The sequence below is a fragment of the Antechinus flavipes genome, chromosome 3 (genome assembly GCF_016432865.1).
Source record: "Antechinus flavipes isolate AdamAnt ecotype Samford, QLD, Australia chromosome 3, AdamAnt_v2, whole genome shotgun sequence".
Lineage (NCBI taxonomy): Eukaryota > Metazoa > Chordata > Mammalia > Dasyuromorphia > Dasyuridae > Antechinus > Antechinus flavipes.
The window spans coordinates 133,848,794-133,920,882 of NC_067400.1; positions in this window are offsets into that span (position 1 = coordinate 133,848,794).

Genomic DNA, 72,089 nt, shown 5'->3' on the forward strand with positions numbered 1-72,089 from the left:
CCTTACATTATTGATTGTTATGGAGATCATTCAGGTATTTGTTTTTCTATTTTATGTCTGCGGAAACTAAGTGTACAATCATATAGCAAATAAACATAATTATTTATGTAATAAATATAATAATGCTTAATAAGAATTTTGCTTCAAAAATGGTATTTGAAGCCCTGTATTCCTGACCCCAACACCAGTACTCTATTAACAATTAGACCATGACTTTGATACATGTAAAAAATGATCTCTGAAAACTTCTGTTTTTTTATTATGTTTTCATCATCAATAAAATTATACATGCAAGACTTTTAATCATTTCATCATCTATAATTACTACATTTATACGAAACATTTTTCAATGTTCATTCACATCTCATCTCTTTTGCTCCTTATTAGTGTTTTGAGGAAACTTTGGCATTGCCCATTATGCTTTTTTCCCAAAAAATGATCAAGGGAATGAACAAATGGATAATATGTAAACCTATAACTTCAATGATAAATGAAGACTATTCTTTAAAGAATTTATTTCTACATTTTATTCATATATGTCATAAAAAAGAGGCCTCTTTCTCTTTTTCTATTTTGGCTTGTCAAATAGGGTTAAAGAAAAGGCAGCCCATTTCCTTCAGTATTTTTGGCTGGCAAAGTTTATTATAACAGGAACAGTTAGAAAATACTAATTCCAAGAATCTCTGTTACACATTTGAATGGGGTTTATTATGAATATCCAGAGAGTCTCACATTTTGGTATAAAAATGTTTAAATGTATTGATCTATGTTCAAAAATTTCAGCTTCCAAAAAAATTAATTTGAATACCTCCTCAAAAATATTTGTCTTATGATACAGTACATTTTTATACAAAATTATATAGAATCTTTTCTATAGACTATATCTTACAAAACTGATAGAAAGACATAATTCATAGTTTATGAATCTTGCTTGTGTCTTAAAAAAGGGTAGCTACTACAATGCCATTGAATCATCAATCTGGGAAATATCTGGAATATCCAAAGAAAGAAATCAAAACCAGTTGGTCTAGCACAATTCATTCACAAATTATTTTAAATTGTTTGTAAAATTGTATAAATACTCCACCTTTTCTGCATAATAATTATTAGAGGCTATGTGGTGATCAAGAAAACAAATAATGAAGCCGTAGGGGAGGAATTAGTAAAAATCTAGATTTTAACACACATAAGAAAGAACTGGACTTAAATTCAAATAAATTTATGTGGATTCAGTTTTAGGTATTTTTTTATTTGATTACTCCCATTTGAATAATCCACTTGTACTGGTTCTTTTTAAAGTTGTTCTTTTTAACAGCTTGTTCTTTTTAAAGTTATCCCTGATTAAGCATTACTCAAGAAATGAATGTATCCAATAAAAACCAAATATTTGTGAGCAGGTGTTCTAGTGAAATTTTTTTTTGAATCTGGAATTAATAAACAGAGATTAGAAAAATTGGATTCAAGTCCCAGTTCTAGCTTAATATTGCTGTGTTTTTGGTTAAATACCTGAACTTAGTTTCTTTATAAAATAAGAATAATAACTTGTATGGCTTATTTTGCATAATTATAATTAGACTCAAATCAGACGCATATTGCATTCTTTTTCAACCATAAAATATTAAGTAAATATATGTCAGTAATGCTGCAAAACAGATATTGAAAGAGCAAAATATTTGAAGAAAAATAGGCTGGAGGAATCAAATACAAACTACTCTTTCTTCAGAATTTGTCTACAGTATACATTGTTAAGATAGAGGTGTTGTTTTATTAAAGTTATTTATCCTCAGAATTATTTGATTCTCTCATTTCTCATGGATGTCATACTTATAATCCACATTTTACTGTAAAAACTATTTTGTTGACAAATAATTGCAAATATTTATTTTCTTTAATAAAATGAATTTATCTATATTATTTTTCTACACAATAAATACCCTTAATTGATAAGAATTTTATGAAATATAAGTCTCTTATGATTTGTCTATGCTTATCTTGCTAGCTTCTTAAAGCTGAGTGTTGAGAAAAATACTTTATAAGATTTGTTTTGTATTTTCAGTTCATATTTTACTGTTTTATCTTATTCTTAATAAGATCAAAAAAATAATATTTTCTAATGTTTACTAAGTACCCTGATAACATTCATTGAAAATAACTGTAAAGTTTGATAATTATTATTTACCTTTGAAATTTAAGTAAGCATGCAAATAATGTATCATTGAATACATTGGTTTCTGTTTCATATTAGAATACAGGTTTCCTATAAGCCTTCTTTGTCTAACAAAAGGAAGAACAATGTTTCTGCTGTTTCTTTTCCTGGTTTCTGAAAATATTCTGATTAATACCTGTAGAGGGCCGCAGATAGTGGGGGAACTCTGGGTAAGATATAAATAAGACCCTTCAGCCCAGAGGGAACCTGCTGACAATGTCTGGTTTGGCTCCCCACCCCACTTTGGTGCTCTCAGCCTTCCTGAGAAGTCAGGGAGGGCATGACCACTTGTGTTCTACTTGAAGTAAGGGAATATTTACAGTAAGTGGAATTTACATCTCCATAGTAGGGTGCTATATATAGTTAACACATGCTTAGTGTGCTGTAATGATGTAATTGCACCAAGGTACTTAAGGATTGAGAAGACTTGAAATATCTTTGACCATCCTCATGGTCTCCTGTCTTCTTCACTCCTCCACTAAGACCAAGGACTCACACTGGTCCTAAGGTCCTCCAGACAGCTAGTCCAGTCGGTATATTTTGGCATTCCAGCATGGGGGCTCTAGAAAGCATACTACAAATAACAATTTATGCTGACTGAAGGTAGAACTTTATAGAGAAACATAAATATCTTCCAATATCTGTGGAACACAAGAACCAAGAATATAAATATCAACACATATTTCAAGAAAAGATGTGTATTTCTGGAATTTGCTTGATTTCTACATACACATAAAGAGAGTTGTTTTCTCTTCAGTTGATTTGCCATTGGTTAATAAAGTGAAAGAATATAACAGATATGCAATTAATATTGTTTTTTGTATTACATTAGCTTCAAGATAAACATACAAATGACAATACCCACATTCATACAAGTTGTGTACCTCCCCCCCAAAAAAAAAACCTTAAACCTCACTAAAACTTTTAAGACTCTGTTTATGTCTATGTATCTGTGTATTTTTCCCATAATGTTCTTCTATTTTTTAAACTTTCATAACTTTTAAACTTTTCAAAACTTTCACAAAAGCAGTTGTATATACCCAGTCATCTACACATATATATTCATTTTTTATATGAGAATATATGCTAGCACTTAAATTCATTTATTTTCATTATGACAATTTCATTGTTATAAGGTCCTTTCTGCTGAGAAAATTCTATCAATACAGATTAGCTATTCTTTCTACTGTTCTATAACTTATAGTCTTAGAGAAATGAAAAGAACACTGAATTTTAATGATTTGTTGAAGGTGAGAGCCAATTTGAAAACCTATTTTGTTTCAATTCTCTCTGTTTCTCTGAATCTCTCTGTATTGGTATCTATTTCTGTGTATATATGTGTCTCTTTCTGATTCTTTCTTTCTCTCCCTTTTATTCTCATTGTCATTTCCTCATTTCTTTCATATGTCAACACATATTTCAAGAAAAGATGTGTATTTCTGGAATTTGCTTGATTTCTACATACACATAAAGAGAGTTGTTTTCTCTTCAGTTGATTTGCTCTAACCCCTTGCCATTGCTTAATAAAGTGAAAGAATATAACAGATATGCAATTAATATTGTTTTTTTTTATTACAGGAGCTACACTATCCAGCAGTAGAATCACTTTCCGAGTAGAAGACAGGCTAGCCAGCAGAATATGAACAGATCAATCCAAATCATGAATTCATTAAACATGATACATATTGAAGAAGCAGCATATACTTTTCAGTCAGAAATCAACATGGAGAGGCAGCAAAACCAAGGGGGAAGGAATTTCAAGGTGCATGAATTCTAATAAAAGATAGTATAATAAATCTGGTTAGCTCAGTAATAATAATATTCTCAGAGTCAAAATGAGCAGCCATGAAAGGACAAAGTACTTCAATTTCTTAAAATATTGAGGTTTTAATCTTCTTTGTAACATATGCTTTCTACCTGTCTCCTTTACTACCTTTGTGTTCTTAAGTTTATGCCCACTTTTATCCTGGGTATTATTGTATCTATGGAAGAATATCCCAACTTTGGGTTTGGGGGCAAGGGGTAACTACCTTGTTTAATATTGTCTCTTTGTAAATGCCTTCATTTTGAGATAAATGTGTAAAGAAATTTACCAGTCAGGACTGGTGAGCTATGCTTCCAGGTTTGCAAACTCAGTGTATTCTTGAACATGTGAATAGCAATTGCTTTAAAGGAGAACATCAATATGAGATGTACATGTATGCAAAATATAAATCTATACATATACATATGCATATGAATGTAAATATATACCACAGAATAGTGCTTATTCTTGCATACAGGTATCCAAACATTATGGATATATTTTACATTCTGGAAATATAGATATTGCTTTTATGTATAAACATATAATAAACACAGGAGTATTTTTTTTAATGAAGTTGTGATTAGGGAATATAAAAGTATAGGAAATCCAGTATGTGGGGAGCAGGGTTATCCATAGTCAATACTTATTTTGCTTCATTTTTTTTTCAAATTTGTTTCATGTACCTAAATGGAATTTCACACATCAAAAAGTTTATAGGTTGGATAGTTAGTTCTATGCATATCAAAAGAGTATAAAAGTGAGGTAATTATCTGGATTAATGAGATGAAAATTATTTTGGCTTGTCAATTGTTTCATTTATTAAAATACTTAAGGTAGAAAACCATTTGATTTTATTTTTAACTAAAGAATAAATATAACTGCTCCACTCTAATATCCTCTTTATTTTGAATATTTTTTCATCGTGTGTGTGTGTGTGTGTGTGTGTGTGTGTGTATGTGTGTGTGTGTGTGTGTGTGTGTGTGTGTATTTAAAAGACGTCATGTTAGTAGAGAAGAAAGCATAGAGTAGAACCTCCAGGGATATCTATGTTTAAAAGGAATAATTTGCTAGAGGATCCAACAAAGGATATATAGAAGAAGTGGGAAAATAAGTGTGAGGTGAATCAGGAGAGAGTGGTATCCAAAGTCAAAACAGGATGTGCAGGGAGAGAGAGATAGAGAGATTTCACAGCTGATGAGAAAATAAATTACAGAGTAATAGGAAGTTAAAAATTATAGAAGTGTGCATATATAATACATGACACATGTTTGTCTATATATACATACATATATGCAGACATATATACATAATATCTACTATGCACACAAACAAAATGTTTAAAAAATATTTTCCTCTTAGGCTACTTTCTACATAATAGATATTAAGAAAGATTCACATATAAAAATAAGTTCCTTTTTCTTCTTTCTAATACTGTGTGTATATATGCATGCACATATATAATTTGATTGGTAGAGTAATAACAATGACAAAATTGAGGCAAACAGTTTTACATCCCTTTTATATGGAATAGGTGCATGTATGTGAGAATTCAGATGAACATTTTATACCTGGGTTCATGCTGATAAATTGTATGCTCCTTTAGAGAAAAAGATATTTCATTTTTGTTTTGTTTTTCTCAGCCCCTGTAAAGGGCTGAAACTCTGAATAGGTGCACTGGAATCAGACAATGGAGCACTTAAGGCTAATTGCCTATTGGACAATACTCTATTAGCATATGCTTGGAAAATGGCCCTTCTCTTTTGTGCTGCCTCAATCTTTTGATGTATACAGATAATTGTAGGAGGGATTAGGGGGTGGACTAAGATAAGCCAGAGTCACTCTGGAGGAGAACAACAAGTTGGTGGCCAGCTCCTTGGAGTTTCATCCATCTCCTTTACTTCTCCCCCTAAAGACCAAGGACTTTTACTGATTCTGACTCTGGCTGACCCTGAAGTCAACAGGGAACTGAACCAGACTTCAAAAGCACCTAATTAATGCTCAGCATACAGAAGTTTAATAAGTGTTTTTGATCAATTGAAATTGTGCATATAAACAAACTCAATTATACATACACACATATACAGAGGGAAACAGAGACAAAGAGAGACAGACAGAAACAGAGAGAGACACAACGAGAGAGAGAGAGAAAGCAGAGACAGCAAGAGAGAAACACATACAAATATACATGGAAAGACAGACAGCCAGAGACAAAGAGAGAGAGAGATAGAGACACATTCTAGCTGAATACTTCTTAGTACAAAGCCCATTTTGGTGACTTGTCTGACTGGCTACCCAGTTACTCAACAAGGTTTACAACTTAGTCATCTTAGATTCCTCATTCTCTTAAGCTCCTCTCCATTTTATTGTCAAAGCCCATCAACTCTACTTCCATAATACCTTTCATATTTATCTCTTCTCCTCTGACACTGCCATTACTCTGTCACCAAAATGAGACCAACAACAATAAATTGGAAGAAACAATACAAGACAAAGAAATATAGAGGTCAAGAAGATCTCCAACAAGATGATAATGGAAATCATATAAGTTCTATTTTTCCCTGTATACTGTGTATATCCTAATTATATCTATCTCGTTATCATTTTTTCTCATGTATATGAAGTTTTTTTTTTCTTTTCAAATATGAGTAAGACAATTAATTTGTGAGCAACACCAAATTAATTACGATTGAAATCTATGTGGGAACTTTTCCTAAAGTATTGCCTCTTTCATATGTTATTTCTGTTTTTTTTTTTTTTGTTGTTGTTGTTGTTGTTGTTTTGGATGCTAAATAAATCAGTTATTATAATTAAGAACTGGGTAAGTTAATAATGATTCCACACAAAAATAAATTTCATTTGTGGTCTGTTTTCTTTCATGTTTGAAAAATGTTGAGTTTATTAGTCCTGCTGTAGATTCGTACTGGGGAAATGTCTACAAGGGATAAAGTCAAACCTCTACTGATATAATAGGTTTTTTTGTTTTGTTTTGTTTCTTTTGTTTTTATTGCATGGAATTATTATGTCCTTCCATGGACAGTATTTAGTCTAAAAACATGTGTCCATTGTCCCTTTATTTTCAGAGAGCGAGTGAAAGGTAGAATAACAGATTAGACTGTTATGTAGCCATTTAATAGAAAACTTTAAATTATCAATCTTCCATTTTTAAATCATTTCCCAAGACATCTCTCCAGTCTTTTGTAAAGTACCATCATTAACAATAAAGAAAAAGAAAAGTTTTACAAACTAGTCAATATACCAAAGAAGCTGCATGTTATGTATTTTCTTCCACACCACCAACAGATCCCCTAAAACCTCTTTGTAATATATATATATATATATACCTCTTATATTCTTATACAAAGAAAGTAAGAAGATAGATTCACATAACTTTTCTTTGGGGTGGCTAGTATGTCATATTGTCACAGAATTCAGTTGATTATTTTGTTCATACATTATTTCTGATTCTGCTTATGTCTCTTTGATTCAGATGAACTGAATGTCTTTCCATGGTTTTCCACATTCTTATTATATAAATTATTTTTATAATATAGTAAGACTAGAATTGATGTAGAAAGTTTCCATTTCTTTCAGTCTATAAAAAGATTCTAATATGCATATTTTGTCAGATATAGAGGACACCCATACACATACACATATATGTGGATTGACTAATTCAAAGTTCTATCAAAAGTACTGATATAGCAATCTTAAAGTTGACTACTGACTATTTTTATTTTTGTCATCTTTGCCGAATTGCTGGCATGACTTGAAACCTCAGAAATGTTTTGAGTTAATTTTATTATTGTTGATTTAGAGAATATTTTCATTTGGAGAGCTTCATATCATTCCTTTAAAAAAAACTTGTTGATAACCTTTGGTTATATTGTTTTATACTTACATGTTTGTGTTAGTCCCCCATTCAAATTTTTAACCAATTGAAATAATTTTGTTCATTACTGCTAGAAGTATTATTGCTCTTTATTCTTTTGCCCTCAAGTATTTCCCTAAAATTCTAGAATATTTGTTTATACATATGAATTATGTTAGTATTTTATCGAGGACAATAAAGTCCAATCAGTAGTTTGGTTTTTGTTTTTGTTTTTTTAAACAATAAGACTCTAAATTACTTAAGGCCTTGTGATCATTTCTACTATATTGACATAAATTGTGTGCGTTGAAAATATTCCTTTCAATTTCAATATTCAAATTCAATATTCATTTCAATTGTATTTATGTAGGTTTGAAATGTCTTGGGAGAATGAGTCCTAGATTTATTTTTCTTTTTTGCATTTTGAAGTGGATAGAGCACTGGGCTTGAAATCAGAAAGACTCCTCTTTCTGAGTTCAAATCTGGCTTCAAAAAATGACTAGCTATGTGACCCCCAAGCAAGTCATTTAACCCTGCTTATTATCAGTTTCCTCATCTATAAAATGAGCAGAAGAAGGAAAGGACAAACTACCTTAATATCTTTTCTAAGAAAACTCCAGTGGGGTTATGAATCTTTGGACAAGACTGGAACAACTCAAAAACAAGTTCTTTTGAAAAGGATTTACTTTTTTTAAATGTCCTCCTACATTTTGCTAACTCTATAGAGAAATGTAATTGACTTTTGTGTTTTTTTTTTAATTGTGCTACTTTACTGATGCTATTAGTTGCCTCAGTTTATTTGCTAAATTTTGAGAATTTTCCAAAAAAATTATTCAATGCATCTTCAAATAAGGATAATTTAAGATTTTCTTTTCTATATTTATGCCTTTATTTAATAATATTGTTATTATTTTGTGTTAGGTGTAATTTATATTGCTAGGATTTCAATTACTGTAGAAAATAGGAGTCAAGAAAAGGAAGATTCTTGTTTTGTTTCTGCATTTATTGAGATACCTGATGTTTTTATATTAATATTTAGACCTATGTATAGATTTTATTATAGTAGAAAAAGGATCTTTGTGCCATGTTTTGTAGGCTTTTTAGCATAAATAAATTTCGCAGTCTGTTAAGAGTTTTTCTATAATTATTGCTATAATTAGATGATTTGAGGATTTTTTTTCTAATATGACTACATTGGCTGTCAATCTTGAACTATTCTTGTGCCACAGTTTGTTGAATTGTCCTGTATAAGTCATCTGAATAAGCCCCCATATTTCCAAAAAAAAAATCAATAAAAAGATAAGGGAAATAAGGAGAGAGAGAAAAGGAGGAAGGAGAAAGATGAAGAGAAAAAAAGGAGAAGGAACAAGAGAAAGAGAATTTTCCAATATTGAACCTTACTTATCAAGGGAACATAATATATTAAGTCTAGGCTAAAAAATGATAGATTTAGATTTTGCTTTTTACTTTTTTTATTTTACATTCATTTTTCTTTTTAAGTTGTTTTTCTTTTTTTGAATTGGAGACATTTGTAATACATACACACACATATTCACTATATTGTTAGTCTTAAAAGGTGTGTGGTTTAAGAACAAAATGATAGCATTGGTTCAGGAATACAAATTGGCTACTATTATTACTACTGCTGCTTTTACTGCTGCTGCTGTTATAATTAGGTATTTCAGAAGAAGAGCCTCAATGTTGGGAGAGAGTATGGATGCTATGTAGGAAGGCAAATGAAGATAAGACAGTAGCATGGAGAGAATAGACTAAGAATCAAAAAAGATACTGAATAATAAAGGACATGGATGGAGATGGTAAAGAAAAAAGTTTATACATGCGCACATGCATACATATATGCAAACATATTGTGCCATATATGTGTATATACACATAAACATATGTTTTGTTGTTGCTGTTGTTCAGCTGTGTCCAAATGATGACCCCATGGATATCTGTCCATGGACTTTTGGAAAATATATTGGAGTAGTTTGCTATTTCCTTCTCCTGTGGATTAAGGCATAACTAGGTATAATGGGCTGAGGCTTGAATTGATGCACTGAGATCCCAAGCACATGAGGCTAAATAGTAATTGGACCATACTCTATTAATATATAAGCTTGGAGAAAGAATGGCCTCCGCCCACTCTTTGTACAAGTTCTGATGTGTTGTATGGGAAATGACGATTTTGGTGGGTGGAGGCAGGGGAGTGGAAAAGGAAGGGGAAAGAGAGACTTTTGGCATTGCGATTGCGATGGTTTGCTCAGCTCGGATCGCTCTCTGTTAACTGGCTTCCTGTTGCAGCTGCCCATATTGCTATAGCAATCTTTCTTGCCCATATTGCTATCGCAATCTTTATTCATCTCTTTACTTCAATAAATATTGAAGATTTTTCCCTTAACCTGAATTCCTGACTCCGGCTGATTTTAAATACGCGGTCATTACAACTAGGTTAACTGACTTGACCAAAGTCACACAGCTAACAAACATCCGAGGTCTTCTTGACTCAAGTTTTCCTGACTACAGGTCTAAAACTCTATCCATTGAACCACCTAACTGCTTCTGTCTGTCTGTCTATCTGTCAGTCTGCCTCTTCCCTCTGGGTGGGTGTATGTGTATGTCTACATGTGTGTGTGTGTTCCTATCATATGTATATAAATGTAAATGTTTATGTCCATGAAAGTATGAGAAACCATCACTAAAGTCTAAGTAAGATCTCCCTTAATCATATTGATGTGTCTAGAAGTTATACCTCAGAAAATACATTTTGGAGAGATGCAAAAAATATTTTTACTTTACTTAGTAATTTTCAGAAAACATGTTTAAAGTCATACCTCATGGAACCACAATTCAATTCTAAGAATTACTTTTAAAATATCCCAACATTACATATAAATATAAGTAAAATAGAATTCAATGATTTAAATGCATTCCAAATATCTTTTGTTGTTCTTGCAAACAATCAACCCCTCAAAAAAACTCTAAATTGTCAAATTCATTATAACATTTGGATCTATTATTTTATTTTATTTTATTTACTTTCTTAAAATTATAGGTTGTTCCCTTTTTGAAAATATTGGGTATCAAGTGGGGAAAAGTTTGGCCACATTTATCTGCAAAGTAGGGATGAAGTCTGTTCAGAATGTGAGGGACAAACAGTAACAAGACACAGAATTGGTAGTTGCCAGATTTGGAGAGCAGATAGTTGACTAGTTTGTCTGGAAAGGAGTTTGCAGGAATATGTACTGTAAAACAAAATGTAAAAAAAGAATATATTTGAGTTAGAATGTAGAGGATTTGGAATTCCACACTGTCACATTGCTATTTTATTTTAGAAACAACAATATTCTATTGAAGATTTTAAACAGTAACCTGGCATGATCAAACTACTGCTTTAGAATTATGAATAAGGAGATATGTAAGAGATAGATTAAAAAGGTGGAGAGACTAGAAACAAGAAACACAACCAGGATGCTATCACAATATTCCAATCCAGTTGCAAGGAGAATATGAATTAAGGTCGAGGCTCTGAAAGTGAAGATAAAGGGACAGAATAAATTCAGTACATCTTTTATGTACTTTTTTTATATAGACCAGAGTAATAAATATTACAAATAAAATAAGTATTTGATAAAGTGCTACATAATAAGTTGATGGTCTTATAGGTTCAAAGCATATTTTGAAAGCAAAGCAGTTGAACCATGAAATCTTAAAAATAAAAAAGAAAAAATATACTTCAATGCAAAAGACTATCTGCATTTAAAAGCACGGTTAGAATGTAATTCAAGTAGAACAATTAATGCAGCTCATGATTCCTTTCTCCCCTTCTTCCCCTCTACTAAGCAAGAATGGTTAAATGGGTAGTAATAGAACCAAGAAAAGATCACAAGAAAGGATTTCAGAAGAGAAAATATCAAGGAGGAATGCTGCATAGATATCAAAAATCAGAGTAAGTAGCAAAAGACCATTAAATAAGTCACATAGATCATTAATAACTTTTAAGTACACAGATTAATTTGAGTGATGAAGTTGGAAGCCAACTTTCAAAGATTTGAGAAATAAATTTTTAAAAAAAGCAGAAATAATAATTATTAAACCACTGCCCCTCTTTCCCCTCTCCCACCATAAGCATAGTTGTGTAATGGAGAAGAAATACAGGACAATACCTTGAAAAGATGACTAAGTCAAGGGAGGGTTTTATGTTTTAGGAATGATAGAAATCTCAGTATATTTAAAGGTTACAATGTAGTGAGAGATGGAAGGAGATTCTATGAATTGAATATTTTAAAAATATGTACATATATACATATGCATGCATTTATTTTGAAATGATTAGGAAGAAAAAGCAAATGTAAACTATATCAAAATGATATATGTATATATTAAGACGCAATATTTATGTATGATATAGTTCATATTTGTATACAAATAAACATGCATATAAACAAACATTTGTATTAAAATTCATTTTAACTTCCATATTCAGGAGGCTATTAATGTAGAATATACTTGTTATTTTCTTAATTCTGTTAAAAGTAGCATTTGCCATCAAAAGATGTTTTGGTTTAGATCATGATAAAATCCAAAAGCCTGGACAAAACCTCTTTACTGTTTATAACATGAAATAAAGGAGAAATAAAGAATACTAAGTACCAGCATGATTCCCTGGGAGGAAAAAAATCCCTGTGAACTAAGATCTCAACAAAATACTATCAGGGCTTAGCTATATCCAATTAAAATAAAATCTTTCAGTAAAAGTTAACCCAACTATAAAAGAACAGCATGGCCTACATTCAAGATAGCATGGGGAAAAGAAAGGGGAAAAAAAAAAGAAAACTTCTAGAAAGTTGAAGGAAATGTGCATGTGTATAAATGAAAGCAGATTTTCAAAAATGTTTCAGGTAGATTTACTTTATTCAGAATGAATTTATATTTTGATTCTTATTTTTTAGAAATTTCCTAACCTATTCTTGTAATATTTGAAACTTCTGGTTCTGATTGTTTAAAAAAAAAAAAATCACATGCAGTGAGGAACCTTCTGGGAGGTGGCAGCTTGTTAAAATTTCATTGTGCTGTGGAAAAACCAAGTAAGTATGTTTTAATGAATACAGAAAATCTGAAACAAAATTGCACATGCAGCAGAAATAAAGCTATAAGTCTACTTTCCTAGAGCAGTTATTGATTAATTGGGGGGAAAAATAACTCTGAAGCAAAAAGCTTATCTGTAGTTAACTTTGCTACTACTACTTGGAGACAGAATATACTTTTCTCAGTACCTCAGTTTTAGTACTCTGGGTAATATTGCTAAAGGAATGTATTGTATATTGGATACTGGATGAGCTAACAAAATTGAAGGTAAAATATTTTTCCAAGCTAGAAACTCATTTGGAACACCCCACAAAACCACTATTTTTATTACAATGCTTGAGGCCAATCAGACTTTCAGTAATATTGTTTCACATACTATGATTTGGGAAAATAAGACAAGAGTTGCAGTGCTGCCTTTGATAAGGCATTAGCCACTGGGGACAAAAAAAATTCCTTTCTTCTCTAAAGCTTTAGAAATAACCCTAATGAATCTTTGTTCTCTTTTTCTGTCACTAGTTTATGGTACATTTTACTTTTCATAAACACAACTACAGACACATTTGCAGGAAGCATTCTCCTGAAATGGGAGGTTGAAATGAGAAGTATCATGCAATTTAAAACATGCAAATAATGTAGAATGCATCTACACCTATAAAAACATAGCTGGTATTTAAGGAGGCTAGACTGCATTAACATATATGTTACAGGGTGCTAGGCTGAAGAAAATTCAGATCAATTCCCCTTAGGACACTTGCCTGTATTTGCAATGAGGATAGAATTATAATATTTCTTCTTGATGAAATTATTATTTTCCCTTTTTCCAACATATTTATCCTTGTCTCCTACCTATTTTTCCCAAAGTTCAATCTTGGAAGAATTATTCAGCAACTATTGAGAATAAGACTTACTCAGCTAATTACAGGAAAAAAGGTATGGATCAGGAGAGTCAAAATATGGAGATAGCTAGAAATAAATTTAGGAGTAGGCTCTTGCTGTCATGAAACTTAAAATAGGAATATAATCAAGAGATCAATCCATGGGGGAAAAGCAGACATTGTAGAATTTAGTTACTATGGACAAAGCAGAGATAGCTTCAAGATTAAACACAAAAGAAAGTGTAATTACATAGCTACATGGAGAAAAATAGAGTTAATATAATTTCAGACCTAGGTGATGGGGACAGAACCTGTGATTTGATTGCTACAGAATTCCTAGATTAGGAAATTCTCTATACCAAGGTAGACTGATGCTATCTATAATTTGCTGTCTTCAAGAGTTGATTATATTCTGTAACTTGCTGATGGAAATACAACAAATATGTGTAAGAGGAAGAACTGGAACCTAGATTGCTATAGTTTGGAGAATGGGTCTCTATCCATTACCCCTCCCTTCCATCACAGATTACTATTATATAAAGATTGGCAAATAGATATAAGTAGATTGATAGGTAGATAGGTGACAGTCACATATATTTCCACAAGAAATATAATTATGTTTTTAAGGAATAATAAAGAGGATTTTCATGTAGTTATAATTCAAATATGGCTGGGAACTTGCTTGATTGCTCACTCCTTCCTTCTCCCCTCTTATACTACATAGCAAAAAATGGTTTGGGGTTTAAGGGTCTTAGAGATGATAGATGACTACAACTTTCAAAGACATTTGCAGTTCTATTAATAGAGAAATCAGCAGTCACAAAATATGCAGTTCAAGTTCATGGCCAAAGTAAAGATGAAGAAAAGTATAATTTTCATAGATTTAGATCAGATTTCCTGATGATATTGGAACAAAGAGGCAGGTGATATTGCATTCCCTGTGTAGACTCTGTACATGGCTGCTGCCTTCCCTTTCCTGTGACAATAAGAACTGAGGGATTTGTAATAAAAACTTGGATTCTTTTAAGAGTATTCCAACTTCTTAAAGTAAGCCAAGGATGTTGAGATCCCATCATTAAGTGGAGCAGAACAGAATAAAGTAGTTTTGGTTGGGAAATTTAAAATTGTGTTTATATAAAGAGATGAATGAGTTCTGATGCTGAGCCCCATTGATCTTTTGGTACCCTTTTATTTACTACTTCAATTAAACATTTATTCTATCTGAGCTTGGAGGCTTGAGTAATTAGAAAACACTGCAGGGATTGGTATGAGGAAGAGCTTTTCCTAGAGCAGGATGTAACTGGTTAAGCTGTGATATGTCTGAATAATACAAACCAAAGCAAACATCAACAAGAGAAAATGCATATTACTTCCTAGAGAGTGGTTGGTTATTTTCCTTTGTTCTCAAAAGGATCAAAATGATATGATATACAGTCAAATTATGGTGTCCAGTTATATTTAATTAGATTCAACATAAATTGGGCACAAATAAATAGTCCATATGAATATTTAGGGTGAATTCTCTAAAATCTCTAGAGGGCAAGGCTATGAGGGAGCTAGATAGCCATATCTCACATTTAGAGAGAATTTGGCTGTTACCCAAGAAAATACTTTCTTCTTAGCTGAAACACATGGTGTAAAGATCACTAGAGTTTCAGCACTTTGTCTGATTTCTTATGTCATATGATACTGACATTACCTAAACAGAAGCTCTCAACTGGGTGGCTACAACAGCCTGCTAATTGATTTCTCTGATTCAAGTCTCTCTTCCTCTAATTCATTAACTAGTAAACTCTTCAATTGAACTTTCTAAAGATCCAGACTGATCTAATGAACCTACTCCACATTCATCGACACATGTACTCAATAAACTTCAGAGACTTCCTGTCATTTTCAGGATCAAATATAAAATCTGTTGGTTGGTTTTAAAGGCTTTCATAAACTTGGACACTTACTTCTTACTTTTCCAATCTTCTTATACTTGATTCATCTTGATGAACTCTGAGGTCAATAGCATTAGCCTCCTCTCTATTCCTCATGCAAGAAATTATCTCACAAATGTGGATAATTTCACTGCCTGATCCTTATACCAAGAATTCTTTCTCTCCTCAACTCTGCCTTCTCTCTTTTTTTTAGGTCTCAGTCCCACTCTTACTCAAACTTAATTTTATACAGTACTTTCTGTTTGAGATTATTCCTGATTGACATTGTGTGTATAGCTATCTGTCTGTCTATCAATCTAATCTTCCTTTTGATTATAATACAATTCCTTAAGCAGGAAGGTTGGTTTAATGTTTTTATTTTGTTTTGTTTTGTTTTTGCCTTTCTTTCTATCATCATTGTTTAGTATATTGTTTATACCACAATAAGCACTTTGAATAACACTATGTTGATTGTGGCTTTGGTCAGGATTTTTTAGCTATAACTAATAAGAAAATATATTTTTATCATAATTGGTATTTGGAGCTTTCCAAAATATCTCATATAGTATGTTCTATAAGAAAGACCACCTAAAAATATTCTTCAAATTCATAAGTGAAAATGGCAGCACTGATTTCATTTTCAAATCAAGATGTCCAGTACCCACATGAAGCTGTTCGTTTGGTTGTCAGAGTATCAGCTTTCCAATTATTAACACACTCAAAATCCTTGACAGGTATTTGTCACTACCTAGACTATTATTAAACTACCTAGATATTTCGAAGTTTGTGCTGTTTTAGGACATGCCTTTTCTAGGAAAAAAAAATAGTAATGTGCTCTTCTGTGCTGTAATTCAGACTGTTCTTCTTGTAGTTTCACATTATAATTATATCACTTTTGCCATTTCATAAATAATAGGCCAGGTCTAATAATATATGAACAATTCTAACATATGCTGGATAACTAGTCCTTTATGTTGGCCTAGAAGTCTTCTTCAATCATAGCCTACCAATTGATAGGCAATTCTGTACACAGGTACTGTAGATAAGCATATGTCTTGTGTGAAAAGAAATATATACACACACACATATACTTCTTGTGTGTAATATATACATATATATATATATACACACTTAAATTTGTGTATATGTGTATATATTTGCATGTATGTGTGTTTGCACATACATTAATATGTGCATATGAATATATATTACAAAAACTATTGTGCTTACTCAAGATATTTCTATTTTACCTTTCTTTTTACTGTCAGTGCCTTTAACATTTCTGCCGAATTCAAATACTCCACATTATAACCAATACTTGTACATATATTATTAATGTAAAAATATAATTTTATAAATGCTTACCTATATTTAAATTATTTCTTTCTTTTGTCTGATTTCACTGTTGTATAGGTACATCTAAAAATCTTATCCTTTTCTAGGAAGTAGATCCCATTTCTAAAATATTTTGTTTTTTTAACTATTATTAGTTAAGAGTGGATTGATATTTAAACAATTAAATTGTATAGATAATGATATCTATAAGCAATGAAGGGGCTCAAAGATATCTTCTCATTTACTCTATTGTTTCTGAATCTAAACACACGCCAAAAATAATTATGTATATCATCTTAGAGATACTTGAAGAAAAACAGAACTTTTAAATAGTTCAACTCATTCCACAGGGAACATATTTGTTTGTGCATAGCTGGAAAGTCTAGCTATATAAATTTCTTCTTGTTTTGGTCTCATTGGAAATGGAAAACATTTTCTGCATAATAGTCTTTCATTTTTTTGCAAAATCATAGACTATACACCTATAGTGTTAGAAACATATGTTTTGAAGCAATATAAGAAGGTGTGTATGGCTTCTGGAGAGGCAATTTGGCATAGTGAATAAACTTTAAGAATAAGTTCAAAATCTGGCTCTGACACATATTATCTGTAGCATCATGGCTGTTACATAATCTCTAAGTGTCTAGGTCATTTTCTAAGATTAATAACCTATTAACTGCTACATAGATTTATCTGATAAATTGGTACAGAGATGCTAAAATGGGAGTCCTTACACAGAAATGAAATAGTAGGTTAAGGTCAAAAATATGGAAAAGAGGGAAAGACAAAAATCTCCTGTGACCCATTCTTAATAGTTGCAATCCCAACTAATAATATTTACTTTCTTCTTACAATATTTTCTTTTGATTCAAAAGCTCTCATTCAAATTTAAGGAGGTTATAGACAAATTACATCTTAAACAGAAAAGATAGCCTTCCTTCTCTTTTTCTGATTATTTCTTTTTTCCAGCTGTGTTGATATAGTGAGTCCCTTCATCAAGAAGGGATAACACTGCCTATATTAAAGTAATAACTAATAATGTTCTACTGTCTCTTGTATAAAAGCATGAATTCCTCTCTTTTCTTCCTTTAAACATGTCCAAGATACTGTAACTTTAAAAAAAAAAAAAAGTGGACAAATGACCTCAGTATTTGTTTACTAGTGAACATTCCTACATATTTCTATTGCAAAATAGACAATTTGCCTTTTTGTTTTCTTTAGCCACATCCTGAAAGAGTAAAGTAGCTTGATAATACAGGAAATTAAAAAAAAATCCTAAAATAATGTCAAAATAAATAAGAATGAGAGTCTAAATTCAGGGGTTTTGGTTAGGAAGGTATTAGAAGAATTGATATAATTAATATCAACAAGAATTTATGTCACTGCCTCAAGTAGTTGATGTTGATCAGGAATAAAAGTGGAAACACTTGGCAGGTAATTGATATATTGTATAGAGTGTTGTTGGCTTTAGAGTTAGGAAGTACTTGAGCTCAGTTCTTTTAAAGACACTTTCTAGCTGTGTGATCTTACATTAGTCATTTAACATCAGTCTGTGTCAGTTTTTCATTGTTGTCTATTTGCTTGTTCCATTTATTTAGTTTTAGTCTAAAAACTCATCAGAGCCATATTGTGAAGGATCTTAACTCCAAATACACCTATTTATTCTAAAAGCAATAGAGCAACTGAGGTATTATGGGGTAGGAAAGTGACATGGTCAGACCGATTTTTTAAAATTTTGTTTTTGATCCACATACAAAAACAAACATTTCCACATCATAATAAAATAAAATAAAATATAAAGATGATTGTACATTAAACTCCAAATCTGCTAAGCACAATTTTCAAATATACAATGAAAACATAAAGCAAATTTTCTCCCCTAATGCACTGGTTACCATACCAAATGTGTGTGTATGTGTTTGTGTGTGTGTGTGTATGTATGTTTGTGTGTATGTGTATAATTATTCTTTATATGCTTCTTCAATTTCTTCTCTGGATGCAGATAATATTTCTTTTCACATGTCCTTTACAATTAATATGGGTATTTATAATAACAAAAAAAATAACTCTTCCTAAAATGATATAGCTCTTACTGTATATGATGTTCTGCTATTTCTTTGTGCTTTAAAAAAAAAAAAAAAACTCATTGAGTTCATCAGTTCTTATAACATAGTTGTATTATATTACAGTAATATACCATGACTTGTTCAATAATTCACCAATTGATGGACATCCCTGAAATTTCCATTTCTTTGCCAATACAAAGAGAACTGCTATAAACATAATAGAACCTATTTTTTTAAAATTTCCTTTTCCCCTAATCAACTTTGGAAATAGACAAGTACTAGTATTGATGGGTCAAAGGGTATAGGTAGTTAAATAACTCTAGGCATAATTCCAAATTTCTCTCTCAAATGGTTGGATTATTTTATATTGAATTAGCATTCTAATTTTTCCACATATTCTACATTAGTCACTTTCACCTTTTATTGTATTAGCAATCTGCTAGGTACAAAATGATACTTCAAAGTTGTTTTAATCAGTTCTTCTCTAATCAATAAAAATTTACAGTGTTTTTATATGACTGTAAGTTGTTTTGATGTTTTCATTGGAAAACTGCCTGTTCAAATTCTTGACTACTTATCAATTGGGGAATTACAGGCTTATAGATTTGACCTTAAAAATTTTAGATATGAAATCTTTAGATGATAAACTTTTTTTAAATTTTCCCTAATTTTCTGCTTTTCTTCTAATCTTGGCTCCATTTGTTTTATTTGTGCAAAATCTTTTTAATTTAATGTTATCAAAATTATCCATTTGATATCTAACTTTGCTCACTCCCTTGTTTATTCATAAATCGCTTACTATCTATAAATCTGATAAGCAATATTGTTCAGGACCACATCTAAGTGTAAAATTCAGAAAGCCTGAAAAACAGTTAAAGGGGACTATACCATTAAAGGATGAGGCGATTCTTGTCCCAAAAATCTTAAATTTTTATACTTGTCAAATACACTTATGTTTATTTACTGCTGTAAACTGTACATATTTTAATCCACTGATCTATTTTTCTATTTCTTAGCCAGTACCAGATAGTTCTGATAATTACTGCCTTATAGTATAGTTTAAAATCTGGTACTGCTAAACCTCCTTCCATTATACTTTTGTCATTATTTTCTTTGAAACTCTTGACTTTTTTGCTTTTAAAAATTAATTTTGTTATTCTTTCTCTTGATTAAATTTTTTTTTTTGTAATTTAAGTAGGACAACCCTGAATATATGAATTATTTGGGGTAAAATTGTCACTTTTATTATATTGGCCCTGCTTACCCTTGAATAATTAATATATTTTATATCAATAATAAAAGTTTAAAAATATGATTTTTGTCAACAGATACAGAAAAAGCTTTAGATAAAGTTCAACACTTATTTCTACTGAAAAACAATATTTGAAAGTATTTGTATAAATATATTTTCCTTAAATTTATATATTTAAAAACAAAGCATTTATCTAAAATCATCAGCAAACATTATTTGTAATGGAGATAAACTAGAAGACTTCCAGTAAGATCAAGTGTGAACTAAGGGTGGTCATTGTCACCAGTTATTGACAGTTACTGGCACCAATATTGTATTGGAAATACTAGCAATATGAATAGAAGAAAAAGAAATTGAAAGAATAAGAATAAGGAATGTGGTGATACAAATATCTCTTTTTGCAGATGATATGATGATATTCTTGGAAAATATCAAAGATTCAACTAAAAAGTTCCCTGAAACAATAATTTTAGCAAAGTAGCAGAATATAAAGTAAATCCATACAATCACAACCAAATTCTTAAAAAAGAGATAGTTTTAAAAAAAAAAAAAAAAACCTGCTTTAAAATAATTCTAGACAGTATACCAGGAATGTACCTACCAAAACAAACCAAGAAACTATATAAACAGAATTTAAAAAGTTTTTATATAAATAAAATCAGATATCAATAATTGCAGACATGATTTTTAGGAACATCATTTTGGCAGTTGTCTGGATCATGGATTGGAAAGGGCAGAAGCATGAAGCTATTATAGAAGTTCAGACTTGAGGTGATGGGAGGAAATAATCAAAAGAGCAGAAAGTGATATTTCAAGGATCTTATGTCTAAATACAAAAGCATTAGGAATAGTCACTGTGGTTTATTCTTTGTGCTAGCATAGGACCAAAATGACATTACAATGTTGGGGGTCAATATGCAGTTTGTTTGCTTGTGGCTGATTGTACTAATAAAAGCTTAAAAGAATTCGCCACAGGTTGAGCATAAATAGTTCATTTGATCATTAAGGAGGGAGATTTCTCTAAATTTGCTTGTCTCATGTCTCTTTTGATCTACTGCAATTCTGCCTTCCTTGGAGAGCACATTTCTTTGATGACTAGATAGCATGCTAGGTAGTCATGTACCAGTGTCTCCCGAGTCTCACAATTGACATTGGAGTTCTTCAGAGAAACCTTGAGAGTGTCCTTGTGCCACTACTTCTGACCTTAATGAGAGTACTTGCTTTGTATGAGTTCTCTGTAAATTAGTTTTCTTCCTTTCTTCCTTCCTTCCTTCCTTCCTTCCTTTCTTCCTTCCCTCCTTCCTTCCTTCTTTCCTTCCTTCTTTCCTTCTTTCCTTCCTTCCTTCTTTCCTTCCTTCTTTCTTTCCTTCTTTCCTTCTTTCCTTCCTTCCTTCCTTTGTTTCTTTTTTTAAAGAAACAAGCTAAGTTGGCATTCATGCAACATGGCCAGCCCATGAAAGTTCTCTGTAGTTGAGTCTGAATGCTTAACAATTCTATATGAGATAGAATTAGGAAAGAGCTGTTACAAGGACTATATAAAATAGCCACAATATAGGCAAAAAGGGAGAGTATAAGAAAACAAAAATGAAAGATGTTTAATGATTTAATTGATGTAATTGTTGTTGATCATCCTTCTTCTTGACCAATGACATTATGAGAGTGATGTCTTGATTTGCATATGAATTTATTATCAATGAAGCAGAGCAACACAAAGTCAAAAACTATACTCTCTTCTCCAGAATCATTTCAATCCAGTGAAAGAAAGTAAGAGATAATGTTTTCAGAGATATGTTTCCAATATTTGTGTAAAGAGAATAGAATAATGTTAAAATTAGAATACAAATGACAGAATTGTTGTTTGTCACCATAAAATGAGAAAAGTATTTAAGGCAAATTTCAATGATATCTACAAAGTTTGATTGAGTCACTTTCTTTTCATACTAAGGAGAAATAAGAATTTAGAGGTCAATATAATTTAGGAATCTAAGTAGAATAACTTGAGGTGATCAGAGGATTTAGAAATATCTGATTTGCATATCTTTTTTATTCACAGGACCACAGAAAAATTTCTCAGGTAAAATGGGGTCAAAGGGAGAAAAAACTTTTAAGCCTTACATTATAGGAGTAATGAGGAAGAAGGAAAAGAATTACTTTGTTTGTAATAATTGGAGATAATTGTAAAAAATGGAGAAGAAACCCCATACATATCACTGTTACATTGATTAAACAAAGAAATATTGAACATAAACACATACAGCAGAGAGGAAGACTCACAGTTCTGAAAACCTGCTCCCATGGGGAATAGGTTAAATAGACAACAGTACAGATATACCATTGACTGACTGGATGAAGTATGTTTCAGTATTGAGTCACATAATCCCTGTTCCCAGAGGCTGGAAGGAGGTGGGGGTGAGGGGAGGGTAGTCATATGATCTCTGGATGGATGAACTTTGAAGCCTGGGATACAGGATGTTTTAGGAAGTGACATGAATTGTGGGAGGCAGCCAACATTGATGACCATTGATCAAGGATGATTATGTCCTTTTAGTCTATCCAATGAGAAGGCTCAGGTCTTTTGTTTTTAAAGCCTGGACAATCCAGAAGCTGGCCTAGGTTCCAGGAGCACATGGCAGAGTTGGGAGATCTCCCAGATGTGTCTGGGCCTCTCCTTGTAGGGATTAAATGAATGCTTTCTCTTTGTATCTGAGTTAATTTGGAAAGGGGGTCTTGCACCAGCCCAACACATACATTTATAGGGGCTTGTCTGGGATCTAGCTTCCCAGAGAGATGGCTGGGATCCTGATTCAAAGTAGGCAACAGGTTGGATTCTCCAACCAACTTGAGATCAGACTCTCAGCAAATTAAGACAACTCTGAGATACCACTACACCCCTGTCAGATTGGCTAGAATGACAGGGAAAGATAATGCAGAATGCTGGAGGGGATGTGGGAAAACTGGGACACTGATACATTATTGATGGAATTGTGAATATATCCAACCACTCTGGAGAGCAATTTGAAAGTATGCTGAAGAAGTTGTCAAACTGTTCATACCCTTTGATCCAAAAGACTGGATTTTTAATAGGCATGTAAAAATAATAAGAAAAATGTTAATAAGAAAATTAGTAAAATCCCATTTGCAGTTCAGTCATTTCCAGTACTGCTAGACTATTTCCAGTTCTCTTGACAATAATAGGGAAGTTGTTTTCCATTTTCTTCTCTAGTTTATTTTTGAAGAATCTGAGGTAAACAGAGTTAAGTGACTTCCTCAAGTTCATACAGCTTGTAAGAGAAGATCTGAACTCAAAACAATGAATCTTCCCTGATTGTAAACCACAGCATTCTATCTACTATGCCTTCTAGCTACTATTAAAAATCACATACTTACATCAATTGATACATAAAATATTTTTTACATAACAGCTTGTGCTTTAAAAAATAAATTACCCTTTCTCTAATATAATCAACAACATCTATAATGTGAAGCAAAGCTAGCATTATATGTGAGAGAAAAATTCCCTTTCCAGTAGAATAAGAGATACAGCAAGAATATCCACTGAAACCAATATTAGTTGCTAAAATTATAGAAATACTTGCTATAGCAATAAGACAAAGAAAGGAAATTGGGTGCCTAAGGAGAAAATTAGCTGGATAGGTAGATAGATAGATAGATAGATAGATATTATTTAAGTTCAAGAACAAATTAGAAGGGGGTGAGGACACATTCAGAGCTGAGTCAAAGAGGGGGAGGTGGGGCAGGAGATAAAGAGATCAGAGCAGCTCATCTGTGTCTCTTCTCTGGAGGGTTGATCCTAATTTCTAAACCTTGCTTCAGGGCAAACAATGAAGCACAAGATAAGGTGGAGCTCCTTGGAATACCCAAAGATACTCATCCAATTAAAGGTTGAACTGTGATTCTCCTTGGAACAGAGGTGCTGCTGTTTTTTATGGATCTGAAGAATAAAAGTTTTTAAGTGCCATCTCACTCATTTCAATTCTCATGAAATATTCTCAAAGTTAATGTTTTTGTGCTAAAGACTTCTTTTACTATTTCTCTAACCTTGTACTTTGCTTCTAGTTTTTTAAAATATGCATGCAAATTATAGGCTCCCTTCTTCAAGAGCTGCTACTTGCTCCTTAATTAAAGTGATCTGATCTAGATAAAGCTGAAATGCTACTATGAGAAATCCTGAAAAGTAGGGTTTCCACAGAATGTTGTGTAAGGCTGGAGAAACTGAGCAAGACAGAGATTAGAGAGTATTTAATAATTTCTTTAAATGGGAGAGATTTACTTGGACCAAATGTATCCATGTTTGGTCCCAGGGCTGAATGAGACTATCATCTCAAAGAATCCAGCAGCGAATGTGAGATACAAGATTCTTTTAAAGGGTAACAAGAACAATGACATAATGGGGGAAGTACCTGGATGGGGATGACCAATGGGGGAGGCATTTAGGATGACATAATGGGAGGTACTAGAGAGGCTCTGATATTCTAATGACATCTAAAATGGATAAAGACCTTTAACCCATCAAACATTAAGAGAGAATAAGTGTAGCCTGAGGTCTAAGATATAAGACCTATATCCTATCAGACATTAAGAGGGAATGATTATAACCTGAGGCAGAGTAACTGAATAGGACAATTAGGGAAACTGGGTCAGTCATTAAAAAGGAACTGTGGCACAACAGTTGTAATCTTTCAGGTAATGTAAGATAATAAGTACCACTGACTAATGGATTTTCAGAATGTGAAACATAAAGAATATTAAATTCCCACAGAACAATTAAGTTTCAATCTCTCAGAAGCCTTAAGCAAATAAGGAATTGAGGAGCTAGGAAGGCACAGGTAGATTCAGCCAATCAGAAAAAGTTTTATGGTTTTGAGAAAATATCAAGTTTAAGATAATAGCTGATCCTATTGATCAAAGAAATGGAAATTAAGACAACTCTGAAATACCACTACACATCTCTCAGATTGGCTAAAATGACAGGAAAAGATAATGATGAATATTGGAGGGAATGTGGGAAAACTGGGACAATAATATACTGTTGGAATTGTGAATGGATCCAGCCATTTTGGAGAGTGATTTGGAACTATGCTGAAAAAGTTATCAAACTATGCATACCCTTTGATCCAGTTTCTACTGGGCTTATATCCCATAGAAATCTTAAAGGATGGAAAGGGACCCATATGTGCAAAAATATTTGCAGCAGCCCTTTTTGTAGTGGAAACTGGAAATTGAGTCAATGTCTATCAGTTGGACAATGACTGATTAAGCTACGATATGTGAATATTAAGCAGTATTATTGTTCTATAAGAAATGATCAGCAATCATTTTAGAGAGGCCTGGGGAGATTAACATAAACTGTTGATGCTAAGTGAAATGAGTAAAACTTAAGAGATCATTATACATGGCAACAACAATATTATCTAATGATCAATTCTGATGGACATGGCTCTTTCCAACAATGACATGATTCAGATAATTTCCAATAATTTTGTGAGGAAGAAAGACATCTACATTCAAGAGAGAGAGGACTGTGGGAACTGAGTATGGACTACAACATAGCATTTTCACTTAAAAAAAATAAAAAAGATAATAGCTGATCTAAACTAATTGGAATCAATGACCTGAAGACCAAATAGCTAGTGCATTTGCTTAATAATTGAATATTGAATATTCCTACCCTGTAGGAAGAGTTTTCTGCCATTTTTGAAGCTGAGATGTTTGAGGAAAGAGAAGGGAAGTATTTATGCATATTTAGGGGAAAACATACATTGAACATATCAGAAATATTATAACCCCAAAGTGAATAGTCTAATCCATTCTGTGAAGGGAGGGGACTGCTACAAAGTATAAAGCTTGTCTCACTTCTGTATTCCATGCTCTCTCTTCCTAAAGAGCCCACTTCTGACCAGAAATGCTATGATGATTCCTTAATTCTTCTTTAAAAAATTTTCCTTAATACCTGATTTTCAGTGTCAAGTATGTTTCTAGCACTAGTACTGATGGTTTAAATCCTTTAGGCTTCTACTTATGTTGACTGTATTATCTTTCTTTTCTAGATACTTCAAGCTAGTCAATTTGTTCATATTTTCCAGAAGTTTATAATGTTTATTGGTGGCGCTTAGCTTGTTGGTCAGTGGCCCTCTTGGAGTACATGTTCTGGCACAATACAATGATGTATTCTTCAGATTGCTCTGTGGACTTCTTGACTGTTTCCATTATTCCATCCTCTAGGTTGGGTAAGGAAAGAAGAAGAAAAGATGGAGGGAAGCATGGGGAAGGAAGAGGGGAAGGAGAGGAGAGAAAAAGCAAGAAGAGAGGGGGAAGGAGAAAAGAGATAGGAGAATAAGTGAAGGAAGAAAACTAATAAAACAATATTATTGCTTTTTGTAAATGGTAAAATGATATGCTTTGTAAAATTCTAGATGTTCAGCTAAAATTTAAAAAAAATTACTTGAATAAACTATACATACTGAATTTGCCAAAAAAAAAAAAAAAAGTCCTCTCTATTATCTGTAAAAGCTAGAAAAAAATAGAAAAATATTTTTCAAAATAGGTATAAATATATAGAATACTTGGATATCCATGAGAAAAACACACAAATGTACTAAATGATTATGACTATGAAATAGTTTATTAAATAAAGGAAAAGCTACACAACTAGAAATGAATTAATTGAAGGAAGGTTCATGCTAATATAAAACAAATGATACCTAAGTTATTTTAGATTAATATAACAAACTAAAAGGATAATTTTATATCATGAAACTAACTCTCTCTCTGTGTATGTGTGTATATATATATATATATATATATATATATATATATATATGTATATTCAGCTTTAAAACACTAGGATTATCTAGCTATATCAGTTTATCTAAATAAATGTATTTCTATGTTTTTATGTACATTTTCATATATAAATTTTTGTATGTATTCATATACAGACATATGTGTGCATGCAAAACACTAAAGATTTTCCAGGTTATTTGATTAGAGTATTTGGGAGTTCTGTTGATTAGATTTCATTGAATAGCTTATTTCACATTTAAAATTTTGAGGGACTAAACTTTACTTTTATCTTTTAGAGACCAAATCTACCCTGTATTTATAAGTTGATATAGTTTGTTGTAAAGAGGACAGATTTGTGAGAAAAGTTAATATTGATTGTCTTATTTAATAACTAATATCTCTCTGTTAATACATCTATTTCCTCAAACTCTGTTACTCAGGAGTGGACAGTTTCTGAAGGGTATAATTAAGTAAGGTCCTCAAGATACCTGCTCATTAGCTAGCTTGAGTAGTACCACTTGCTTTAATTTACCATATAAACAGAAGCCAGTTTGAGCAAAGACCCTGTACAGAAATGACTCTTAAGTCCTTGTTTTTCCTATACCAAAGATTTGGGGAAACTTAGACTCCCACTGAGAAGCCAAAACCAAGAGGAACCAGAATGAAAAAAAAAACAAAAAAAAAAAAACTGCTGTATTCGCTTGGCTCTCTCATGAAGCAACTGGCATTCCTTGAATATCGGAGAAGGGTATGATCAGTCTAAACCATCTACAAACAGGATTGCCTATGTTTCTTAGAGGAGGGGAGGTTAATAAGAAGGAAGACATACCTGGATTTAAAGGTCCTTGTGACCCTGGGATGATATCTTTGGGGAACAATGACCTCCATGTGTTGGCTATTGCTAGTCTAACTAATAAGTAGACTGATCATGCTTGAACTTTGTCTCTTGAAATGTTATTCCACACACCAGAAATGCAAGAAATCTGAGTTCCAACTATTTCACTGATTAGCTTTGTGATCTTGACTAAGTCACCTTCACATATTTTAGCTTTATTTCTTTATATCTAGAGTGATGTCATTAGACCTTTTTTCTGTACTCCCTTCTGGCTCTGTAATCAGTTTGCTTCTGTACTCTCTTGAAAATAAGACATTTAACTATCACTCATAAATTTTAGAATTACTGTAATGTGTACTAGTTTTGACTGATTCCCTTCCAGGATTTCATACCTTAATTGTTGCTATGGCAAAAGAATTGTCTATCCTAATGGAATTGAAACTTAGTAAATTTATGCAAATTCATTCCCAGATAACAGTTCATAGTCTCTTAGGGGACCATAATTGAGGCATTTAAAACATTCTAAGCCTTGAGAGAGCTTGTATTCTGGGGCATTGACTTCAAAAACTAACAACTATCTCTATATAACAGTGAAGAATCAGAGCAGGACTTTAGTAGAACCACTTCTATATAATGATAAATTATAGTAACCAGAGAATGTTGTGGCTTAGCAATAAAAGATATAAATAGCTTAGAGAGCAATGCAAAGATAAATAGTAGAAATATGAAGTTATGTTATGTCATCAGTAATAACTTGTCAATGGAAAGTGGTATTCAAAAAATTGTCAAGGATATGTATGGTCATAAAATTATGAGTTCAGTCATGTAGCAAAAATGAAAGAAAAAAAGATGAGTATCTTGAGACATTACTCTTCTTCAGTTTTAAGAAGAGCAAGCTTTAAGAGAAATGTGTTTTTAAGGGAAAAATATGAACAAAGCAAAAGAGAAGGCAAGGGTATGATATGCATCAGGGAAGTTGATATTCACATAAAAAAAGATCATCTATTTTTCAATAGGCCATCTAATTTTCAAAATCATAATGCAAGGAACTTGAGTAAAATAAGATTAGGAGTAGAGTAAGCAAACTGATGAATTTTGTCAAAATCAGGGAATCATAAACTATTTGACTTTTAAAGTGGTAAGTGAGAGGGAGAGGAAGAGGAAGAGGGAGTGGGAGAACAGCTACAGAGGGCTTTAAGCTAACAAACTTATAATGAACTTTGTTTAAATCAAGCAAATAAGTACTAAATAAAATGACCTTGAAATACAGGTTAGATATGAAAGGGTTAAGAAAATAAGGCTTCCTGGTCCCTTGATCAATGACAAGTGTTAACACTCTATTCTCTCATTAGCTAAACAATTTGCTAAATTCACTATGTCAGGAAGAGAGAGGAGTAGGCATAAATATTTAAGGAAATAGGAATATCATTACACATCACCTAAAAATCTCTTCATTAAAGAAATTGGTCATCAGGAATATTGGGTTCAATCTAACTATTTTACCAATAGAGATGTAGGAGGAATGGTTGGAACAGTGCTAGGCAAAGGTGAAATTGTAAATACTTCCTTAACAGTCAAACTGTTGTATGCTCTAATGAGATTTAAGTATCACTCTCTCAGTAGACTATAACAAGTTATAAATTGTTTCTGAAATCTGTTCTGTTAATTTATGCTTCTGAATCTCATACATATCTGCATATATGTGTGGTTTAATGTATGTGTGTATTTTCTTTTTGTTTATGAGAACAATTTTCTGCCCCACGACTGGTTCATGTTATATATTTAATATTTTAGTACATCCTCTCCATACTCTTACTTTTGTGAAACCCCTAGATTTGTGAGCCATCACCTTCAAACCTGGACATGTCCATACTCCATATCTTCAGAATAACAACCTCTATGCTAGACTAAAATATTCATATGATCATAAATTCATAGATATTGAGCTGGAAAAAAAAGCAATAAATGTCTATTCCATTTTAATCATTTTTTAGATGAAGAAACCAAAGTTTATAATGCTAAATGACTTAATCAACTTCACCCAGGGAGTCCAGATATAAATATGGCTTTTGTGACTATAAATCTATTGTTCTTTCTACTATACTATTATTATTATTAATTAAATTAATAGTAAACAATTGTTTCTATTTCTTTTCTCTTTTTTTCCTTTCCTTTCTTGCTCCATTTTTCTTTATTTTTTTCTAGCCCTCTTTTTTTAAATAAGTATAGGGAATATTTTGTAAAGAAAATTCTTCTGCTAATGAAGATCTATAATCCCTTTGCAACTTGTGGTCTGATTTAACATGTGAAAAAATAAAAATGTTCTTTAATAGATATGGAGCATGATAGCTACATGGAGATTATTTGTCTTTTGAAGAGATACCACATGAAGAGAAGATAATGGAAAACATTTTGAAGACCATAAATAGTAAAGGGATCCCTAGAAAAGGTATAAGACTCTTTTGTCTTTGAAGAACTTTGCTAATCAAATCTGGGTCAGCTTCTCCATCCTATGTGGAAAAGGTGAGAAACTTACAGATCAAGCACATATTGACCAATGACTATTATATTAGTTGATTCCTCCACTTCTCTGAAGTCACAGGATTTAGATAAGGCCTGGACTACATTCCATTGTCCAAAGAAGGGATTAAAAAAGTATGGTGGCTGAAGAAGCTAAAGCATCACCTTATCTACTGCATTCTACTGACCAAATAGGGGAATAGAGACTTATGTAGCCAATCACAACATATAGAAGGTGGGATGTTGGAGGTTCTTTGTCTGAAATATATAAAAACTGTGAATACTCTCAAGGGAGTGGACCTCCTACTGTAAATCTATTTCTCACTGGGACTGCTCCACCTCTCATGAGACACTATAATAAATAATTCTGCTTTCTATGAGTGATCTTTGAGTAGTCATTTTTAGGTAGGGGTCTTTTTATGTCCCACACAATCCCCCCTGCAGGTGGCAGGCCTTTTGAGAAGTCAGGAGATGTATCTAACTTTGCTGATTACTAGTACCAAGAATATTTGGAGGAAAGCATGATTATTGACTTCTAAGAAATGTGTCTGGAGGACATCTGACAGACATCCTATTATCTGTTATCTGCTATCTGGATATCTTTGTGTATGATGTATTGACTATTGTTAAACTATAAAAGTAGTAGTATTTAACTGAGAACTTAGGCATGTGTAACTGATTACATAAACCTTAGATACATGTATATTAGCACTGGTGTAATCCTGAATAATTCGGACTCCTGTTTTCCCCTCTCTACTGAGTCTTGCCTTCTCACTTCTTGTCTATGAATCAAGGCATGGAGCTGACACCTGTAGCACTCTCATGAGCAGATCCAGACACATTTATCATCTAACATGCATTTGACACTAATATATCTAATTTGGAGGTGAAATCTGGACTTAAAACCATGAAGACATGGTTCATATCTCAGCATGTTCAATTACTTAGCTTTATTCTCATAGTCAAACAACTTTTAATTTCTCTGAAGCTCAGTTTCTTAGCTTATAAACTGGTAAAAACAAAATTTCTCTTGTACCTCCTTCACAAAGTTAAACATATTATGTTCAACATGCAAAGCATATCACAAACATTAGCACTATATAAACAATATATATATATAATTTAAGTTATGGTCATTGATATTTGTTAGTATTTGACCAATCCAAGTGATCTCATTTTTTGGTAAGCAAAATTAAAGAGCAAGTTCAAAAATGTCAATTTTTGTATTGCATTAAGTTGTAATAAATTCAAGTATAATACAACATAACATTCTTTGGCTAATTTTATTCAGTTTGAAATACTCGTGGAGGTACCTGCACAACTTTTAACTTGATATATGTTAAAAATATTTTCAGTATTCCATACTATGAATCAATTTAACATACTAAGTAGAAATGTTCTTTTTTTTTTTTCCTATTTTTACTGGGAAATAAGTTACTCAACACTTATCTTAAGATATAAATTAGACTAAAAAAAGAAGCTGTTGCCTGCAGTGTTACAGATGTTTGTAGAATAAACATTTGATGGCAAGGCAGCTAAGTTACTGAATAGACGCATTTGCCAATTATCCCAGCTGTCTTTTTTTTTTTTTTTTTCTGTCAACAAATGATATGATTTTCTGAGATCTCCATAGTATGAGCTATATATTCTTTTACTATTACAGTATGCAAGATTATTTCACCAAATTAATAAAAACTATTTCTGAAGAGTGGAAATTCATTCTGTCTTTCTCTAGTATATAATACCATTATCATAGGAGTTTTAATAGTGAATTTGTTTTTAACTAATGCTTTATGTTAATCTGACAGATAAAATATTGAAGGAAATTTTTAAAAGATACTTATTAATAATAATCATTATGGATTGTTCTAATAATATATTGAGCTCCAAATTCATACTGAGAGGCTAGATTATGGGGAAAACAAAACAAAATAAAACAAAAACACCTGATAATGTTAAATTCTTTGATGATGTCATAATCAGAAGCACTTAAAAATAATTTTTTAAAGACAATATTATAGGAAGGCATCCTGAACAATAAATATTGTTATCGGCTATGGCTGGTGATCCTCACTTATGGTTCAAGTTCACCATAAAGAAGTTTTTAGCTTGTAATAGAATTGACATGTGGGTAAATGTTGATCAAAGAAAGATCTGATATCCCTTCACCTTTCCCAGTTACTAACTCTCTCATGAAAACATCTGTCACAACTTTTAACACACAAATACAACAGAATATAAATTCTTTGAAGAATTCTTAGAACATGTAGTCTTGTTTTGGTGTTTTTTTGCTCTGAAAAAGTACATGGCTAAAATTCCCTCCCTTTTGTATGAAAGGAAGCAAAATTGTCTTAGGAGGAGGCACTATAGGGTAGTTTATCAAAATTTTACCTAAGATTTGTCATGTTGACTTATCTGACAAATCATCTTAAAAATTTAAAAGAAAAGAAGAAACTTCATTTATACATGTTAATTGCTAATGTTTAACAAGAAGTCCTAAGAAACTGAGCTCTTAGTTTACATCAAAAATTGAAGGAAATCCAAATATCAATCCTATTTAACCAGAGAGTTTAATTCAGCTGGTCTGTTTGGTTTCCTTTGTTTGTTCTTGTTTGTCTTTTGTTCTGGAAGAGGCCCAAAACTTCTGGGAGGTGATGCCTAGACATTCAAGTGAGTTAGATTTAAATGAGGGTGGACTGAGCAAAGTCACCAGCCTTAATTTCTCCTCTTGTGCCTTCTGGCTCTAGTGGCAAGATATAAATCTGGAGGAGTGGAGATAACCCTGTATCTCCAGAAGTCTCACCTTGCTGTGCTCTGTCAGAAATCCCAGTCATGTCATTAAGGTTAAATTTTTCCATAAAATCTCCTCATGGGCCATCCTATGCCTATTGCCTTCCTTTGGTTCAGTCCACTATTATACTCTGCCTCCTGATATCTGGAAGGGGAGACAAGAAAATTGAGGCCCAGAGGACTTGTCACACATAGTGATGTGATTTTTAAGTTTCCAAAAACTACTTCTTGGTACTAAGTTTTGAGATAGTATAACTTCTAGGGAAAATAAAGTAATAATTCTAAAGTCTCCTGTCCTGAGTATGCTATTGTTCTAACAATCTGTCTATCAATGATTTTAAAGTCTTTTGGCCTTAAAATAGTCCTACAAACATTACTGACTGTCATACATAATCTGCTGGTCAGTGATAATCAAATCTCTGAGATCACTCCTCAGTTCTACCTCTGGGCCATAAAATTAGATATCAATGGCATGAAGCATCTGATCTGTCTTTTTCATATAAATGTATTTTTTTGCTCCTAGTTCTTTGCTAAATCCTTTTGGAACTCAGTCTACTTCAATTGACATTACAATAACAATAAACTTTGCCCCTTGAATTCGATATGGGTTCAAGCCCGCAAATTCCTTGGAAACATGTCACAACCTTTTGGGGTTTTCTCTTGAACCTCAATAGTTTGAACCCAGATTGTCTCTGAGTGAATGTAAACAGCAATTGCTTCTGTTTTGGTGAAAAACTCTGAGGGTCTTCCCCTCCCAGATAGGATTTTTCTTTTTCCTTTTTTGATTAGGTAAAAAATGTCATTCTGTAATTCTTACATAGCCTTAATTATCTTATGGGTTTCCTTTAAAATATGGTTAAGAGATTGAAGAGATCAAAAGTGTTGATTTGAAGATTTAGTTTTACCACAATCTGCCTCAGGGGAAAGATTTGGCTTCTTGAATGGATGGGTTCAAATTCTATCTCTGTACTTTTTTGCCCCTAAAATCTGGAGACTTTACTTCTTGCATGCTGGAAAAAAAAAAAAAAAAATCAAACTTATTTGGCTGCAGCCAAAGAAGTCTATATTCTCCCAACTATAGTTGATATTCATGCAAACTCTTTTGCCTTAAGTGAGCTTTCCTATCATCTTTATTTGTTGACTTTCTTTGTATGTAAAGTTCAATTTAGGTACCTTTAAAGAATTCTTACTTGATTCCCCACTAGGTCTTCTGCATTTAAACTACAGAAACATTTAATTTTGTCTTAAATATTTAATTATCCTATCTGATGTGGTGATGTAGGCATCAGATAATTGTACCTGGTGTTTGGTCATGTTAAGAATTCACAATGGTCATTCTCTTTAATAAAAGGTAGGTTTATTTAGGGAAGAGATTATAGACAAAAAAGATGGTAAATATGGAATAGAGTTTGAGAGGAGAGAAAAGGGTTTTAATAATAATTAATAATTAACCAGGAGAAAGGAAACACCCCATGAGTTTGGGGCATAACCTTAGCTGGCAGGTTAAATCCTGACAGGGACATTGTACTCCAAAAGAGCTAGTTAGCTATAAACAGAGGTAAGGTCAGGAGAGACACCACAAGGCATGGTGGGATTAAAAAAGACCATGTGGCATGGAGGAGGGTAAAGGGAAAAGATACCAGGAAGCAGAATGCAGTAGTGGAAGTGCCAAAGGAAGGAAACAGCCACAGGCTGGCCCATAAGTAGATTTTTGTAAAGGGCTGAAACTTTGAATAGATGCACTTGAATCAGACAACCAAGCACTTAAGGCTAAATTACCTTTTCAACAATGACTATTAGAATATGTTTGGAATTGCTCTTCTCACAATTAATGCTGGTGTAATATTTGGGATTAAGGGAATTGTAGGTAAGTATTAGAGGGTGGGGTGAGAGAAGCCAGAGGACTTCACTTGGCCTGAAGGACAAGGAGGAGAGAGGTAGTGACTTTGAACTCGAGAATCCAGGAGCCTCCTGGCAATTTTGTCATTTCCTTCACTTCTCCCCCTAAAGACCAAGGACTTTAATTTATCCTGACTCCGGTTGTTTGTGAGGCCTCCAGGGAGCTAGCCTGGACTTTACATTTTGGCACCCAATATGTGAACCAGGACTCTAATTTCACTGACAAAGTCCCAGGGCATCAGGAAATATGATGATTATTTTAATAGACAAACAAGGAACTTACTTTGTTAAGCGCTAAACTAGTAACCTTTTCTAGCTGAAATGAGGCAGATATTAGGAAAAGATTCTCCCCCACTCCCAACTCCACCCCCACCCACTCCCCAAGGGAGCTCTATAGAAAGCATACTTAGGTTGATCAAAAGACAAGGTTTGCTTGTAACTTGGGAGCAAAGTGGTGAACTCTTGGATACATTAGAATGCAGGGCCCCTTGGTTCTTCAAGGAAGAAGAAATAGAGAAATAGAGGCAGATAACTGGAAACTAGTAGGAGATCAAGTATGTGAATATTACAATGATAAAGGTTCTGATTCAATTTCTAAGAAAACATTCTATATGTACAACATAATACAATTGGCCTTAAAGAAAAAAGAAAAGTTTTAAGAACAGCCAGATGACGAAGTGTGAGGAAAAAGAGGAAGACAAAGGACAGATTAATCGCAATATCGCTAGAGGGCATGAGGACTTAAGTGAACTTTAAGGGCTGGTGATACTCACTCTCACAGCCCAGCTTCAACCCCACCTACACCAGAGCAGGTCATTGACATGTCCCCATTAACTTTACCTTCCTGGGTGGAGGGAGAAGAGGGAGTGGGAGGGGCAGAGATATCATCAACACCTTCCCCCAGCAATCACCACCTCCCATGTCTAGATTGCAAAAGGCACTACTTAAAGCCAAAGAAGAAGGGCAGAATACAGCTGATTTGAGAATAGAAATGTATCCTGTGATTCAATAGTTTAACTCTTCAGGTCAAGAAAGTAGAAGATACACTCCTTTAGATATAGAAATCATCAAAGACCTGACAGAGACTTGCACTCCTTATAGGGCTACATCAGTTTATGTTAAGATATTATTACAGAATTTGGATTATGAAATTTAACCCCTAGTGACTAAAAATCTATTGCAAGGACATGCTTAGAAACTGGACAAAACTTGTGGCTTTCTGAATATAGTGAACTCTGTAGGATACAAGCCCAACAAAATTGTCAAAGTGGAATTAATAGTCCAATCACCTATGATCAATTAACAGGTCTAGGTTCTTATGCAGACACTTCAGTACAGATTAATTACCCCATAGCAGCATATGAGCAAATTGCTTCTGCTGCTATCAAAGCATGGGGTTTTATCCCAGGTAAACAGGACACAGGAGAAGCCTTCATGAAAATAGAACAAGGGCCAAATGAACCCTTTGCTGATTTTGTGGAATGTTTGCAGACAGCTGTCATACAAACTATTGGTGAAAATGCAGCGGCAGAAATTATGATAAGACAACTTGCTAAAGAAAATGCTAATGAGGTTTATAAAAGAATTATATTAGGACAACACAAGGATGTTCCTTTAGAGAGATCATAAAATGCTGTGCCACAGTGGGCACAACTAATTTTTATAGCCAGGCTATATGCTGCAGACTTTCCAAGATCCAAACATGGGAAGACAGGGTTCCTTTTGGCAAGGGACTTCCAGAGAGACTCGTCAATGCTTCCAATGAGGTAAAGTAGGGCATCTGAAATCTCAATGTTGGCATAGAGACAGAATTGCAACAGAGGCTTCCATTGGGCATCAGAATGTAGACTGATCCACAGAAATGGGATTAGGGGCCCAGCCCCAGGGCCCAAGGCAAAAAAATACTTGGGGCACGATAGGCAGCAAGCTATACCCAGAGAGCAGTTAGAAGTTCAATACCCAGACATGACCAATCAGCCAGGAAGCAATCTGATGGGAGAAAGGGATTACAATTGGGGAGAACAGAGTTGTATGCAGCTGGGACAACTGAGATGCCCCCTGGAGAAGTGAAATCTGTTTCTCTCCAGCCTATGGATCCCTTGCCTCCAGGCACAATAGGCTTGACCATTTCACCTCCTGAGAGTACTTACAAAACAGTGTCCATCCATACACTGATGTGGGAAACTGGGGAATGTGTAAATAATATCCCAGTCACTAATACAAGACACAATTTGTAACTTATCAACCAGGAGAAGTAGTAGCATCAGGTTTACTGATACAGACTCTTAATATGCAATCTGGTGATAATCGCCCAGATTCTGACTCCAAGTAACAAAATCCAGGAATATTCTGGAGAGCAGCAGTTACAGCTGACTGTCCTATGCTTACTATCTATATAAATGGCATACTATTAGAAGGATTGGTAGACATAGGTGCAAATTGTACAGTTATTAGAGGTGCCAATTGGCCCAGTCACTGGCCAAAGATTAAAGCAGACACTTACATGTCTGGAGTAGGAGAATCGATAGCAGCTGAAGTTAATGCTACCCCTTTGAGATGGACTTTTGAAGGCAAAACAGGAGTTTTTACTCTTTATATAGTTGAAAAAATCCCCATCAATCTGTGGAGAAGAGACATTTTACAACAATTAGGATTACAAATGAGTACTTTGGGTTTTTAGGCAGAGCTGCTATTGGAGGCCTGCCAACACTTTCACCTGTTCCTATCCAATGGAAAACTGATACACCATGTGGATAGAGCAATGGCTCTTAGCTAGCGATAAAATTCAAGTCTTGTTAAATATAGTACAGAAGCAACTTGACCAAGGACACTTATAACCTTCTATAAGTCCTTGGAATTCCCCAGTATTTGTTGTAAGAAAGAAATCTGGAAAATGGAGGCTGTTGACTGATTTAAGAAAAATAAATGAACAGCGGGAAACTATGGGAACTTTTCATCCTGGACTTCCATCTCCTACTCAGTTGACTAGAGAATGGCCTCTTTGGTTATAGACATCAAGGATTGTTTCTATTCTATCCCTTTAGATAAGGAGGATATGAAAAGATTTGCCTTTTCAGTGCCCAGTATTAACTTAGCTGAGCCTTATAAAAGAATGGACAGTTTTGCCACAGGGAATGAAAAACAGCCCTACTATGTGCTAAATGTATGTTGCTGCTGCTCTTACTCCAGTAAGAAAAGCATTTCCAAAAGTAATGTTTTTGCATTACATGGATTATATATTGGGGTGTGCACCTGAGGAGTAAATGTTAGAAATATGTCTACAAAAGACTATAGAAAAACTAAAAACTACAAATTGCATATAGCTCCAGAAAAAATTCAAAGACATGCTCCTTTTCAATATTTAGGATATGAAGTATACCCTAAGATGCTTGCAGTACAAAAACTTTCCTTAAGAACAGAGAAACTAAACACCTTAAATGACTTTCAGAAATTGATAGGAGATGTTCAATGGATGTATCCAGTGTTAGGCTTGACTATCTATCAGTTGCAACTATTATATGACATTTTAAGGAGAGACAGTGCTTTAAACTCACTATACCAGCTTACAAAAGAAGGTGAAGAGGCTTTCAGAGAAGTTGAACTGGTTTTATCTAATGTAGTTGAAAGAGTCACTCAAAAACCCTTGAAAATATCATTTTTTGTTACACAAGAAGCACCCACAGCAGTCCTTCATCAAGGAGACAGTGTGATAGAGTGGGTGAACCTCCCAGCACAACCAGAACATACTTATCCAGTGCTTGTGGCTAGAATTTTATTAAAGGCCATTAAGTGGGCAGTACAATTATCTGGGATAAGACCTGACAAGATATATACCTTTTGTACTAATGCACAAATTAATGTATGCTGTGAAACCATCCCAGAGTGGCAAATTTTATTGGCCACAGCTCCATATCTTATACACGGGTCTCCATTAAAGATAACCAACTATTACATAATTGGCCATGGGTTCTTGAAGAAAAGGTTTCTTAAGTTCCTCTTAAAGGACCAACTATCTTTACACATGCATCCAAACATAATATCTGTGATGTATACTCTTGTGACTTAACTATACAAAGAGCAGTAAGAACTCCTTTTCAGGCCACTCAGCAGAATAAGTTATATGCAATCATTTTACTTTTTATTTATTATCCAGGAGATATAAATATAATATCTGATTTGGCCTGTTCATTAGGTGTGATGCAAAGAATTGTCACAGCCCAAACAAAATTTGTAGCTTCTAATGTATATCAGTTCTTTAAGGAATTTCAAGAGCAAGTGAGAAAGTTAAGATTTATATCTTGCATATCCACTCTCATAGTAGACTTACAAGTCCTATTTTTGATGGTAATTCAAAGGCAGATAGCCTTCTAACCATGTCGGCCAATACTTTTTTATTTCAGGAAGCCCAAGAATTTCATTTTAAATATCATCAGGCTGCTCAAGCTTTATGTTTACAATTTGGAATAACAAGAGAGGAAGCTAGGAGCACAGTAAAAGCCTGTACAGCTTGCATTCTTTTCCATGCTCCTACACTGTCTCCAGGGAAGAACCCTCATGGTTTGAGACCCAATGAAATTTGGCAAATAGATGTGACCTATTATAAATCTTTTGATCATCTATCTTTTATCCATGTTGTGGTAGACACCTGTTCAGGATTCATTTTTGCAATAGCAGCAGCAAAAGAAACAGCCGGAATGGCCACTGAATCCCTTATACAAGCATTTGCAATTATGGGTGTGCCACAAGCAATAAAATCAGATAATGGACCTGCATATACTTCTAAACATTTTGCACACTTTTGTGCACAGTATAAGATTTTACACACCACTGGCCTATTTTAATCCTCAAGAACATTCAATAGTAGAGAGGAGGAACAGAGACATTAAGATGCTCCTCCAAAAACAAAAGAAAGGGGGAGCCACAGGTAACTCTAGAGAACTTCTAAATTTAGCTCTTTATACTATTAACTTTTTGATTTTTGACAAAGATGCACTGGCTCCGGCAGACAGGTTTTATAACCCACTGGAAGAGCAGTGTCTAGTGTGAGCAGCTCCATTACCTTTAGATAATCACCAGGTGATGTAGAGAGACCCAGAAAGTGGTGAATGGAAGGGACCAGACAGGCTAACTGCTTGGGGGAGAGGGTTTGCTTATATCTCTACAGATGGAGAAGGAATCAATTGGGTGCCAATGAGCCATATTTACCTTGTCCATCAGAGAGAGTTGAAGCAGACCCCTTGAAACAAAGGAGAAGACTCAAGGAACATTGAATGGTTCCATCACTGATTGTGCCCACCACTGAAAGATCATGGCAGTTATGGTGATTGACTCATGAACATCAAAAATTGTTGGACTTGAAAACCCTCAAGAATCACTGGATTCTCTGAGACATGATAAGACTGTTGTAGGACTTGAAAATCCTCAGGAATCATTGGATTCTCTGTGAAATTCAGGACTTCAAAATCTGCTGAATCATTCGATTCCCTAACACATAAAAAGACTGTTGCAGAACTTCAAAAACTTTCAGGGATCATTGGATTCCCTGACACGTGAAACAATGGACAATAGATTGGTTTTGGACTATCTCTTGGTTGCTGAAGGAGGCATATGTGTGACTGTTGTTTACATACCTTCCTTCTAGAATTTCTGGAAATCTTACAACACCATGTAGATTCATATTGTTTGTTATATCACTACTTGCATGTACAATTCATGTTTCTTACACCATATTGAGCCTGTGCAGGCTGTGGGGAGAGTTATCACTGCAAGCTTGTGCTTTATTGCTATGTGCTTGTGTAATAGCTCCCATGTTGATGGGTTTGTGCATACCTGTTTCTAGTAAGACCCTTCAGCCCCGAAACCTGCTAACATATCTGGGTTGACTCCCCACTTCCCTTCGGTGTTTTCTATCTCTCTTCCTGAAAATTCAGGGAGGGCATGATCATCTCCTTTTTAGTGCTTTCATCTCACTTCCTGAGAAGTCAGGGAGGGTGTGACCACCTGTGTTCTAAAACAAAAGAAGGTGGGAGATGTAAAGGGCTGAAACTTTGAATAGGTGCACTTGAATCAGACAACCGACCACTTAAGACTAATTACCTATTGGACAATGACTCTATTAGTGTATGTTTGGAATTGCTCTTCTCACAGTTAATGCTGGCACAATGTTTGGTGTTAAAAGAATTGTAGGTAAGGATTAGGCAATGGGGTGAGAGAGGCCAGAGAACTTCACTTGGCCTTCAGGACAAGGAGGAGAGAGGTGGTGACTTTGGACTCGAGAATCCAGGAACCTCGTAGCAGTTTTGTCTTATCTCCTTCACTTCTCCCTCTAAAAGACCAAGGACTTTTTACTTATCCTGACTCCGGCTGTTCCTGAGGCCTCCATGGAGCTAGTCTGGACTTTCAAGATTTTATAGGAAAAATTTAACCTCAAGGACATTACTGTGTAATAGAGAAACTGAGTCAAGATAGAGATTAGAGAGTATTTAATAATTTATTTAAAAGAGAGATGTTTTTCTGGAACCAAATGGATCCATGGTTTGGTCCCAGGGCTGAATGAGACTATTGTCTCCAAGAATCCAGCAGTGAATCTCAGATACAAGATTCTTTTATAGGGTAACAAGAATGATGACATAATGGGGGAGGTACCTGGATGGGGATGGCCTAATGGGGGCAGGCACCTAAGATAACATAATTGAGGGAGGCACCTAGGATGGCATAATGGTGGGAGGTACTGGAGAGGCTCCTCATATTCTAATGAAGTCTAAAATGGATAAAGACCTTTATCCCATCAAACATTAAGAGGGAATGGTTGTAGCCTGAGGTCTAAGATATAAGATCTTTATGCTATCAAACATTAAGAGGAAATGGTTAAAACCTGAGGCAGAGTAACTGAATAGGACAATTAGGGCAACTGGGTCAGGACATTAAAAAGGGAACAGTGGCACAATAACTGGGATTTTTGACAGAGCACAGCAAGTTGAGACTTTTGGAGACTCCTACAGAGGGTGGGTCTCAGGGATTTGACATGGTTCCCTAGAGTATGGGGCCATGAAGCTAAACTGATCTCTACCAGTTTCTTCTCCCTGCTTGCCTAAGGGATCAATTCTTTAGTTTCTCTCTGTCCAACATACCATTCAGGACCTCATCCTTATCCATCCAAATTTAAACTCTTGGAGGACAAGATTAATTTTCCATTTAAAATTTGGGTCTCCCTTAGCAATTTTCCACAACATAAGTAAATGAATACTTACTATTTATCCTGCCAAGTTATCCTGGCTTTACAAGTAATGGATTATATTGTACATTTACATCCAGAAGGAAGATCAAATATAATTTACTCCATTTCTGATTTTTCATACAGGTCCAAATGATTTGTTACACACACACACACACACATTATATGTGTGTGTGTGTGTGTGTGTGTATGTGTGTATATATATATATATAGTTATAGTTATTAAGTTTCCAATAAGAAAGACAAGTCAAATGAGTCCTGCTGATTTAGCACTGGGTATAGACTAGTATCAGAGCTTAAAAGCCCAATTGAATTACTACATTTTTCCAGAACAATAATCTCAGGGAAGGGGGGGGGAGGGGAAGAGGAGAAAATTTTTCTTCTAACATCCCCAAAACACCACTCTGCCCTTAATCTCAAGAATATAGCAAATCAACAAAGATAGCATTACAGACACATGAAACCAGAGTAACAGGTAAGCAAAGACCATGAAGGCTTTACCTTAATCCAGAGAGGAAATTTAGAAGGAATTATCAGGAAGGGATAGTACTTTCCATAAACATGCTTCTTTCCCTGTCTATCTATAAGAGTAAAAGTTTCACTGATGGGTTTTCCTTCCCTTTCAGCAAATGAGAAACCATCTGACACGTTCCTCTGGAGGTGAGTGCACCACAAGTAAATTGATCCTCTTACCCACTTCTATCCACTGGTTTTAGCCAATGTGAAATGGAATTGATGCAGTCTAGAGTAGTTATATGGGCATTAGCAGAGAAAGTCTGAAGCATGCATAAAATTATATAATACTCCCTGAGGCAAGCAGAGAAGAGCACAGATATGATCCTCTCAGTTTTAAGTGGGCCTTTTGTTCTTAAGTTGTTTTTTGGTTCTACTGAACTTTTGATTATAGTCCCACCCCCAAGAGGAGGTTTACTATAGCCAATCAGAAAGCAAAGTTAAAATGTCACATCTCTTCTTAATTCCTTATCCTTATCCTTGTTAAAAACTCTTATGTATTTGGCCTGAGGATGCTTAAGCTTACAGATTCTTTTGAGACAATGAATGAGACCCCCATTCTCATTCATTAACCCCAATATATCTTTCAGGTATCATGCTATACCTCATCATTTTGTTGGGTAACCCTCTCATTACGGTGATCTGATATGGAAAGAGACTTTGCATAGTAATCTCGATAGAATGACTAATAACTTTATTAACTACCCTAATTTGCATAAGCATCCTTACTTTCCTTACTGTCCAGAGGAGACTGGATCAGTCAGAATCATTCAATCCAGAGACAGATTTGACTTGCAAGGTAGAGGGAATGTTATGCCACAGTTCCCTTTTAATGTCCTGACCCAGTTTCTCCAATTGCCTACAGGCCTACCCGAGATCTGCAAGCACAGGATTTCTAAGAGGCAGTTACCCCAACTAAAAGACCTCCTGCTGCTTTCAGCCAGGAGTCCACCAGGAAGAGGAGTCCAAAGCAGAGCTTACCTAGGAAGTTGGGGCCCCCTGGGAAGTAGAAGAGGCTATGGGAGCCTCAGTGGGCCAAGCCCATCTGCCTGTGGCTTAAAGCCTCAGGATCATTCTTTTGCCCCCCTGACACTCAGGCTCAGGGACTCAGGCTTCTGCCTTTGTCTGCCCCTATTCCTGGTCCCTATCAGTCACAATGCCATGGCTCTGGGAATGCCTTGGTCATCTCTTAGTCGATTGATTTCTTCCACAAAGCTAGAATTCCACACTGTCATCCCCCATTGGGCCAGTGATTTATTTAGTCACTACTTCGTCACTCTACCTCAGGTTATAACCTTTCTCTCTTAATGGTTGACGAGATAAAGGTTTTATATCTTTAGATTATAGTCATTCCTTCACAATGTTTGACAGGATAAAGGTCTACCCATTTTAGACATCATTAGAATATCAGTAACCTCTCCAGTACCTCCCTCCATTGTGTCATCCTAGGTGCCTCCCCCCATTAGGTTATTCCATCTAAGTACCTCCCCCATTATGTCATTGTTCTTGTTATCCTATAAAATTCTTGCTGTCCTGATACTCAGTGCTGGATCCTTTGAGATGATAATCTTGTTCAGCCCTGGGACCAACCATGGATCCATTTGGTCCCAGTACATCTCTCCATTTAATAAACTATTAAATTGGTCTCTAGTCTCTTGCTCAGTTTCTCCAACATTACAGGAGAATGCTTGCTTAACCCAAAATTCCCTCTGCTGTGGTGGCAAGTACAGAACTGACTTAAGCTTGGACAGAAATTTTGCACAACCATCCTGTTCTGGGGACACTGGAAAATGACCTATTTCCTTATTCTCTGAGCCCCAAGGCGCTTGTGATTTCTATGAAATGCACCGCTTCTCTCATAAATGAAAATTGAACCTAAAAAGCCATGGCAACACCTAAATGCACCACAACACAATTCTCCTCACTCAGCCTTATGGTTTCTGTCTTTATAATCTTTGCTAACTTATTCCCAGATGAGCACAATTCTTACTGTAAGTCTATATGCAAAATGTCAGCTTGAAAGAAATAAAGTACACAAACAATCTAATACTATTTTGTCTTAGATTAAACTCTGGGTTTGATACCCCAAACTAACAAAATTTACCAGAGAGAATATTTATCCTATTTTTTGTTTTCAACATTTACTTTTATAAGATTTTGAATTCCAAAATCATCTCCTCTCCCAATGTGATATAGTTTATATATATATATATGTGTGTGTGTGTGTGTGTGTGTGTGTGTGTGTGTGTGTGTGTATAATATTAAACATAGGGAAAACCTCCAAGAAAAAAAAAAAACAACAACAGCAAAAGAGTGGAAAAATATACTTTAATCTGCATTCCTACTACAAAGTTCTTTCTCTGGATATAGTCAGCATTTTTCATCACTTGTCCTTTGGAGTGTCTTGGATAATTATATTGTTTAGAAGTATTAAGTACATCATAGCTGATTATCACAAAATGGTGCTTGTACTGTGTGTGTGTGTGTTATATGTATATATGTATAATATTTTCCTGGTTCTGCTCACTTCACTCATCATTTGCTCATATAAATCTTTCCACAGTTTTCTGAAAACCACCTACTGATTATTTTTAAAAAGCATGATAGTATTCCATTACATTCATATACCAGAATTTGTCCAGCCATTACCTAACATATGAACATCACCTCAATTTACAATTCTTTTCCATCTCAAACGATGGCTTTATTGTTGCATATGTGGGTACTTTCCCCTTTTTTTATGATTTCTTTGGAATACAGAGCTAGTAATGGTATTGCTGAATCAACGGAATGCAACGGATATTTCCCTTTGCATATAACTCTGAATGGGATTGATTGGATGAAGTTTTCTCAGTTTGAGACTAAGTCACATGATCCCTATTCCCAGATCTTGTACCCTAGGATACAGGAACTCACATAAATTTAGTGAAGTTACAAGAAGTTACATAACTCACAAGAAGCAGACAACATTAGTCAAAGATGGTTATGTACTTTTAGTCTATTGAATGAATAGGCTTGGGTCTTTTGCTTTTTAAATACCCAACAAGGCAGAAGCTGGTCAGATTCCATGAGCACATGGCAGGAGATAAGAGGGCTTTCAGGTGTGTGTTTGGGCCTCTCCCTGCAGGGACTAAATAAATGCTTTCTCTTTGTATCTGAAGATGTCTCTTATTAGTTAATTTGGGAAAGAGGGGTCTAACACCTGTCTTAGACAACTCCAAATTGCTCTCCAGAATGATTGGATCAGTTCATAACTCCAACAAGAGGGCATCAGTGTCCCAGCTTTCCTACATCTCTTCCAACATCTATCTATTTCCTTTTCTGTCATATTAGCCAATCTGATAGATGTGAGATGGTACCTCAGGGTTGTTTTAATTTGTATTTCTGTAATTAATAGTGATTTAGAACATTTTTTTCATATAAATGTAGGCAATTTTAATTTCTTCATCTGAAGAAATTCATATCCTTTGACTATTTCTCAGTTTGCTTATATAGGGAACTCTTGAGCCATCTATCCAAGCTAACTTTTTTCTTGTTCACATTTGATCACTGTTTACATAACAAAAATTAAGAGAGACCTAATAAAAGGGCTGACATGAATGGTGTTTTATAGTTTGTTATAGAAAGTTGTAGAGGAAATATTTCAAGAGTCTGTCACATCTCATATTCACAGAAGCTGGTAATTTTCAGAATTAATATTTGAATTCAGGACTCGTAAGAATCTATCTCCTTTATGCCACATTACGATCCATATGTAATATATAATTTCATGCTTTTTCAATTCTCAGATTTAAAAGGAACCTCTAAATTGACCTAATCACCCATTCTGACTTTTACCTGACTTTTTAGCAGAAATTTTCTTTCTACAAAACTCTATTCTACCATTAAGATTATATGGGATACTTCCAATGGGATATTCTATAAAGAGATAAACTTGAATGGAGAAGCAAAAAAGGATTTATTCTTTTTCTTATGAGAAAGGGTACTTCCATGTGATGCTCAGAAACAATGTTCAAGGAATACTCAATTCTTGCAAAACATTCACATTCATACATGATCACTTGTCTAACAATCCCTCCTGTGACAAAGAAGGGATTGGTACCAAATGTTTCAACTTTACTCCCTCTCTGGGGACCTCTCTTTTGACTCTTTTTTTTTTTTTTTTAATGTGTAAAGTTTCTTAGGTTCATAGTGTGAACTCTGAAGTCCAGTCCACTCAAGGGGAGGAAGAGACAGGGAGGTAGGTGGGGGTTGCTTTAGGGATAAAAGTTTTGTGCTTTATTGAATTGTTAGACAAGTGATCATGTAAGATTGTGAATGTTTTGCAAGGGGCTTCTTGAAGGGGCTTCACTCTAGATATTCCACTCAAAAAAAAAAAAGTTAAAAAAAAGAAAAAAGGAAAAAAAAAATATTTCAGTGTATTTAATAAGACTTCCAAAATAAACAATTTAAAAATTATTTTTTTCAACTATGTCAATGGAACAATTTTGTCAATGATCTATTTTTACAAATTATATATGCTAATTGAGCTATCTTAATTTGCCTAAATGTAAAAGGAGAAGAGAATAATATTATGTTTTCTTTAACAGAAAAAAATAAATCACATATAATTGATGTGATTTTGAAAAGCAATTCCTAGCTCCAAATGATGTGTTTCGATTCAACACCAAAGGTTGAGACTGATGTAGGCACCAAGTGCTGAGGTTTAGTCATGTGAAGAATTCATAATGGCCATTCTCTTTGACAAAAGGTAGGTTTAATTAGGAGAAGTGGTTTGCCTTTAATGAAGACATACAGTAGACACCAGGAGTGATATTATGAAATAGTGTTAGGAGAGCATAGAGTTAACAAGGATAGGAATTTTTAACAATTCATGATGGAAAAGACAAGTTCCGTAGTGGAACTCACAGTGGATCAGGAGAAAGGGAACACCTCATGACGTGAAAGTATGTCCTGAGTTGACAGGCTAAATCCTAAAAGGGATTTAACAACTTAAAAGAGTTAGTTAGCCAAAGGGAGAAAGACATCATTAGATATGGTGTAGAGATGAGACAAGAAATACCATGTGGCATGGGGGAATTGGAAGGGAAGAGGAAAGATACAGGAGGCAGAGTGATGTGACAGGCCATAACCTCAAAAAGGGATTCAGCAAAGAAAGGGTGATCCATGGATAGATTTATAGGGAAAATTTAACCTCAGGAATTGACATAACTCACATTTCTGAGGAGACATGGCAATGTGGGGCTGTCTGCAACCTCGATAGAGGGTAGGACTCTAAGATTAAACTGATCTCCATCAGTGAGTGTCCTTTCCTACTAGCCTAAGGAATTAATTAACAACATCTCACATTCTCTATCAACCCCATCTAGTTACTCAGGACCTCGACATAATAAAAATACTTTGTTAAGATAGAAGTATCTATGTCAAGCATAAAGATATTTATGGAAATGTTTCCATTTCCTTCTAGACAATGAGAACAATAAAGTTAAAGTGTTTTTGAACATAGACTTATAAAATTGTCTCAAATTAATCACTTAAAATTGAAATTTGTGTTCTATTCAGTGAAAAAGCTATGGAGCACAGGGAACAGAGGGACCTTAGTTTAACAAAAGTACTATGATAATAATTGGCCATTAGGTACTTCAAAGTTTGCAAATGAATTTACTTATATTATTTTATCCTCACAACCAAGAAGGTACTATTTTTTATCCCTTTTTTACCAGAGGTTAAAACTGTGGCACAGAAAAATTAAGTGACTTTCCTATGATGACAAAACATATAAGCATCTGAATTAGGATTTGAACTCAACATTTGAACTCTTGGTTTAAAGCTTTCAAAAAATGAAAAAGAAGTGTTCATTTTTTAAGAATGTAAACAGTATTTTTTCTAGTGTCTCTTGACTCATATATAAATGTATAACAGCAACATTGAATGACTGTCCAGAAAGAAAGGGCATAATTTCCCAGGGAATAAGAGGACAAATTGGGGAAATGTCTCCCTTTTTAGGTTTAATATACTTTTATGTAAGCAACAGATCGAAATGTTCAATGACAGTGTAGGCTTATGAAAATTAAGGCGAACACTCTCATGGCTGTATAACAGGACTGCTAGAACTGCTTATTGGTAATTAGCTTGGGGAAATGGGATCTGTTGACATAGTTTTTAATGTCCTTTTAAACTGTTTTGTGGTCATTAGTCTGTTTAAATAAAGGTCTAATCACTGATTCACTATCTCTGATCTTTCTCAAGGACATTTTGCCAACCACATAATATGTCAGACATATGCTCAAATACTTTGGCAGAATAGATACTCTATGACACATTGGCATTCCTTTTCTGTCAAATGTTTAATCTCTTCAAGTGCTGCCCTCATTGTCCACATTTTTAAGGAGCTCCAGAAGCTTTCCTTTCTCAGGAACCTTATTATTTTCTTTTTCCTTCACAAATGAAACCAAGGTAATTGCTGAGATTCTTTCATTCCTTTAACAAATATCTAGCTGCCTGTGTGTATAAGGCCCTGAGCTAGCTGCTAAAGAGATTTGCAGAAAATGAAGGCATTATCTCTGCTCTTGAATAACCTACAACCTAATGACAAAAACACTGCAAAAAGACAATTGACAGCAGAATACTGAAGATATCAAAGCTTAAGAGGCTTTATTCAAGATACTGACCTACTTAAGGCTAGAAGCTAGGGGACACTAATATGGTTGTTAAGCTAATAAGATCACAGAATTAGAGATGAAAATTAACTTTTTTACAAGGCATCATGTAAAACTCCATCTCCTCTTATTTTACAGTTAAGAAAATGAGGGACTTAGATATAATTTGTTCATAATTCTAAGGCAGGATACATAGAGAAGATTCAGGATTTTAACACTGATCGTTTTATTCCAAAGTCAGTATATTTTCTCAACTACCTCACAGTTATACAAATAAATCATGAGAGAAAACCTAGCTATCCTTGGGTGCTATATTCTAAATATCCTTATAGTACATAGAATACTGAGCCTGGAGTCAATCAAAACCTGACTTCAAATCAAGCATTGAATCCATGAAAGCCTTGAGTTCAAATTCAGCCTCAGATACTATTTGTGTGATTAATTATCTGTGATTAAACTTTGTCCACCTCAGTTTCTTCACCTGTAAAATGAGGATAAATACATCTATCTCACTGAATTGTTTAAGGATAAAATAAGATATTTGTAAAGCTTTTTCCAAACCTTAAAACACCATATGATGGCTAGCTATTATTACATGAAGAAACTAGTTTTATTAATTTTTAAAAGAAGATAGAAATATAACTTTAAAATTATATTCTCCCCAATATAACTTGAAGTAGTTGTTATTTCAACGAAGTTGTCACTTAGGGAACAGGAAGATATGGGGAGCTATAATGTGTTGAAAAAAATGTTTTATATTTTGTATTTGGGGCAGGACTGCTAAGACTAATTTTTACTTTTAATACCACCTTAAATGTCAAGGAAATTTTTTTTTTCATTTTCCTACATAGATTCTGAACAGCCAGCAGTAACATCAGTGTCACACACTGATAAAGAGGAAAGTTTAAAAAAAAAAAAAAAAAAACTAGCCTGGAAGGTGGGACCTTAAGTGAAGAGGGATTATATTCTATACTTTGAGGACTACTTCTACAAAGGAATAACAAAGAAGATAGACCTTTGTATATGGGGAACAGCAGGTCACTTTGCCTTAGAGAGAAAGTGCATGAATAATATGAAATAAGACGGCAAAGGCAAGTAAGAATTGTATTATAGAAAACGCTAACTGTCAAGAGGAAGATTTTAAATTCTCTTCTACAGGAATTAGGGAGCTATTGAAGCTTTGTCTTTTTAGTACAAAGAGTGACTTGATCATCTGTGTATTCAGAATATTAGATTGATGAAGGATACTGTTATGTCCTTGTTCTTTAAACATTTCCTATCTTCTTACACAAGATTCCTAATTTAATTCTCTGTAAATATTATATTATTTGACTCTACTTTAGGTCTAAAAAAATGTCTTAAGTTTTTACATTTCAAGTCATGATATACATTAAATTATATTAATTCTGAGATCTCTTTATTCCTGAGATTTTGTGATTCTTGTAGAAAGGGTAAGAGCTTAATTTGTTAAATGAAATAACTCCCTGAGTTCCCTATAATGATAAAATCATACATAAAATCCAAATAAATAATGATGATGGTGATAATAATGATTTATATTATATTGGTTTCTTATATTTTATTATATATAATGATAGAATTATTTATATGATATTATTAGTGTATATAATGATATAATGATTTAACTTGCATTGAATAAATTAACAAATTATCTCATATAATCTTATTTGATTCTCCAACCAAATTTGTAAAGAAGGTAGTAGAACAGGCGTTTTTAATCTGAATTCTGTGGCTAGAGTTGAGAGGATTTGTGAATTTGAATGGGAGGAAAAATTGTGCATTTAATTTAATATTCCTAATTTCCTTGAAATTCTATATATTTTGTTTTACAAATTATGAAACATCATCCTGAAAAGGTTTTATTATCCCCATTTTACAAAAGAGAAATTGAAGTTGAGAAGGTCAAGTATCTTGATCATGGACATAATGCTAGTTAGTGTCAGAGAAATAATTTAAAGTCAGGTCTTTCTGACTGATGACAATAAAATCTTGACTCGCATCATGTTCTCGTATTTAGCATCTCAACTGATTCTCATTACAACTCTTTAAGATATGGAAGAGATACAATTAATTTTGTGTAGGAATTGGAAATTGAGTGGATGCCTATCAGTTGGAGAATGGTTGAGTAAGTCACAATATATGAATGTTATGGAATATTATAGTTCTATAAGAAATGATCAGCACAATGAATTCAGAAAGGCCTGGCAAGATTTACATTAATTGATGCTAAGTGAAGTGAATAGAAACAACAGAATATTGTGCACAGCAACAACAAGATTATATATCAACAACATTATTGATTATATAATGATCAATTCTGATGGATGTGGTTCTTTTCAACAGCAAGGTAATTCAGACCATTCTCAATGGTCTTGTAATAGAAAGGACTATGGGAACTGAGTGTGGATTCACTTATTGTTGTTGTTGTTGTTGTTTGTAATGTTTTCTTTATCACTTATTTTTTCTTTTTTGATCTGATTTTTTCTTGTGCAGCATGATAAATGTATGGAAGAATTGTATATGTTTGATATATATTGGATTACTTGTCTAGGGGAGAGGATGAGGGTAAGGAGGAAAAAAATTGAAACACAAGGTTTTGTAAGGGTGACTGTTAAAAACTCTATGCATATGTTTTGAAAATAAAAAGCTTTAAAATAAAAAAGTGTGGGAAAAATAAATAAATAAATACATATATATTCTGCATTACAATAATTTAAAGATCCAAAAAGTAAAATGATTTTCCCAAAATCACATGGGCAATATAACAGAAGGTGGAAACCCAGTTCTTTTGTATGAAGATGAATGCTTTTTGGGGTGGAGGTGGGACCTCCAGATGATTGGAAGGTGGGACCTTAAGTGAAGAGGAATTATTGTACTAGTATGTATGAAATAATATATACAAATATACAAGGGAAATGTAATTTCATAAGTGAAGAGAATTTCCTACATAGGATATTCTTCCACTAATATAGATTGCAACTTCTTATTCATTTAGTATATTATATCCCTCCCTACATAACAAACCTTGAAATCTCTTTGCCATCCTCCTTATATTTTATATGAGGAAACAGGTGCAGGAAAGTTTAATAATTTCCCTGCAGTCATCTATCCCACACATATCAAAAGTATCCATCCTACAAAATCAAACTACCAATCTACCAGCTTAATTCTTCTTTGACTAAAGAATTAAATAATTCCTAGGTAGTTTGCCTGAGGCACAAAGAGTTTAAATGTATTACCTGGATAAATAGATTGGGTTGGAAAACAAGTCAGTAATTCCAAACTCATCATCATATCCACTATGCAGCATTGTCTCTTTTTTAAGTAAGATAGGGACAAAATTTTCATTTAAGACATCCTAGCTTTCCCTGATCCTTTAAGATCCCTTAAGTACTGTCTCTACTTGATAATAAGAATTTCTTGATAATTAGGGATGTGTTCTAAAAAGTTCATTTTATCTTGCTCACCATCCCCTTCAAATCAATAACATGGAGAAATTTGGGAGTTCATAAAACTTAACTATATTTATGAGAATATTGTGAGTATAATTTATGTATAATATTGATTAACATTAGTTAGTTCTGCTGACTTAATTTTCTAACTGATATTACCAATTAGATAGAAGAATCAGATTTACCAGATATTGCTTGCATAGCCTACCTCATGGTTATCCTGTTTCCAGAGTTAATCCAAAATATCCCAATCCAAAAAAAAGTTATTAAATATCTACTATGTGAATGACATTATATTCAACAGTGAGTATAAAAAGACAGTTGGGACAATTAACTTTACTTAAGAAACCTGCATTATATTTAGAAAAAAGGTTGTGCAATATTTCATGGAATAATCAATAGAATTCTATATTTCCTATTGAAACAACCATTGCTGTTATACCACATTTGCATAATGCCTACTGTGGATCAAACATTATGATTAGTGCTTTACAAATATTATCACATTCAATCTTTACAACCCTTCTGGTAGATTCTGTTATATTTTACAGTTTAGGAAACCAAAGAAAACAAATAACTTGCCCATGCTCATACAGCTAGTAAATTTGAGACTGATTTGAACCCAAGACTTCTTGAGTCTTGTCTCAGTGCTCCATCCACTGTGCCTCCTAGTTGCCTCAAATATTATAAAATATGCTGGATTATTTGAGTAATGAAAACTGGACCAAGAAAGCTACTTTGGAAAAAAACATGAATTTTAAAAAGTAGTGGTTAGAAGAGTACATTTCCCACGTGGGTTCTACCACATGAAAAGTAAGGAGATAAAGAATGTCTTGCAAATTTACAGATTTTAAGGTTGACTGTAACGTACCTCATTATGAGAAATATAATATAATATATAAATGTAATGAGAAAAGAGCACATAAGAAGAATAATGGGTAAGAGCCCCGGGAAGGTCCACTGGAGCATGACTGTAAAAGATGTTAAGTCTTAAACTGAGAAGTTTGCATTTTATTCTAAGGGCACTATAAAGTCACTGAAAATATTTATGCAGGGGAGTGATATCGACTTTCCCTAACACCCCTTTCTCCATGGGTTAAAGAAGAAGCTAAATAATACTTGTTCTCAAAAACCACCTTCTTCCATCACAATTATTTCCCAAACAACTTTTTCTTTAACGTTAAGCCATTCAGATGTGTGTTCTGTTATTCTCCTCTATGAATTTGTAATTGATTTCTCTCTTTTATAAATTTCAGTATTTCCCCAACAATCACTTTTTCTCCTTTGAAAACTTTGTTCCTCTCAAACCCTCTGGCCTCACAGATACTCCTCTCCTGAACTGTGGATAAATTCTTTAATAATACTTCAACTATGCTCAAAAATGTTTATATATTAAAATGATAAGCCCTAGGTTGAACAAATGCTGATTATGATATTCCCTATCACATTGTAATTTCTACAATATCATAGCAATTTCCAAAGGCATCATTAGATAGTGGACATTTATAATATAATACCAAAAAGTGCAGATTCTTCCTTGAACATTATTAACTCTAAGATGCATAATCACCTCCCTTTAGAGATATTCTTATCAGCATATTATGAAATGTGCATCTACTTCCATACGCTGAATCCTAATTTCAAAATGAAATTTTTTAGGTATTCATTCATATATGTGCATTTATATAGGGATCTGAAAGTCATTTATATCTTATCCTGTGTTTTCCTAAGCATTAGTGCACTTCTATTTTTAACATACTCCTTTCCTAGAGACCTGGATAACTATGATAATAAAGTTTGTCCTAACCAGCCTGTCAAACATAGTAAATTTCAGAATATGGGCTCTTTTCCCCCTTAATGGTAATTAAGAGTAGAGAGATTTGTTATACTTCATTGACTTTATTTTTTTTTTTTTTTTTAAATAAGGTGGCTAGAGGATAAATGGGTAATCTTGTAGATTCTTAGGAAGTAATAGCTCAAACTGCTAACATAATGACTATCTATACTGCATGTAGAAAACGTAATATTTTCAGGAAATGGTAGCTTCAAAGAAAATAGAGAATCAGAAATTCAGTAAAGGAATTGATGGGAGTCTAGAGAAAAGGAGAGGATTTTTCATTGTCATATTATGGTACTGGTGAGATATAGATTCTTGGATATGAATTGAAATATTTCTTTCATCTGTGTGTGTATGTATTTTTCTTTCAATCCCTATTAAGGATTGTAAATATGAACTTGAATGTGAATGTCAAAATCCCTGCTAAGCTTTGATCATGACCCTCGCATTGTTTGGGAAAAAGACTTAATGTTGAAAGTCTTAGCAAAGGCTTTCTACAGTAAGGGGAGCTGTATGCTTCTCTATCAAGCAAATAACAGTAGGGGTTTTGTATACAGCCACATAAGCATAAAAATGGCAGATGCCCTTACTTTCAGCAACTAAAAGTGATCAGTCTGAAATAAAGCATTCATCAGAGACGATGCAATGAAGACTTCTAGATGTCAAAGGAAGAGATGGTTGGCCGATTAGTATATTCTGTGTTTCATCAAACAATAGTCTGGTCTCATTCACTTTCAACATAATTGACTCCTTTTCTTATATTTCATGACACTATCTCATCACTTTTAACAAAACAAAGAATAAAGCTTTTGATTGTAAGCACTATTTTCTGCTATTGTCCAAACTGCTAGGAAATGAAAAAAAAGTTGGTAATTAGTGAAGTAAAAAGATATCAATGGTCTACTCTTATTGTCAAGTGAATTGAAAGGGAAATTCACAAAAATAGACCAACAAAAGAAAAAAAAAGCTTTATATTTCTTTATAGGAAGTACTATAAACATTTGAAATAAAGAGTTCAGTATATGTAAAATTGCTTAGCCATGTGCTTTTGATAGTTTAATGAAAACTTTAAAAAACAATCTTACATTACAAATATATTTTTAATTTAAAATATCAGCAATGTATTGAAATTATAGAAAATTAGTATATTAATATATTTTGTAGATATAGTTGTGATTTTTTATTTCAATATATTTTATTTTGAATTAATATAAAGTTTCCAGAAAATATAGCAACTCTTTTTGTAGTGGTAGGGTGCTGGAGACTGAGTGGATGCCCATCAACTGGAAAAAGGCTGACTAGCTTGTGATATGTAAATGTAATAGAATATTATTGTTCTAAAAGAAATGATCAGATCCATCAAGGAATTTAAGCACAGTCGCCTAATATGTTTGTACTTCACAGTTTATGTTATTTTCCACTTTTCTTGCTTTTCCAATTATAAAATGTAAAGAAAAATGTATGTCTTAATTTTGAGAACATCATATTATCTATATGTTGTCCTAGCCATGGCATACATACTTCTTTTGGGTCAGATTTCTTCACTGTGTACTATCACTTGATTTTTTTTTTTAAGTTTCCCTGGATATGCTTTATTCCTCATTAATTCTTTTATCACAGTATTTCAATATACCATTCATATTTTACACATATATTTATTCAGGCACTCCATGTTTATTAGATATATTTTGTTTCTAATTTTTTGCTTATGACTATAACATTATTTCATGTACTAGGTGACACAATGGAAAGAATAGTGGATTTGGAATTGGGAAGGAAAATTCTCTCCAAGTTCAAATCTTGCCTCAGACACCTACTAGCTATGTGTCCCTGGGTATGTCACTTAACTCTGTTTGTATCAATTGCATATTTGTAAAATGAAATGAAGAGGAAAGTCCCAAAACATTCCATGAATTTTGACAAGAAAGCCCTAACATAAGATCTCAAAGACTTGGGCATAATAGAAACAATAGAAAAGCACCCATAATATTGTTGTTATTAATATATTGTTCATATTATTTTGTTAACACTAACCTTCTTGGGGATATATTCCTATAGGGGTATTTCTAGGTTAAAAGAGGTGAAGAATTTAGAAATTTGTCTTGCTTAAATTCCAGTTATGATGGTGAAACAATTAACCAATGGATAACTATATTGGTCCTAATTTAACATATTTTTTATTTTTCTAAATAGTTCTATCAACTCTAAATTTTCTGATCTTTATATACTTGTACATATGCCTAGAAAGAGATACCTGAGAGTTGTTTTAACTTTTTAATCTAAATTTTAAAAACTAAGTTTTATATTACTATTGATAACTTGCATTTTTTCATTCTTATTTGTTTTTGTTTTTCTTTCTTCTCCACCTTCTCCTATTTCTCCTCCTTCTTCTCCTCCTTTCTTCTTCTCTCTGTCTCAGTTTCTCTATATCTGACTCTCTCTCTCTCCTTCAGCTAAAATGGTAATGATTGGTGATAGTAGGCCACAAATATTTCTCCACAAGTTTTCTTCATAGAAGCTTTTTAATCCTGTAATTTTATGCTTTTAAAGCTAGCTGATTAGTTTCTATTATAGAATTTTCTATATAATTTGATACAATCAGGTTATTATGTTTCTGCGCATGAAATAGAATATAGAATTGTCCCTGAAAAATTCCTTTTACAATAAATATTGGCACCTGCTCTGCAACTTAATAGATGAAGATAATTACCCAGGATTCTAGGGTGTTAAAATACTGTCAAGAATTATATTGCTAACATTTTTCAGAAATAAGACTTGAACTGAGTTTTTCTTGGCATAGTATAATTAATAAAGCACTGGACCTGGAATTAGGAAGCCTTTGGCTTAAATTCTATTCAAAAAAGTTACTACCTACGTAAAGTTGGACAAGTCACTTAACATTTTAACATTTTACTCTGTCCATACCTTTTCTATTTTTCCAAAATGAGACAGACATTTGATAATCTCTAAGATTCCTTCCATACTTAAATCTGTCATTTTGCGATTCAATTGCCCTAAATATGAGAATATGAGAACATTTATGACTCCATGCTTTGCTCTTTTGTTATTAAAATGATTAACTTAGAAGTTTCCATAATATTGAAAAATCATTTGATATTTGGTATCAGTTTTACATGATATTATTTAATTTTTTTAAGGAAATATATAAACTTTCTTGTAGAATGTTCATAACAATATCCATAAGTGATTTTGAACATAATTCTTTTTTTTACTTATTTTTCCTCCTTGGCTTAGGTATCTGGACAATATTTGACTCACAGAAGTTACATGGAAACTTTCGTTATTTCTATTTTTTAAAAGAACATATTATGTAATACAGCATCCATTTGCTTTTTAAAAGCATTTTATAGGATTTACTAATACAGTGAACAAGCAATAGAACAAGAATTTATCCTTCTCTTTGTGAACTCTTTTACAATTCATTCAATTAATTATTCTGGAAATGTCATTTAGATTCTATTTTAATTTTTTTTTGTTATAGGATGTGTTATTAATATCACATTTCAATTAATGTTTTAACTTTTTGTATAATTGAGTAAAATATAAATATACTCTACTTATGAATTTCAGACTTTTTCTTTTCATTTTAAAACTAGATTTTTCATTCTTGAAATACAATTCTGAAATGGTTACTGAATTTTGGAGTTTTTTGTAAAAATGTTTTTGTTCATCCATTCAATTTTTGTTTATCACAGTTTTACAAAATGCATAAAAATATAATGTATATATGTAAATCTGTATATATATATATATATATTCTTTTTTCCTTAATGTGAGTTCATTAATAAATGTTTCTTCACTTACTAGCTATTTCCTAAGTTTTGGTCTGTTGTTTATTTCTTGTAACTTTATTTACTTATTGTCTGTGAATATCTAACTTCCTCTGCTCAGAATCTATTCCACTGACTTTTTAAAATTTTATTTATTTTTATTTTTTTGCTGAGGCAATTGGGATTAAGTGACTTGCCCAGGGTCACATGTTAAGTGTCTGAGGCCAGATTTGAACTCAAGTCCTTCTGAATTCAGGGCTGGTACTTTGTCACTGTGCCACCTACCTGCTCCTCGTAACTTTATTTAATATAATTATTCATTATTTCTCTTAGCTTTTCTTTTACTTTTTCATTAACTAGGCCATCATTATTTAATTTTTATTATCTAAGTCAGTGTATTTTTTTTTTTTATATTTCCCTTATGTATTTTGTTTTTAATAGTGTGGTCTATAATTGAATTTAATTATTTTGACAGCATTTATTATATTTTCTTAAGCCTCAGTTTTAACTCTACTAACTTTCTTTTTATATAAGGAAAAAAAGAAAAGAAAATAAGCTTTTATTAAGCACTTCCTTTGTTCCAGGCCCTGTAATAAGATCTTAACAAATATTATTTCATTTGATTCTCACAATAATCATATTTGGCTTATTATCATTTTTATTTTATTGTTGAAGAAACTGAGACAATAGTTGCATAACTTCCTCAGAGTCAGAGACAGTGTGATTCACTGATACCAGATTTAAACTCAGGTATTCCTTACTCCATGATCTGCATCTTATCTGCTGCACATCTATATTCAAATAGCTTATATTCTAATGAGAAGATGTATCATGTGCATATATAAATAAATATTTTTTAAAAGTGGTGGAGGCAAAGGATAGCACATTATGATTTTGAAAAATAGTTTCTTAATGGAAGATAAATTATTCCAAGGACTAAAAGCAAAAGATAGAAAAAAGTGGAATTAGGTAGAGCTGGCTAAAATGAATGACTTTTAGGGAACAGAAAGTAGTTGTCAGGGAACAGAGCTTAAGTCTGAGAAGAATACAATTTGAAATCAGCTCAAGTTAGTAGGTTATCACAGCCTTCACAGGAAAAATGATGTTGTTAAGTCCTGGGGTGGGATTTGTCTTTTATGTATTATTTAATTATATCAATTTTAAACATCGCCTTTTAAAAAATTGTCATTGTCCCTCCTGATATTTTCTTTACAGGAGGCAAAAGTTTATCCCAAACCCTCATTGTTAAGAATCTGTCTGTATTATTTAAGTGTTTTTTGTTTGTTTGTTTGTTTGTTTGTTTGATTATTTTTTGTAATTCATTCTGTAACTTCACTTTATCATTTTGGAAAATTGATCCCATTAACATTTGTAATTATAATGATTTCTTTTTTTATTTTGACTATGTCATAGAAGATCTATTTTGGGAGTTAAATTTTCAAAATTACAATTTTCTCTTCTTGTATCAGGATTTTCTCTTTTCTTCCAACCAACATATTTATTGGTGCATCTTGTGTTTTAAAAATAGATAGATCTAGATATCAGAATTTTTTTTTAATTGACACAATATAAATTCTGCCTTTAATCTCAGATATAGGAAAACCCCCGCTTCCTTTCACAGCTCAGATTACTTGACTCTACTTTCAATATTTTTAAACTTTTTTTTCTTCTTCTAAACAGTTCAAGTATTTCATTTTCCCTGAATAAATAATAATAATAATAATAATTTCTTTTCCTCCAATTCATTCATTTCTCTGGCAGTTGTTCAGAGTTCTAATTACTAACTCAATTCATCTACATTCCTCCTCTTTCCTTCCTCTAGCACATAACTATTTGATCATGCAAACAGATAGTTATTTTGTCTTTTCTTTCTTAATTATCCTTTGGTATGATATGACTTCTATAGTATAATAGTCTCTTCTCCCTTCTCAATATAAAAAGAGTCTTAAGCTGATTTTTTTCAGTCCCTGTGGATTTAATTAACTTTGGAAAACTGTGTTCAATGAATTTGCTTTTATCCTGTTAAAATATATCTTTAAAAAAATCTATGTATGTATGTAAATGCATACTGTTTTGTATTCATTCACACTGTTTTGTAGATTTTATAGTCTGCATATAGGCAATTGCTTTTTTTTTTTATACTACAACTTCATAAAATCATAAAATATTATAATTAGAAGAAATTTCAGAGGAATTCTAACTCACTCCTGAACAAGTATCCTCTTAAAAACATAATCAGGTTCCCTGAGCCTTTGAAAATCTCCAATAAGAGTGAACCCTCTACCTCTTGAGTGAGTCAGTGTATCTTTATATGACTTGACGTAAAACAGTTTATTTTGCTTTATAATAAATCTGAATTTATCTGGAGACAAATAGAGTCATATAGTCTCAGTTTTAAAAGGTACCTCAAAGCTACCTAGCTGAAATTATAATTGGGATCTTATCATTTTCCAATGCAATATGCTTCTTTTCATTAAAGAATAATCTTGCCCTATTAAATTGGCATTCAATTGATAATTCAATTGACACCTGATAAAAAATTGCAAAACCTTTTTCTTTACCCTGAAATTCTTATGTTGTCAACTGCATTTCTGGGGGACTTTAAATTAAGGTTTTTATCTATTGGAATTTTGTGGATTCAATCAGTCTACATTTTGATCTCTATTTCGCTGGTACTTGAGCTTTATTTTAGCATAATATTCTGAAATAGGTGAGTTAGAGTCATGAATTTTTTTTTAATTTTTGAGTTCATTGAATTTTAAAATATCTTCTAGTGTTCTGAATGTAATAGTTGCTTAGATTTAAAAATAATAGTAATTTTACAATTTCATCTGATTTTCTTCTAGCAACTTTTTCCATCTACTTTTGACTTGTTTTATCACAATATGTTTCAAGGTTTGTACCAAGTGAAATATATATATTCGAAGTATATGCTGATCATTGTGTCAAATAATAAAAATACAAATCCATGAACAAATCCCTAAAGGATTGTGCATTCAGATAGGGAAGAAAATACATCTAGTTGATGACATTTTGTTTTGCAAGTTTATAGAGGAAAAGTGGAGTCATAATGGAAGAGACTGACACATGCTTTTCAATATATATTGCAATGTTTAATTACAGTTCCAAAATTGTTAATAGGAGTGATATGATGGATAAATTTATAGTGATAGTGTGGGTTGGGAGAAGATGGCTGTTACAGTCCCATTTATGTAGAAAATATTGTAAAAATAGAACATTAAAGCATCCAATCAGAGTAATGAAAGGTGGGAAGGCTAGAGAGGGAGAGAAGAAAGTGAAAAATTTAAGTCCTTTAAGGCATGCCATCTTGTCTGGGTAGCAAAAAAGCTAAAATAAAATTACAGTGAATACTTTAATAAATAACCTTCATAATAAAATAAAGGTTTTAAATATTTTATTACTTGTTAAAGAATAAAGAATTTGAGAATTAATAATTAAAATGTTTGACAATAAATACCCCCCTCCCCAGGCAATCTGGGTTAGGTGACTTGCCCAGGGTCACATAGCTAGGAAGTATTAAGTGTCTGAAGTTAAATTTGAACTCAGGTCCTCCTGACTTCAGGGCTGGCAAAAAAAGCCACTGTATCTATCTACTGTATCATTTAGCTGCCTTGACAATGAATGTTTTAATACAATAGTAAATATTATCTCATATTGCATTCATACATTATTTTTATCTGCACCTCACCCTGCAGCTTTGTTCTATATCTTTTTTTTTTTTTACTCCAATACCACTATAAGCTTTTTAGAATCAAATATTTTGCTCAGTAAGGGCCTTAGAAGATATTTATTTTAATTACCTCACTTTATTCTCCACCAAAAAAAAAAAAAACCCACATCTGAAGCCAAAAGAGATTATGATTTATCTATTTCATAGTGTTTGTAAGTTTCTTCTTCAGGATTTTAATTCAGATCCTCTGGCGTCAAATTCAGCACCTTTCATCTATTCCAAATGGCTTCTCTTTTTTAAAGGCATGCTGAAGCACTTATCCTAATGTGTTGATTTAGTCAATTACACATTTTCTTACTGTTTACCTCTATTCCACCCCCTTGAAGTCTGTTTTGAACCTCTCATCAAGTCCTTTTTTTTTTCCTACCCACTTCTTTTTACAGATATGCTAGACACATAATTTACTGAGACAATTAAGCTCATTAATTGGGAATTTCTTCCTATTTCTTCTCCAGATTTCAATATTCCTCTACATTTTCACCCTTTCCTTCAATTGCAGATTTGCAATAGACCTTTTTCTTCATCCATAGCATTGTCTCTAGTTTTGTATCAAATATTATCCTACTACATCTATCCCAAGAATTTATTCTACTGTTTCTCTGTATCTTTATCATTTCATATCTACATTATACTATCTCCTTTCTTCTTTTCTAAACAAAGATAATGTTTTTCTTTGCATCTTTGGACCTCTATCATCTTAGAGTTTTGCAGTTTTATTGTCAAATGCCTATTTACTCCCTCTACTATCTACTTTTCATCCCTTCCAATCTATTCTCTTATCCCATTTACTAGTTAAAACTACACTAAGATTATACTTTATTTGTTTACTGCTCTGCCTTTGTAATTTTATTCTTTATCCTTTTCCACCTCTCTGAACTTTTTTGACAAAGTTGATCATCTACTTTTCCTGGATACTGTCTCTCTTCTCTAGAATATTTATCTTTTCTGGTTGTCTTCCTGTTTTACTGATCTGCCTTCTCACTTCATTTTAATAAATCATAATCTATAGTCTGCATGCTTAGTGACGATATCTCCATGTCCTCTTTTTTTAGGGCCTCATCTATCCCGGCTAGAATCTTTTGTATGATGATGTCATCTATTCTCCTAGATTCAGTTGTCATGTCCAGTGAGATGAGCCCCAAATTCATCTATTGTCAATGTCTCACAGAGATTGTTGCTTTTGATCCTTCATTCTCAAAGAGGACCATGAGTTAGGGAGGTGATGCCATGACATGCAAGTAAATTGGATTTAAGTGAGGGAGGGATGTGCAAGATTACCTCCTTCATTTTCCTTCGTAGAGACATCTGGTTCCAGTAGAAAGACAGATTAAGATGACTGGAGTTAGCTCCGGATGAAATGGGTGACTTTGTCCTTGTTAACTTAAGATCTTTAATAGATCTTAGTTTGACTGAAGCTGCACCTATTCAGTCATTAAGACTGAGTAGAAATTTAAGCAAATAATTTTCTATTTCACCTAGTTAAAAAATATGCAAAATAAATAAATCTGGGAGGGGAAGATCCTCAGGATTTCTGGCCAATGCAGAAAGGAGTGCCGTTTACATTCAATTTGAGTTAATCAGGATCCAAACAATGACCAAATTTGGCTTGACCTGGGACATCTTGGTGGCCAATCCATGAGAGTCAGTGTGGTTTTGGTTTAAATCATGGTCCTTAAGAAAGAAATTTTTCTAGTAAACCCCAAAATATCTTGAGAGGGTTCACAGATCCAAAAGGAGAAAAAAAATTAGGAGCATTTGTAGACAAGGATATGGTATCCTATATGGACAGAAGGAGAGAAGAGAAAAAAGGAAGGAAGGAAGGAAGGAAGGAAGGAAGGAAAGAAGGAAGGAAGGAAGGAAAGGAGAAAAGGAAGGAGGGAAAGATGGAAGGAAGGAGGAAGTAAAGGAGAGAAAAAGGACCGAATAGAAACAGGGAAGAAAGAAAGGTTAGAAACATACTTGACTGAAATCAGATTTTGAGAAAAATTCATTAAAAAAATCTTAAGGAATCTTCTTATGTGCTCAGTGTTCCCTCTTCTCAAAGAGGAGCTGAACCTGTTTCTGGCCAGAAACATAACATATCCTGATATAAGAGGTAAACATCAGAAATCATTCTATAACAAATATAGATTCTCAATAAACCCATTTCTTGTTTGGAAACCATAACACTCAAAGAAACTATTTTTTCCTCCAAGGCTGATAAGTGTTTCAAGAAACAGGTTTTCAAATTAACGGGAATAAATAGAAATCTCAGAGAAAAGGCTGAGTTTGATGTTCTATCCTTATGGTTTTTGTATGATATGCTCTTTGACATAGTTCATGTTTGTTTAGTGAGGGGAATTATGCTTTTCAAACCCAATACAAACTCCAGTACCATCTCTTACAACTGATCAATTACTGAAAATCCAGGTCAGACTCAGAAGTAGAGGGTACCATGGCCATAATTCAATGGCTGGCATTAGTCACTATTTCTTCTAACTGCACAAATGTATTAAGAAGGAAAGAATATAGAAATGGGTGGGGTTGTTCTAATTTCACATTAAAGAATCTTATCAGAATAACATTAATAATTTCTTAATCCTAAGAAAATATTAATACAATTTTCTGCAATCAAGGAGTTCCTATAAACTTTTTTTTGGAAATATAAATAACAGGTACAACACCAATATCGTTAAAATTCCTCCAATCACAATTAATCTGTCCTCCCACCGAAATATTCCTAATTGTCCCAGTGCAAAGTCAGTTTTAGAGAATACAACTAGTCCTTAACAGCCCATTCTTAAGGTTCCTCCATGAGTCTTTTAACCCTGTTTTTTTTTTTTTTTTCAATATTTGTGCTTAAGAATCAAGTTGGACAGAATTGAGTTGAGAAAAGACATGTTTTAATTTTATTTAGCTGTTATACAGATCATTGAAGATCTATGAAGAACAGAAGTATAAATGTTTGCTAACTATATTATGGGGTTATTTTTTCCTATCCTTCTCCTGTCCTGGGGGAGAATTAACTCAAAACTTAAAGAAATATCTACAAATTTATTTTTAATGCATTAAATTAACTTCTAAATTCTGCCTATCTGAGGAATGAATTTATTTGATAATGTTTTGGCTTCTTTTCATCTACTTCTATGCTAGGTCAACCAAGTTACTGGGGACTTCACTTTCCATGGATTCAACTATGTGTAAAATCTGCCATAAACTGAAGATTCTAACCTCTGACAGCCAGCTTTTCACAAGTTTCTCTAGCTGAGAAGGCTGTAGCTTAGTCTCATTTGCTTTCATCTAAGAACAGAAAAGAAAACATGAAACATGGTAGGACTAAAGACCCATATCAGAGACTACATATCGGTTGCTTGTTTGGATAAACAAAAGTCCAATGCTTCTCCAATCTGAAGAATCATAACTTTTTTTGTTTCCTCACCAAAGCAAGTGGGAAAAGATCATAATAATGTTCACTTCCATTATCTTTTGATAAGTGAAATTAGTATTAAGTCAAGTACTTATTAGCTATTTAATTTGTGGCAGAGAGAATTCTTAGAAATATAGATATAGTTGGCACCTTCTCTTCCCTGTCTAGCAATCTCACTTCATTTATATACTGTATCTTACCTCCATGGATTTGTGATCCTGCTTCCAGACTTCTAGTTCTTCCTGCTATCAGAAGATCTGTTATATCATTCAATGATAATAATGCAGGTGTTACTCCTTCAAGTGAATTTTATATACATTCATACATACATACATTCATATATGTGTATGTACATGTAATTTTTTTTTACCCTGTCTACACTCTTGTTTCTGAAGTTCTTCATATTGCTTCATTACAAGCTCAAAGATATATAATAGTGCTCATCTAGTTCAATCTTCTCATTTAAACAGAGGTGTAGAGAGAAAATGGATTGGCCAAAAGTGTTATATTAGTGTATCTTCAATAAATTCAATTTTGGGGGGAGCAAGGATTCTTTTTCCCCTCTTATATTTATCTTCCTTGTCACAATTTCTAACATGTAGCAAGTACATAATAAATGCTTATTTAATTGTCTATTTGCTCAGTGCTATACAAATAAAACTGCCAAAACACTTTATTATACAATTAGAAAAAAAAATAAAAAAATTCATCTGGAAGAACAAAAGGTCAAGAATATCAAGGGAGTTAGTGAAAAAAAAAATTAAAGGATGGAGGCTTAGCAGTACCAAACCTAAAACTATATTATAAAGCAGCAATCATCAAAACCATTTGCTATTGGCTAGGAAATATAATGGTGGAGCAGTGAAATAGATTAAGTACACAAGACATAATAATCTGTCTGATTTTTCTCTCCCAACATGATTTCATAAAACAATGTGTATTAAAAATAAACTTACAGTAAAAAATGCTATGACTCCACTGAAGTTCTTAGCTATTTTGTTTCTTTTGAATAAGGCATACAAATATATGTAAATCACAAATTAAGCTTCAGTAATCCTTTTGTTTTTGAATTTGTTTAAGGTTTTTTAACTTTGTTAATTTACATACTTAAATAGAGAGATCTAGGGCTTCATTTATTTATGACTTGTGAAATTGTTTTCTATGAATTATTAGTGTTCATGACTGATATTATTCTTATCTTGCTCTAACGTCTAATATTTTTAACAGATTTGATTTATGTGGAAAATTTTCATTTTAATCCTTTATTTTCAGTTTATTGTCCTCTTGATCAAATGAGACATAAGATCCAAACAAGCATATGTTTTACTGAAACTTATAAAAATACCATATCCTCGGTCAAGAACCTTCTCAGTTCTTAGCTTAGTATCTTTAGTCGCTAACATAGTGCCTTTCATATAATAGGAATTTAATAAATGTGTGTTAAATGTATTTAATTTTAAAGCTTTATATTTAAACTATTTTGCAGATTTCCTTCTCTTGTTTTTAGCCACTATCAGTTTTATTGACATTCACTTCAAATCTGCTTATTTCAACCTTCTCTGCCATCAAGTTCTGGGTCTCTTCTTGCACAGAATGTACTTTTTTTTCCCCCATGATGTAAATTTTTGAGTCAGAATTTTCTTAATTATATATCATTTCTGTCAGACTTTAATCATTACAGTCACCAAAATGCTAGCCCAGAATTCAATTTATTTATAGGCTTGAGGAAATAATGAAGAGTCCCAACTTCTACCAAGCTTCAATACCAAATATATATATATTTTTACTTTAACCAAATTTCAGAGATCCACTATACCCTAGGTATCTAATATTTGAATTATGAGTCTTAAAACACCTACAAGATAAAAATTCAAATGAAAAATACTTAACAAACAAATAAAATATAAAAATCCAACAAAATACCACTTAAAAAAAAATTTAAGTCAATAAATGGCCCATAGGATGGCCTGTGGTGGTTTCACTTTTCATTTGAGTTTGACAAGAAGACATCACTACCACTGTTCTGGGCCAGAACTCTGAACTTGAAACAAAAGATTCTTACAAGGTACTAAGTCAGTGTGGAATTGATAGAGACAATAGTTATCTAATTTAGCATGGTTCAGTATGATTGATTTAATCCTACAAGGAGATAATATGGGCCAAACCTTGAAACAAGATACTACTAAGTGGAATTGAGGAGACAGTGGTTAAATCTAGTTTAGCTTGATTTAATCCTTCAGCAAATAACTGTTTCCTAGTGATAAAATGATTGGTTTGTACTCAGTGTAGAGCATATACACAAGAAGTTCTCAGAGCCAGAAAAGACAAGTGCACTAGAAGCTCTTGGAGGCTGAGACAATATTTATTCCATCTTCCACCTTTTTGGTGGCTGGAGGCTGAAGCAAGATTTGGAGAGATTCAGAGGGCAGAGAAGGAGGCAAGAGCTCAAGCTCTTGGGACCAAGAAGAGGGATAGGCCTCTAAGAAAGCTAAACTGGGCTCCGGGAAAGGAGATAAGATTTTGAAGGAGACAATAAAGGATTTGGACTTTAACTCCTGGCTTCATTTGTGATGATTGCTGAACTGAAATGAAGGCTGCCTCCAGAGACCTCAAGAAAACCTCACAGAGAACATTACATTTTAGAGAGAATATTACAAACACTACATTATTACTAATTTTATAAGTGAGAAAACCGGAATACCTATCATAAAATTATTTTATTCAGATTGCATATCTATTACATGTCAAGCTAGAACTCAAAGTCCATGACCACTGAGTGTAAATTTAGTAGTCTTTGTGGTTTATCATGTTATTTTACACTTTAAAACATTGAAAAGAAAATGTCATGATTGATGAATTAGCTATTTATAAAATTATCAACTAATAGTTATAATTTATTGAGTTCAGATAAGAATTGTCCAGACCTACATTTTTTAAAACATCTTAACCACTGTTGATCCTGAAAAGGGAAGTTCTATATGAAAAACTCATTAACAAAAATGGCAGTTCTAGAGGCAATGTAGTATTACTACAATTACTACAAAACTACAATTACAACAATTACTACAACGTAGTATTACTACATTTTAATTACTGTGGTATCAAAAATCAATTAAATAAAGTCACTATTGTGGACTTCTTATTAACTTAGCTTTAAAAAAAAGTAAATTGAAAGTTGACTAGAAATGGATATTATACTATTTTCTTGCTGCCTAACACTCAGCATAGAGAAGATTTTGGTGTAAGTTCAATTAAGGGAAATATAATCTGTTGCTTTAAGTAAGTTTTAAAAATATTAGTTTCAAGCAAATTAGTTAGTAGATCAGTTTTCATTAAAATGGTCACCCTTTACATGAAGTATGGTGTTTTAGTTATCCATCCAGAATATGCCACATTTTAATTCATGTTCAGATTGACTTCCTATAGTCAGGCATTCATTACAACATTAAATAATTATGTTTCAGGTAAGGATGGCTAATATTTTCTTCTGTCCATTCCCAATGGTCTGAGATATGTTAGCCCAAATTTCAATTATTTGATGTTAAGCCTTTATAACTAGAATGTACTTTCATCTTCATTCAATTGCCTTCATATTCCCTTAAGTTGACTGCTATTAAATAATATGAATGGATTTTTTTGTTTGTTTTAAACATAGGAGTAAACTTTTTTAGAAGCATAAGCTTTAAAAATAAAATAATAAAATTAATATACCTGGAAATGAAATGACTTGAATTTTCTGAAATAAGTCATGGCAAAAATTCTTTCAACTGTATTAAAATTTTGATTCTATGCACAGAAAGGAGAAAAGCCAGTTATATATATATGTATATGTATATACACATATATATATACACACATATATGTGTATATATAATATATACACATACATATATATAATATATATATACATAATACACACACATATTTATTTATGTATAAGTAATTGAATTTTAAATTTGCAACTGAATTCTTCCTTAAAATAAGGTCATTGATTAATTAGTAGTCACAATGGAAAAACTGGTGGCTATATATATATTTTTTTTTTCAGATTTCATTTATATACATATTTTACCTGATTTGATATATATATATATATATATATATATATATATATATATATATATATATATATGTATATATGTAATGGTATTTGAATAAAGAGATATTTCTTTGAATTATCAACTCTAATTCCTAAGATAATCAAAGAGGCTGGGAAAATGGGGGTGGAAGGGGAAGGAATTATATAGAGATTACTTATCTCTTATATAGCAAAATATGTTGTGACTTTAGGGGAAAAAAATATGTAAAAAAAAATCTTTCAATAGTAATCAAAAGTATGCTCCAGTCTCAGAGGAAAGAGGATAATTCCAACAATCACCATAGGTTTTAACATATACCCTCTAAAGCTTCATGTTTCCCTCTGATAGGAACATTTTATGTTTAGTTATGTATTTAAAAGAATATATTTTACTTAGATGTTTTGCATGTTTGGCTTTATTTCAATTGCTCTGTTATATAAAATTATTATATTTATATTGATACAAAACAAAATATTATATTTGTATTTGGGATATCTTGAGGGAAATAGAATTTTCCAAGTATTATGCCAATGGAGTTCAAATTCTGTTATATACTGTAAGTTTCTTTTCTTTTTTTTTTTTTTTTTTTATACTGTAAGTTTCTGATTAGCTTCTAGGACCAGCCTTCATTTTAGCAGAGAAATCACTGTGGGAATAGTCAGGGATAAAGTCCAAAATCTTTATTATCTCCTTCACAGTCTGTCTCCTTTGCCTAGGGCCCAGATAGCTTTCTGAAGGCCCTCCGGAATGGGTCTTAGTTTCAGTGGAAGAAGGCGGGAGAACCACCAGGATAGTCTCTATCTTGAAGTCTCTCTTTGGCTGAGTTTGTCCCCTATTTTATATACTCTATACTCAGTATAAACCAATCATTATATCACCAGGGAAACATTAATTGTTGTAAGATTAAGTCAATCATACTGAACTAGAGAACTCACATGATAAATTATTGTCTTATCAATTCCACTGAGTTAACATCTTGTTGTAGGATTAAATCAATCATACAGAGTTCCTGCCCTTTACCTATACTACTGGAAAGACTTTGAATATACTCAGGGACAAATTATGAATAGATCTTTTGAGGACTAAGCTAGCTAAGATGAAAGAGGCTCATCACCCAAACACTGTACACAGTGATTATTTTATTTCATTTTTATTTTTCTTTTTAATTCTGGATAGAGGATAATATAAAGAGCATATTTTATATCATTAGAATAAAGTCCTTGAGGGAGCAGGGACTATTTTTTGGCTTTTTTGGTTACTACTTAGATCTTAGCACAGTACTTGGCACATAGTCAGTACTTAATAAATGTATATTGAATGAATGTATGGAAGAAATGAATGGAGAGGTTATAATTTGTTTTACTAGTGTATTATCCCATGCTGATGATAGTTAGATAATTTCCTTGCTTTTCCTTTCACAAAGCAAGTTCAGACTTTGAATGTTTTCACTGGCTAACTCCCATAGCCTATGATATTTTATCTACTTATCTCTACTTTCTGCCTTCCCTGGATTTCTTCAAGTGTCAAATAAAACCCCACCTTCTACAAGAAGAATTTTCAATTCCCCTTAATGTTAATGCCTTTTTTTTCTATTTTTTCCCAAATAAATATTTGGTTTCATGTCACTCCCCATTAGGCTCTGTGAGGTCACTGGGAACAAGAATTATTGTTTTTTTTTTTTTTTTTGTATCCCCAAGAATTAGGACAATGCTTGGCATATAGTATATACTCAATAAATGTTATTGAAGATTTAAAGCTTAAATTCAGACTCTATGGTCTGTAGGTATACTGATAAAGTTTCATATTGTCTCTATTTAGTCTCTATTTAGCATAACTTCAAAATTTCAAATCAACATACATACAGAGCATAGACATTGATCTATCAATATCTATTTTTTCCCACAAGTTATATACCAGTGGTTATGCTAGAGTCTGAATTTAAGCTTTAAATCTTCAATAATTCAAGTCAGAATTATATATTCCCTTTCTCTCTTGATATTCAATCAGAATAGTTAGGGGTGATACGGGACTGCATACACTAAGATCACAAGAGAAAATGATGGAATCATTAATATGTCT